This window comes from Adiantum capillus-veneris, chromosome 8 (assembly GCF_014529385.1).
Source record: "Adiantum capillus-veneris isolate H3 chromosome 8, ASM1452938v2, whole genome shotgun sequence".
NCBI lineage: Eukaryota > Viridiplantae > Streptophyta > Polypodiopsida > Polypodiales > Pteridaceae > Adiantum > Adiantum capillus-veneris.
The window spans coordinates 25,592,694-25,664,782 of record NC_140938.1 but is presented as its reverse complement, the minus strand read 5'-3'; the positions used below and the strand labels follow the sequence as shown (position 1 = coordinate 25,664,782).

Here is a 72,089-nt window from a genome sequence, read left to right as displayed (position 1 = left end):
GTAATGTGTTAAGTAAATCTCCCCCCAAACATCCACCATTTGTGTTGTGAAACTATTGATTACAAACTTTAAGGTGAATATGCTTTGCCTTTTCAAGCAAATGAAAAATATCATCTATAGATTGCCATACAGAGCACACTTCACAATAGTCTCAAAGCAAATATCTAGCTTTACTACCATCCATACATATTTTATAAGGATGATCTTGTGTACTTCCAGATGCCTTCTTGTCCTTTGATAGCTCAACTGCACCCCCATGTAGACCAACACTTGATAGATTAGATTCAAGTTCTCTTATTTAATCTTCTCTTCTTTGAGAGATACCCCTCCCCAAGGGTCTATGCACAAAATATAAAATTTACACCTTTATACAATTTTTAATATACATCAGAGTTGCACAAGCATTTGTATAGGGGAGGAATTCTCAGCTCCCAACTAAGCATGGAGTTTAGGCCATGAGCCGGACTGCATCCAGAGGTACTTAGGGACTAGTGCTACCTCTGAATGGGTGTTATGAATGAATACATGTGTACACCGCATTGCGAGAGAGAGAGAGAGAGAGAGAGAGAGAGAGAGAGAGAGAGAGAGAGAGAGAGAGAATATAGTGGAGGGTGAAATAGAGTGCACAGAGACATGAGAAAATGAAAACACTTAATCTTTAAATACCCATCTAAATGGAACAAGCAACCATGTACTAATGCAATGAAAAATTTTGGGTAGACCATAACTAGCAAAGGACCAAGCCCTGTGTAGGGATCGACCGGTCCACCCATCCACTTCCGCTCTACTACGGACAAAGAGAATTTCACTTCGTTGGGAGCAAGCCAGAACACCTCCAGCCTACCTAAGCCATACATATGCTAAGGCCGCTTCGCCTCCCTCCATGAACCCGAGCTCTGAAAGGATCCCAAGTATCAGTAGGTGATAGGGTATCACACCAACCATACCAGTTTAGGCGCCACGCCTCTTCGATGATCAACATCGGGTGTTTAGGCAAAGCCAAGAAAAAATCCCCAACGCGTTAGCCGTGTAGGTCATTCAACCCCAATGCACTAACCGTGTAGATGAGCCTAACAAAAAAGAAGAAGACCTAAGCAACACCCCCGAACCAGCAAAGCCCCAGGTCAACGACCCTTTAGTCTAAGGCTAAGCGATGTAGGTGATCCTAGTCTTGTAGTGACACTACCATGAGAAACACATGAGTCCAATCACAATAGAACTTTCTACATGCACAGACAATCTTTCCCAAACAATTAGACTGTACAGGGCCTCTACACTTACACGTCTGTCATAAACCATCCAAATCACTTCATCATCCAATTCCAAAACCATAAACCATAATCCAATCACATCACACGGGCAAGCACTCCACCCAACTTGGGTGAGGCACGACTAATCCTGCATAACCACTTTAGAACATAACATGGCTGCAAAAAATTCAACAGCATAACCAAATCCAAAAAAAAAAACCATAAGCCACACCGGCTTCCACCATAAAGTTCCAACCATAATCCATAAGGGAATCTCAACCCTTAATCATAAATCGTAATCACACTGAACCAACTTCCACGCTTGGAGTTTGACACATCCTCTGCAATCAATCGGAGTCCACACACATGTGACTCTTAAGATGTGATTCTTTCATGCATAAAAAGAGTCCTACCCCCTCTATGACATGAAACAAAAAGCACGTACGTGATCATAAACACATCATGTGCATAAATATATGTGTTTAACATGATGAGATAATCATGGGGCAACTTTGTATGTACTCGATTAAACCATACATGCACTTGTATGCGAAAAAACAATCACCGAGAGGGTGAGTACCTAGAAAAATGGCATAGAGAGAGAGAGATGATGGCTATGAAGTTTAGAGCTTCTCGCCGTGCTTTAGAATCGATTAGGGGTTGTTGAAAGGCTTCTTGCTTTGCCGTAAGAGAGTGGTGATGAGAGAGAGCTATGTAGAGGTATCCACCACGAGAGCTTCTGAAGAGCGCATACACCGTGAAACGAGAGAGAAGATAATAAGCAAGTAGAGAGAGAGTATCCTTCTTCTTCTTCTTCCCAAGAGAGAAGAGCTTATGGAGATGGTGATGAAGAGCTTGCACCACTCCGTATAATAGACATGTACACTCTTGCGGTAGTAGATGCAACAGATGGCACTAAAAACTGAGCTTGTGGAGATGGTGATGAAGAGCTTGCACCACTCCGTACAATAGACACATATAGTCTTGCGGTAGTAGATGCAACAGACAGCACTGACAACTGAGCACAAACCGGCAAGTCATAGGCAAGTGTAACAGGCTGGAGTGTGCCCCAAGCTGAGAGATGGTGCTACCTTCTTGCGTAGAATAGCCCCTAGCTTTTGGGAAAAAGCTCCACTCTTTCCTAAAAACCAGCCTTTGCTTTTGGTGGTCAGCTCTCCCACTTACCATTCAATTTTTACAGCAAAATTGATCATCCGAATAGTTTTGGCCAACTAATGGAAATCGTAGCTAGATTATGCCGCACCGTAATATCCCGATATAATTATGACTTTCTCGTACTACCCCGGCGTATTTACGGGTATCTCTTTTTATAAAAATATATCTTGTAAAAATCCCGTCTGGTCTCGTTTTTGCTATGGGTGATCATTTTTTAATCCAACGAACACTAAAATTAATATTTTTACATTTAGTTCATCATAAAAAGCACATTGCTTTTCAAGAACGCTGAAAAGCACGAAAAGCTAAGAATAGTGTAAAAAGCAATAAAAAAGCAAAATTTTCTAAAATTAAACCACGGGTTCCCTCGTCCACTGGAATAAGAAAGCGGACTCGCTTTTCACTAAAAAGCGCTAAAAATCACGAAACCCTATAAATAGTATGAAAAGTACTCAAAAAGCTTATTTTGACAAAATTGAACCATAGCTTCTTCGGAATATGTAGATTAAGGATTGGACCTTTCTTTTTGCAAAAAATCACCTAAAAGCATAAAAAGTATGAAAAAACTAAAAAATAGCGGATTTTTCCAAAATTGAACCAAACGTTTGTCTAACCTACAGTTGGAACATGGAAACAACCTTACTTTTTTACTTTAGAACCTTCCAATACTGTCAATCAAGCATCTTAAGTCAAAATTTGGCAAAATAATATTGAAAGCTATTTTCCTTATTGTTAGTAGAGACCCAAAAATTGGGGATATTTTTTTTAATTTTTATTTCAAGAAAAAGATCCTTCTATTAGTTACTGAAATTGCCCATAGGGCTACAACCACCTCTTCAAGAGAGGGCTACAACAACCATGATGGGAGACTCTCCCAATGAAAAAACCAGCATATGTACAATGGGGCTAAATCAAGAAATGGGGGGAGGGAAAAGCCACACAGGGGGTCAGTAATGCCATCGGAGTACTCCCTAGACCATGGTGTAAAAAGGCCTAGGATGCCAGAGTCGAAGGAAAGCCTCTCTACGCTCTTGCATGCAGTCGGAGCTGCCATGTAGTCCCTCAAGCTGTCCTCTCAGAGTGTGGATCAGCTCTATCCAAAAATCGCGAACAGTCTCTGCTGGTGGCATAGAGCTTCAAAGATGCGGAAGCAACGAGCCCGCCAGATGAACCAGAGTGTCAGGCCACTCATGAGCTCCCAACACTCCTCTTTCTCACTGCACCACTCCTATAGAGTAAGCTCTGTAGTAGCAGGCTGGAGTGTAGGTCGGTCCTCCTGCATCACTATCATCCTGCAGTGCCGAGCCCGTGAGGGTGGACCAAACCACTGCTCCCCAAGTGTACTATCGAGCCGTGGAGAGAGCAGGCATCAGCTGAAGAACTCATAGCCACACTTGCTAGGCCGAGGAACAATCCCAAAGACAGTGACACTGACTCTCCACAAGATGGTCACAAGTTGCACATGCGAGTGAGAGACCACTATGCACTAGCCAGCTCCCAACTGCTGTAGCTTTGTGTGCAACTAGCCACTGAAACAAGGTGGCTCACCTCGACTGTCCGGAGTCCCACAACCTCTCCCAGAAGGCTGCCAAGAACTCAGCTGTGAGACCCTCCTCCTACCAATGAGGTGCTGCAGGCGGGGCAGGCCTCTCTGTGTGTTGCTAGTATATGACGTCCCAGTCGAACAGTGTACTGAAATAAAGGGACTCTTGGTTGTCTACAGAAGAGAAGGGGTCCCTCCAGAGCCACTCACCAAGATTCCACTGTACTCGTGCCAGTGGAAAACACTCCCAAGCCCACAACCTCGAGTGTCCAATCTCAAGAGCTACTGGGTCAGGATCTATGACACAAGTCCTCCCACAGATGCCCACTACTCGGATCCTCTGAAAACAGCACTCTGCCACCTGCGGGGCCTCTACTGCAACTTGCTGTAGGTGTCCCCCACACTGAAGCTCTAAGAAAAGGGATGGAACAGTCTCTGAGCAAGCCCTGACGGAGATGAGAACCTCCAGTCGTGTGAAGGCTCCCATCCACCTGGGTGCTAATGGTTCGAGAGACGTGAGACACTCAGCTGGAACTGCCTCTGAGATTTCCTGGCACATGCTCTGCACCCCTCTCATGCCCTATAGGCTAGAAACCCTGCACCTCCTCTGAGAAGCTTGTGAACTCTAACCAGTCACCTAAAGAGCGCGCCAGACCTGCTGCCATGGGACCCTAGGAAACATGAGGCCGACTACCAACAAAGTGGCCTCTTTGAGTGCTAACCATGGGGTTCTAGACAAGGGGTTGCCGTAGGCGCTCCTCCGTGCAAGTAGGCTATCTTTGCTCCAGGCCTCACCGCAAGAGCTCCCAAGATTGAAGCAGACTCACAGGGAAACAGTCCTCTAGTCTCCTGCTCAAACCCACTCTGTGCATCTTTGTGAAGATCCATCTGGTCAAAGGTTGCCAAGGGCCTCCTGCCTGAGGCACCCTAGCACGAAGCCGTTGTAGCAAGAACTCTTTCTAGGGTCCTCACCTGGAAGAAGTCCTCTGATGATGAACTTCCCAAGAAGGTCTCTGCTCTACTGTGCTGGGTCAATGATCCCAAGCCCTCTATGTGAACAAGGAAGAGTGATGACCTGCCAAGTCACTTTGGCTCGGGCTATCTGAGTGTCACGTCTCTGACCAAAGGAAGTTCCTGATCAGCCTCTCTACCTGGCTGATACAAGAACTCGAGAAGATCCAGCAAGAAGTGATGTGCCACATAGTCGCCAACAACACCTGGTTGGCCACTACTACTCTGCCAACCAAAGAAAGTCGTGCTGAGCTCCAATGTAACAACTTTCTCCTGATAGACAGGAGAAGGGGAGCAATCTGCTTCTCGAGAGACAAGTTCAAATCAACCTGACAGCCCAAGTATTGAACTGCAGTCCGTGGGGGAATCCACCTAAAACCCTCTCCTGCATCCAATCGGGTATAGGAGCACTACCAACAGAGAAATTCACTGTCTTTCTCCAGTTGATTAGTGCACTCGATGCACAATAGAAAGTCTCTAGAGCCTACTCATACTTGTGAAGGTTGGCCTCCTGGACATCTAAGTACAAGGCTGAGTCGTCGGCAAACTCAGCGTCCAGAAGCTCATCTCCCCGAATAGGGAGTGCTTAAGCCCCGTAGACCAACCTGCTGCTGCGACACAAAAACCTGCTCATCGCCTCCGCATAGAACAGAAAGAGGAAGGGGGCAAGAGGACAGCCCTGTCTAACCGAACGTGTGAGCATGAAGTGATTACCTCAACCTCTCGCCAAAAGTACCTGCTGACTGTGAGTCTGTCTGTACAAAGCTGACACCCCTCTTATCCAAGTATCTGAGAAGCCTATCTTGCGTAGAGTGCCCTCTAGAAAATCCTAGTCAACTCTATTCTATGCCTTGTCAAAATCAAGAAGAATAATCACTAGGTCCTCACCACGGAACCGTGCCAGGGCAGAAGCCTCCCAAAAAGTAAAGATGTTGTCAAGGATACTGCATTCCTTGACAAAACCTATCTGAGTCCCATGTATAAGGCTCTCTAGAAGTGGCTAAATCCTCCAACATGTTGAAGTCCCCTCCTATGCACCAGTGTTTTGCTTGGGCAAAGATTCCACTATTTGTGACCAAAACTCTGCTCGAGCACTCGCCACATTGGATCCGTCAGGCCTCCTCAACTGACTGACCTTGGCATGCGAATGCCGAGGTCCCACTGTCTCAAAGAAAGCACTCGTCACTCTGTTGCCCACCCTAGGTCCACTGAGCAGCTTCCTGTCGGTGGAAAGCAAACGCATGTCGCCTCTCCTCTGTGCTAACAAGCTCCTGACGAGCCTGCTGTAGCTGCTCCTCCAACCAAGGACTATCTAGATGCTATTCCTGCATCCTCTATAGCGAAGCAATTCCCTGTCTAAGACGCTGGTCCTCCTCTCTTGTTGCAGCCCGACAAGCCAGAGACTCCTGGAGAAAAAAACGGCTAATCTGAGCTAGGCCTGAGGCCACTCTGTCATAGCAGGAGAATCCCGCCTGTCCAAGCTCTCTGTCTAGAGAGCCTCTACCCGCTCTCTGAGTGCTCAGTCCAACAAGACCCTCTCTGGGATGCAAAGCATCGTGCTCCCACTCCTCTGCCTGTCTACCAGTGTGAGGATCACTGGTGCATGGTCCGAGAAGGAAGTCCCTGTCAGAATGCTCACTATCCCTCCCAAGTCACTGAAATGGTCACTAGTGTAGAAGCGATCTATCCGCGATAGATTCACTCCTCCCACTCTGCGATCCGAACAAGAAAAGGCAAGGCTGTCTGGGGGCCTCACAAAACCAGAGTGCTGCCAAACATCCGAGACCCTCAGAGTCATACAAAACCTCTCCTAAGCTGCCAGCTCAACTCCATGCACAGTAGCGTGTCTACCACCAATCCTGTCAGAAGGGTCCTCCAACATGTTGAAGTCCCCTCCTATGCACCAGTGTTCTGCCTGCAGCACAGACTCCACTATCCATGACCAAAACTGTACTCGAGCACTCGCCACAGACTATGTGACCATTGGCCAAGTTTGCGGTGACACCTCCAGATTCAGCAGGATGTAGACACATTGTGGTTTACTTCTTTGCTGATACACAGTGCTTTCCATGCTATGTATACATTCATGAGGACTCCTGGACAGAGAAGGTTGCTTTACGTACGGTTCGCTCTGCTTGGGCTTGGGCTAGGCACTTGTTGCAGTCATGCCTATCTAGAGGACATTCGGATGCAGATTACTCCCCATCCAAGCCAGCCTTGAAGATAGCCCGTCTAGCTGTTGTGGCAGCATCTGTTCTCTCTCGCTCCCCATGAGGATCGTCTCATGGAACGAGCAGGGACTAGGTGGGCCCCAGTTTCAGCGTCAGCGGGGCCGACTGCGTCAAGAGCTTCACCGCTGCCTTGTGGGAGGAGAGATTGATCTCCTTATGCTTCAGGATCACCATCTGTGTGAGAGCCACATTAGACGTTGTGGTCAGCTTCTTTTGGACCTGGAGGCATTCAGGGTGGGGTATGTATGACTATTGCAGACTCTTTGCAGCAGGCCATTGTGGGCAGAGGGATTATTGTGCCAGGCAGGGCTCAGTGGATTACTATGCAGGTTCAGGGTTGCCTAGTGGGCTTCTAACTCCTAGTTCTTCCATGTGGTGAGAGAACTCTAGGACCTATGTGTGCAACCATCCCAACAATGAGTCGAGAGTCCACTCTGTGTGGTCCCTGCCACAAAGGAAAAAGGAGAAGCCAAATGCTGATTCCAAGGCCTCTGTCCCCTAGCTGCAAGGAACAGAACATGGACCTTGAAACAGGCTGCCTCATGGTCTACTGAGGGTTTGCCTAGAAAACGAGTGAAGTCGTAGTCGAAGAAATCTCATCGACGTCGGATGTCAATGCTCGTCATACCGCAAGGGATATCTGCAAGGGGGGACGTATGTACCTATAGAGGGGGCCGCAAGAAAGGCTGTCCCTCTCTCGCCAAGCGACTCGTGGCAAAGGCGCTACCAAGAGATCTCCTAGCAGCCGGAAAAGGCCCTGCCCCCTAGGACGACTGTGGAATTGAAGCGAGAGGGGGGGGGGGGGGAGAAGAGCAGGGGGGAGCGGTGGAGAAGAGGGGAGGGGGGGAGTGGTAGAGGTAGAGGGGCGGGAGGAAGAGGCGGTGGGAGCAAGAGGCGGGGGGGAGGATGAGGAAGAGGGCGGGAACTCTGGAGGGTGAGGGGCTGTCGAGGGTGAAGCTGGGGTGGGGGCTGGAGCAGGGACCTTATCCTGTTCAAGAGAACCAAACGGTTCCCCGTGGGAACCCACTACTATTGAGTAGGCGCTTGAGGACCACTCTGACTGCCAGGCTGTTGCTGTGGCCCCTGTCATCTTCGACCACGGACCTGTTACCATCCCTCCTCCGCTGGAGCCCCAGGCTCAGAGGGTGGCTCTGCATGTGTGCGTTGTGTCTCTCTCTGTGTCTGATGGCCAACCCTTGTAGGCTAGGGCTGAGGCTGTGGTGTAGGTCGAGGCCTCCTCCGTGGACAGGCCTTAGCTAGATGGCCCGTCTATCGATAATTGAAGCACTAGTTTGGGAGGCCCGAATACTCCAGACTCTGTCTAAACCAACCCCCACTCACCCGAGGCAGAAGAATAACCTTCGAGAGCATGTGAGTGTCTCGGACCAAAACGCGAACTGAGGGAATTCCAGCCGCCTTGGCAGCTACTGAGGTTGCCGTGCGAGGTGTCTCTAGGACAGTCCCAATGGCTGAGCCGATCCTAGACAAAAGTGGTAAGTACTCCCTCCGCAAACCTGGAAAGCAGATGGAGATGGGGATGTCTGCCTCCTCTACTAGAACATCCAAAGCAGGGTCGAAACCATGTCTCCACTGCGAAAGTGGGCTCGTGTTGCTTGGATGGTCAATGGACTCATGGCGATGACCTTGGACTCCATCTTGAAGGTCTCAAACTCGATCTGATAGTGACATCTTCCAAGTATCTGTACGGCCAAGATCTTGCCCACCTTTGCGAGAAGGCGGGCCTGGAGAAGGTCACGCAGCTCTCCTTTGCTAGATCGAGTGCCGAGAATCTTGCAAATGATAGAAGTCGCTTGCAAGGGCTCTACCTCTGCAGCTAGGCTCGCTTGCTCTGTCGGGAAAGCAAGTTGAATGGTGGGCTCAGCGGGGTCAGGCGAGGGGGCTTCGGATGAGTCCCTCTGTGGTGGAGCTGGAGCCTCCATCTATGTCTATTGTTGTGTCAAAGAAGCGGGCGGTGAAGCGACTCTGCAGTCGAGCACACCGAGCACTGTCCAATCCAAATAAACAGTGCTACCATAGCCAAGTGCAGGAGGCTTCAAGGAGAAGAAGCCGGGGGGGGGAATCGGATAAGGCGGGTAGAGTGCGAGACCTCAAAAGGCGGCTAGCGGGCGGGCGGGCGGGGTGGGGGGGGGGGGGGGGGGGGGGGGGGGGGGGGGGACGTATCCTCCTATACTTGAAAAACTTGAGGTGTACTCACCTCGATGTGAAGTCTAGATAATTTAGTCTCATTACATCATCACATTCCTAAGTGGCATCTTTATGAGGATACGTTGACCATTTAACAAGGTGTCCCATAATGATCAGATTACGTAGAGGCTTGCTTCTGCTATAAAGTATTGCTTTGGGATATACTTCAAAAGTTTCGTCAGTAGATGTAGATAATTGAGAATCATCAAGAATATGTTGTGGATCAGGTACATACTTCTTGAGTAAGCTAATGTGAAAAACATCATGTACCTTTATGTGTGGTGGTACTAAGCTTGATCATTACTACGCTCTGTGATTACAAAAGGTCCACAATAATTGGCACTTGGCTTCTTACACTTATCCATTGATAAAGAACTACATTTGGGTTTCACCCTCAAAAATACCATATCGCCCTCTTGAAAAAGTCTAGTGGATCGTTTTGGATCAACATAACTTTTTTGTCTATCTTGAGCAGTCTTAATATCCTGCCGTATAATTCGGCTTGTATTTGCATTTCATTCAACATTTCTTTGGATGCTTGAACTCGTATGAGAGGGTATGTCCATTTGAGTGGAGTAAGACACTCTTGTCTATACGATGCTTGAGAAGGAGACATTTCAATTGAGTGTTGGAATGATCAATTATATGCAAATTCAACCAAATACAAATATCTAATCTATTTACTCTGCTCATGCATACAATAAGCTCTTAACATGTCTTCAATGATTTGTTATTACTGTTTGTCCATCAGTTTGAGGGTGATAAGCAGTACTAAAGACTAACTGGGTTCCTGTAGCTGAGAATAAGGCTCTTCAAAAATTTGACGTGAACTTCACATCATGATCACAAATTATTCATCGAGGTAAACCATGATACGTGAAAATACCTTTCATGAACACTTGAGCTATATCTTTAGCCGTAAATATTGTCTTTACTAGAAATAAATGGGTCATTTTTGTAAGCATATCAACAACCACAAAAATAGAGTCATATCCCAGAGATGTAGGAAATCCTGTAATGAAATCCATGAATATGCATTCACATTTCATTTGTGCAGCATCAATAGGTTGAAGCTTATCGGGTATCAAATTCGTTCAACTTTAATCCTTGACATGTTAAAAATCTTGTAATATAGTTCAATGCATCACGCTTTAGTCCTAGCCAAAAGAAACTCTTTCTTACAGTAGAGTATGTCTTAATGTATCTTGGATCCCTTGCTATAGGTATATCATGAGCTTCTTATAATATTTGAAGTTTGATTCTACCTTGATTTGGAATACAAAGACGATTACCAAAGTAAAGGTCATCACCTTCAACATGAAAGCCTTTGATTTGTCTTTCTTGCATCTATGTGTGATTATTTAAGTTCATCAAGTGTTGGATTTTTATATAATACGAGTTCTGTGACATTCCTTCTTGAATAAGGTCAATCAAGGAAGTAGTAGAGGTTGTGATAGCCGCTACAATACTCTTTCTGCTCAAGGCATTGGCCACAAGATTTTTCTTTCCAAGTTTATATTTAATCCTAAAATCATATTCGCATAACAACTCTATCCATCTTCGTTGCCGCATATTAAGGTCAAGTTGGGTATAGATCCACTTTAGGCTTTTATGGTCGGTATGTAGTTCAAATCTTCTTCCAAGAAGATAATGTCGCCATACTTTGAGAGCATGCACAACGGTCAATAATTCCAAGTCATGTGTAGGATAATTTAACTCGTGTATACGTAACTTAAGAGATTGATAAGCTACTGGTTTTCCTTCTTGAGATAAAATGTCACCAATTGCTTATCCACTTGCATCAATGAGCACAATGAATGTCTTTGAGAAGTTTGGAAATTGTAATATTGGAGCATTCACCAAAGCTTCTTTGAGTTTCTCAAAACTAGCTTGAGCACGTTCATTCCAAGTAAATAGTTTAGCCTTCTTAAACGTATTAGTCAATGGAGATGCAATCTTAGCATAACCTTCAATAAATGTACGATACCATCATGTTAAACCAAGAAAGCCACGTACTTCTCATATTGATTTCGGTGTAGGCCAAGATATAACAGCTTCGATCTTACTTGGATCAGTAGAAACACCATCTTTGAATACAATAAATTCCAAATACTCCACCTTGTCAGTGAAGAAGGTGCATTTGCTACGTTTGGCATAAAGTTGATTTTGACGAAAGTTCAAGTACTTGCCGCACATGTTGTTCATGTTCTTCTCTGTTTCTTGAGTAAACCAGGATATCATCAAAGAAGATAAGAACATAATCATCAAGATGCTCTCAAAATACATCGGTCATAAGATGATTAAAAGTTGCAGGAGCATTAGTAAGTCCAAAAGGCATAACTGTAAATTCATAATGTCCAAAAACAGTATTAAATCCTATCTTTGGTATGTCCTCCTCCTTGATTTGGATTTGTTAATACCCTGACTTAAGTTCAATTTTTGTGAAGATAGAAGATCCATGTAATCGGTCAAGCAGTTCATCAATCCTTGGTATTGCATACTTATTCTTGACTGTTACCTAGTTCAATCCACGATAATCAATGCAAAGACGTAAAGTGCCATCCTTCTTTCAATTAAAGAGAACAGGAGTACTCCATGGAGAAATGATGGGTTGAATGAAGCCTTGTTCAAGAAGTTGAGTTAATTGCTCCTTGAGTTCCGCAGATTTAGGTACTGACATTTTGTAAGGTCTACAAGCAACTGGTTAAGCTCCTGGAGTAAGCTCTATTGCATGATCAACATCACACTTGGGTGATAACTTTGAAAGTTACTCAAGAAATACATCATCAAATGTTGTTATCCATGCGGGTTCAGGTGAATCTATCTTCTTCTCTTTAGGGTTAAACTTTATTGCGTAAATTCTTCCATTTTTCCTATGAGTCTTCATAAGTTTGGTAAATTTCACTAGTTTGAGCTTAAGCTTTTCCCGTTTCCTAGTAACTGTAACTCTAGAGTTTTGATCATTTTTTGAAAAGTCAATGAAGCGTCTTTACAATGTATGTGAGCATCATTGGCTTTAAGCCAATACATTCCTAGAATTCCATCGTGAATTCCTATGGGTAAAACTCTGAAGTTTGCATAAGTATTATGACCATCCAAAACAAAATTCAAGTTACCCACTGAAGTAGAAGATCTAACCTTCCTACCCGTAGCTATTTCTATTATAAGGTCTATATCATAGTGTTCAAGCAAAATGAGGTTTTTGATGCACTTAGGAGATATGAAAGAATGTGTACTCCTTTGAATCAATCAATAAAGTAAAATGGTTATCTTAATACTCTGCTGGGATTTCAATTACTAAAAATTCTTCATTCACTCCTTGATGTTCAATTGCAACATGAACATACATGTTTGCTTGATTTCCTCTAGCCCCTTGACTTATGTTAGCTTGAGGTCTTCCTCGAGGTCTTTTATTACCTCCTCCTCCTGGATGAAGTTGACGGTTAACATTTCCATTGTTGTTATTGTTGGCAGGCAGTTTATTTCAAACAAAAGGTGGATTTCCGGTCTAAAACTTCCTTGGTTTTGAGGTTGTCTTAGGTTTTGATTAAAGTTTTGCTGGGGAAGTTCCTCTAAACTGCCGATGGTCTGGGTATAAAGTTTTCAAAATTCCAATTTGGATTGAAGTTTCTCTATTCATAATTGTCCACCAATCCTATGAAGCTTGAAGTGTTAAAGGGACAATCCCTGGATTGATGACCAGGAGCAAGACAAGTGTAGCATAAATGATCATGTCTAGCCTTCATACGTAATAAGTTCTCTCTTCTTTGTTGTGGATTCCAGATCTTTGTTCCTCCTTGGAACAAGGTCTTTTGATTTCATGAACAGGGACAGGTTTTAGTTTCCTCATTTCAGTAGTAGATAATTCTATTTCAATGGGTTTTCCTGTATCAAGGACATCTACAAAATTGATAAGACAAAAACTCTGGACTCTAGTCTTAGTAGGGTTATGTAGCCCTGACACGAATTGAGCTATCTTGACCTCTAGAGTCATCCCTACTGGAGATACTTGACAAGGGTTGAGAATGATAAGTATGATTCCAGATCTCTGGATGGTCTGAATGATAAGATATTTTTTTTTAGTTCTTCTTAAGCTGGGTCTTAAGATAATCCCAATTTACAGCATTAGGATCAACATTGTTTTTTGTGCAATGGTCTCTCCACCAATGCTTGGCTGTTTTCTCTAGTTTGAACTTAGCGATGATAACTTTGTTTACCGCTGATGAATGAGCCAAAAGTAGTCATACATGCGCTCAATCCAATCTTCAAGAACTTTGCCTACATCTTTGCCTTCCCCGCTAAAATTTCCACGTTGAGACTTGCAAAGCATAGCATCGATGTCTCTATCAATGATGGTGTGTTGAGGAACAATAGGTGCATTTGTGTTGGCAGCAGCCGCATTCCCTCTAGGAGGCATGATAACTTACTACACCATATCAACCAAGGTCACACTTAGTAAAATATTCTATTTCGCTTGAAGTCCTTAAATTAAATAGAATAGATATTTAAAGATAAGATGAGAAGAAATAGGAAAAAGAATAGTGAATAAATTAACCCAATTTCTATATCGTAAAAATTTGAGTTTTCAAAAGTCTACAAGGTGTCTCGGAAGTTTCTAATAAATCCTAGTGGCTCTAACATAATGCACTTGGTAATATCCATTGTAACATCCTTCCACCAATGGAGTATAGTTATCCCATTCCTTGAGGATGTCTAATGGTTGACCCAATAATCCTTATGATCTTTGGCTGGGAGATTTCTTTGTTGGTGTGTGAGTCATACCATTCTTGAGTAAGAGATTTGTTGGTTTACAGGTACTCCCATTTTGGTATGGATAATCGCCTTCCAGTACTCGAAGTAGTCATCAAAGAAAGCAGATTCTTTTGGAAACACATCCGATGTGTCCCATCACACTGAGCTGTGTATGTTTGCACAATCTGCAAGGCATTGAGGTCTGTTGTATGCATTGTATAAAATTTTTACATTGCGAGGATTGTAGATTAGTGGCTTCCCAAATAAGTCAAAGAATAACTTCCAAGGTACTAAGCTAAAAAAATGTCGGTCGTTGTTTTTGTACTGCCGGTCTCGTACATTAAACATAACAATGTCAAAGCATCCCGTAGCCATTACTAAAGGAAGTATATTTTTGGCCATCCACGTTTTCTTTGTCGATCTTGGGGTAAGTTCATAAGCATTTATGTACAAAATTTGATTAGTGAGTACAATCTCTGTTCCCAACTTAGATTGTATCCACTCGATACTCCCAACATGCAAGAGTTTGTGCTGAGGTGATCTAACCTCAAGGTTTCCTGCAGCATAATGATACCAAGCTCGAAAGGTATTTGGTACAACGAAATCTGTAGACATCAACCTTTTTTTCTCTTCCTTGTTATGTGTGGTAGTGACAAGTCTTTGTACTTCCACTCTAGTTTGAAAATGCTCCACCATAAAATGAGAGAGTATATCCATCCACATCCCTCAAGGTACACGGTCAGTCATCTACACACACACACCCCATCACTCAAGTTAGTTAAAATAATGAAAACAAGATTCAAACTCAATATTATATCTTCAAGATAATATGTGCTATATCAAAATCATTTTTTTATAACCAGAGAAGACCAAAAAAAGTACATAGTATTTTAGGGAGATACACAAATACGAAAGGGTCCTATGAACCAATTCTTGGTTCCTATAGTTGTGGTTCTATCTTTATACTTGTTCACATCTCGGGTGTCAAAGTTTAACACTTCAACTTGTGCACTAAAAAGTCACGTCTTTCTTTTCGTACCATTCTTTCCCCCGTGATACATCCTTGGGTGATAATCTAGTAAAGCAGTTTACATGAGAATGTCGTTCATTTACATAATTTCTGTAGAAATATCTACTCGAGTTCACTTCTATTGATTGTGCTCGAGCAAAGTCACCAATGCACCTTGGTTTCTCGTAGTTATCAAAGTTAATGGTAACATTGTGGGGGTTGTATTTGAGAATAGGTCCATAGACTTTATTAAACAATCCTGAATATATAATAGAATTGGTTTCCACCATTTGACTTCTTTCACATTCTGATTATGACCTTCTCACAACAACCATATCTCTAGTTTAACATAAGGGCCTTCGTATACTAAGTATGAGTTCGTGACTCATTAGATCCAAAAGAGAGCATAAGTTAAGGTAAAGAACATATCCTTGCACTTTAACATTGCCTTCTTGGATCTTTTCCTTCACCCAAAGTTGCGGGTTGGTCATGAATCTATCAGGCACTTGTGTTCGATGTTTAGGCTGAGCTTCAACATATAACTCCCATGCTACATAAGTGTTGGGTACAAGGTAATCTCCCAACAAGGTAATCTCTAGTTCCCTTTGAAACTTGAGCCCTTCAGTTCCCCAATGGAAACTAAATCCAACTGCATAATTGAAAAAGATTCTTTGTGCAAAATCACTCGAGAGTTCATCAGGACAATTAAGAAGATCCATCTAAAACAAGACAATGAGAGAGAAAACTTAGTACACATGTGAATTAAAACTAAGTCTACGCTTCTTTTATTCATCAAAATTTGATCTTTATGATTTCATTATAATATTGTGGGTGTGTTGGAGCTAGTTCTCTAAATATTTTTTGAACTCTCATAACAGGGTATTCTCTCAGACCTCCCACATGATAACGTGGTCTGTAGTTATCCTCCAACTTTTCTTTTCCTATGATAACTGCAAGAGATTCAAACTTCTTGGCAACTTTGGAAATTCTTAACATTCGGGAACGCATCTCCAAGTAGTAGAACATGTCTTCTAGGCCTAACCATATTCTGATCTGAAGTAGTCTGAGGTTGGCAAACCAATCTCTTAGACTGTCATCAATATAGATGAAGAATTGATGGAAGGGTTCTTGATGACGGGTAAGGTAACTACGATCAACACTCTTCCAACAAGTTGTGCTTCCTGGTATGCCAAAGGTTTTGGTCCTGATTTGTAAGTAAAAGAGTCCCCGTTTATCTCTGGACAATCGTGTTGCCATATTGTTGAACACTATGGCCAAAACCTCATTCCCTTGGCTAAAGGATTCAAACGTCACTCTGAGAACCATTTGTTACTGCAAAAACAAGCATTCAAAGATATTACAACGCTGTTGTTTGAACACTTCAACCATAACTCAAACCTAACACTCCCACTCAAGAAGACAAGTCAAACAAGTACCACCGACGAATGTCACTTACAGATGCATCATGAATACAATATCTTTTGTCAAACAGTATGCATGAATGCGTGCACGATATATAACTAACCTAACTAGTATTAGGCTTTAGGCTATTCCCATAACCTTAAGCATTGGCTCTGATACCAGGTAAGAGATACCCCTCCCCGAGGGTCTATGCACAAAACATACAGTTTACACCTTTATACAATTTTCAATATACATCAGAGTTGCAGAAGCATTTGCATAGGGGAGGAGTTCTCAGCACCCAACCAAGAATGGAGTTTAGGCCATGAGCCAGTCTGCATCTAGAGGTACCTAGCAATTAGTGCTACCTCTAAATGTGTGTTATGAATGAAAGCGTACTCAAGAAAAATATAACATTGTGGACTTCATCTCTCTAGCACATAGAGCTAGTTTTGACCTAGAAAGGTTGAAAGCAATCACAACCATGCATATGAGGCATCCACATCAATCCATGAGTCCCCATATATCATATATAACATTCCAACACCATAAACATGATGCAAAACAGCTCCGACCTTTAGGTCAACCATAAACCATAACTTCACACATATGCAAAAAATAAATTTTTGGTATTTTTGCGCGTATGCCAAACATGCAATTGAAAGTATTTGGCTTCAAACCAATGCATCAATTTCAACTCCATAATATAGACTATCACTCTATCATATCAATTTACCCATATGGTACTCACACAACAAACAGTAACCCCCAAAATAAAGCCACTTTATTCATATCTACCTATGTTGTTCGGGATGTTTAACCATATACTTCTACATATGTTTATGGCCATCTAATAATTAAAATAAACTTACCAAAACAAACAATAAAACATATAAAAACAGCTCGCTCAGCTCACGACGTCATATGGTACCCCCCCCCCCCCTTGGTAGCACCCCTATACGTGTAGGTAAAACTGGTTAGAGTGATTAATAACTTGCATTCCCCAAGTGATAATGGAGATTTAAATTCATTCATCATCAAGTTTCATCAAGATTTTCAATTGGTTAAGTGGGTTTGCCCATCCGGTGAATCTATATAGTGGTTCTCCAAGGAGCCTAGAGTCAAAAAATTTGGTTGTGCAGTGGACAGCAAAATGTTTTTTGACCATATCTCTTAGCTCGTGCGTGTTTTTCACATGACATTGAAGATAGAAAATGTTCTAAATGATGTGTTTTATCACTAGCATAAAGGGTTTAAGCTGATTCATAACGGTTTGTGATTTATGACCAAAACATTTTTACTACCCTATCTATGACATGAAACAAAAAGACTTTTTATGCACGTACGTGACCATAAAACGTATCATGTGCATAAATCAGTGTGTTAAACATGATGAAATAATCATCGTGCAACTTTGTATGTACTCGGTTAATCCATACATGCACTCATATGCGAAAAACAATCACCGAGAGGGTGACTACTCAAAAAAACGACATAGAGAGAGAGAGAGAGAGAGAGAGAGAGAGAGAGATGATGGCTATGGAGTTTAGAGCTTCTCACCGTGCTTTAGAATCGATTAGAGATTGTCAAAAGGGTTATTGCTTTGTCGCAAAAGAGTTGTGTTGAGAGCTACGTAGAGGTATCCACCATGAGAGCTTCCGAAAACGAGAGAGAAGATAATATGCAAGTGGAGAGAGAGTATCCTTCTTCTTCCCAAGAGAGAAGAGCTTATGGAGATGGTGATGAAGAGTTTGCACCACTTCGTATAATAGATACGTATAGTCTTGTGGTAGTAGATACAACAGACGGCACTGAAAATTGAGCACTAACCGGCAAGTCCAGCAGGTTGGAGTGTGTCCCAAGCTGAGAGATAGTACTACCTTCTTGCCTTGAATAGACCCTAGCTTTTGGGAAAAGCTCCTGTCTTTCTAAAAACAAGCCTTTGCTTTTGGTGGTCAACTCTCCCACTTACCATTCAATTTTTACAGCAAAATTGACCATCCAAGTAGTATGACCAACTAATGGAAATCGTAGCTAAACTATGCCGCAATGTAATATCCCGACATAATTATGACTTTTTTGTACTTCCTCGGTGTATTTACGTACCGCTTTTTATAAAAATATTTCTCGTAAAAATCTCGTATGGTCCCTTTTTGCTCCAAGTGATCATTTTTAAAATCGACGGAGGCTAAAATTAATATTTTTACATTTAGGTCATCATAAAAAGCACGAAAAGCTAAGAAAATCGTAAAAAACAAAATTTTCTAAAATTGAACCACGGGTTCCCCTCGTCCATTGGAATAAGAAAGCAGACTCGTTTTTCACTAAAAAACACTAAATATCACCAAAAGCTATAACTAGCATGAAAAGCATTCAAAAAGTAGATTTTTTAAAAATTGGACCATAGCTTTCCTCGAACATGTAGATTAAGGATCCGATCTTACGTTTTGCAAAAAAGCACCTGAAAACATGAAAAAGCTAAAAATAGTGGGTTTAAACAATTGAACCAAATGTCCATATAACCTACTGGAACATAGAAACGACCTAGCTTTTTTATTCTAGAACCTTCTGATACAGTCAATCAAGCATCTTAAGTCAAAATTTGGCAAAATAAATATTGCAAGCTATTTTTCTTATTTTTAAAAGAGACTTAAAAATTGAGAATCTTACATTCTTTTTGCAGGCTCCATATTGCAAGCACAATTAATATGGAGCATAAGCAACTTATCAAGAATTTATAGATGGATATGAAGCACATGTACATTTATTAGTGGAATCGATAGAATAGGATCCCAATTTGGATCGTCCATGTCTCGAATAGGGGGTACACTTTGGTTACTACTGAGGGTACCTTGAAACCATTGTTGTAGTGCTTTATCCACTGTTTGTGTAGTGGACACACTTCATAAAGTTGACTCGAACTTTGTTGTCCTTAACCTTACTGCCCTTTGACTTGCTAGCTTGTGCACCCTTACCCTCAGTTCGAAAGACTGCAACAATGTAAAATGTTTGGCGATGAAACGAATCCTTATTGAGCATATACTTCTTAGTATCCTTTGTTACATTTGTGTAAATGAAACCGTATTATTCTTATTTACTTTCACTTGCACACTTTAGCTTTATGAGTCCTATAAGGCCTCTTAACTTTAACCTTTTCACTAAAGATATGGAATACTTATGTTGACTCAGGATGGTTCTGACTTGGTACTTGTGGCCCTAGGCTATGCAAGGACACTTGTAGCAAGGGTTTCATTTTTGCATCAAGGAACCCACTTTTCACAACACTCTCATATGCTTGGACAAAAAGGCAATAGGTAAGGATGAGAATTCCTTTCCTCTTATTGTGTCACCTACAATTGCCATGTTGTTCTCAACCACAACAAAAGAACATTTAAGAGGATATAGTCGACAACACTCATAGCAGATAGAACACTCTCACAAATGATGAAGAAGTGGTTGTAGGCTAAAAAATGACATTTAATAGGCAAAGAAAGAGGATGACTATTCAAGCATCTCCTATCTACCCACTCTCACCCCCTACCACTAGTAGGAGCTTCCTCATACCTGAGAAACTCGATGGAGAATAGTTACAAGTGGCTCAATAAACCTTGTCAAGTGCCAATCTCAAATTCAACATGGCAAAGAAACTTATGGAGAAATTCACAAAACCTTGCATGCATCGCACCCTATTGGATATCATTCTTACTAGGGTCAACAATATATCTTTGACCCTATGGGATTTTCCTTGATGGTTCTTCTTACAAAAAGTATTTTTCATACATTGAACTCCATGAATAATGCTCAGAAGACTGATTTAATGCAAGTTCTAAATGTTGACAACTCTATTATTGAGGAATAATATGTGATGCCTTGCCTTTTTAGAATGAATTGCTTCCACACTCAAAGATGCAATGTTATGGTAATCTCTATGAAAGCTATGACTATACTACCCAACGATTGAATATCCACAGGCCTTTCAAAAATGTGCATGTGAATCCATTGGATAAGGGGAATTTGGTACACATAGGAACATACTATGGTTTGACCATACATTACTATGGATTATTAGGCATAATCTAGGAATTCTTTCCTCTTAAGAAATTCACCCTTTTTTTCATGATGTTGCTAGATACAAAAACTCAAGAAGCAATCAAAGTTCTACTAGTACATCTGTTCTACAAGAAGAAACTATAAGAAGCCATTAAAAACTTCTCCCTCTTTGGACCCTTGTCTAGCAAAATTATAGTGGTCGATGTCTTCATAAAAAATGCTATGCTATATATTAAGGAAAATTTCTTGAAAGGGATATTCAAAAGGGAGAGATTGATGATACTAATAAAAATCATAGGGGAAGAGAGTGTGCCAGTCCCAAATTCAACATGGCAAAGAAACTTATGGAGCAATTCACAAAACCCTACATGCATCGCACCCTCCTGGATATCATTCTTACTAGGGCCAACAATAAATCTTTGACCCTATGGGATTTTTTCATTGATGATTCTTCTTATAGAAGGTATTTTTCTTACATTGAACTCCATGAATGATGCTCAAAAGACTGATTTTATGCAAGTTCTAAATGTCGACAACTCTGTTGTTGAGGAACCATATGTGATGGTTGCCTTTTTTTGCTTGATGTTCAAACAATTGCGGTAGCTTCAACTATAATTTCTCAAAAAAAAAAAAAAACATCTTCATAGTTTTTTCTTTGTTTGGTTTTTGTGTATGAAAGTAGGCTAATTATGCGGGGGTCTATTTTGTCTTTTTTTTTTTTTATATGACAGTAGGATAATTGGCAAAAAATTCTGCATATAAGAATAGGGTGGTTTACTAAAAAACTTAGCTTCACAAAATGTCAAAATAAGCTAATGGTTATGAATAATAAAATAGTGCTTTGGTTATGATCATCTAGTACTTTGCCAAAGAAGCAATGATAGGTGACACTCTTTGGCTTTGTTGTGCTTCCTTATACTTGCTTGAATCTTTAAAACTAGAAAAATTAGTTTACTATGGAAGAGAGGTGTCAAAAAGACTTTCCTAGTTGTCATCCATGTCCACATTTAAAACCTTAGGGAAGCATGAGAGACTATACAATTTGTTTGTTAAGCTTCATTGAAGGGTAAAGGCCTTTGTGGTTTATGTATGGGTGAACAATTTCGTCTATCACTCTTTTCTATAGCATAGTATTCGGACACAACCTTTAAATAGTATTGCTCATATTGGAGGAGGTCTCTAAGGGAGTATGTTTTTTGACTCATGTTCTTCTTGAGGCCACAGGGTGCTAAATACCAAAAAGCCTCCAGGGTATGATGGCAGCTGTGTGACGCCTCATCATTGGTTGGAGACTCCCTCTTGTAGGATCTTGTACATAGTCCTTCTTGGTAATATTATCTAATAGGCTCATCTTAGCCAATGAGTACATGCAACGCTTTCTAATAATTGGGTGATTATGTAGCTACCCTTGCTAATGTTATATTATGGAGGTCCCCTTTTTAAGGAGTCATTCCCTTGGTGTATTGTATGGAGTTCAAAGTTATCCTCCAAATTTTTATAAGGGATTGTTTTCCCATGGTATACAATTTACATTTATAAGGCTTAAAGTGATTTCCAAAGTAGATCTAGGTGCTCCTAGAGAGAGAGAGAGAGAGAGAGAGAGAGAGAGAGAGAGAGAGAGAGACAACAGACTCTAGAAAAATTGAAAAGTATTTGCACAAAAACTCTTCTATATATAAATCATGTGTTTACGGTATAGTTAGAATAAAGATTCATGCCAATGATCCTACACATTGAACTAGGATTGAAATAGGTCTTCAGCCCAGTTAAATATTCTCAAGCAAAGACAAAATAAACAAGATCAGATTTGATTAGGGTATACGTATTACAGGTTTCAAAGAGCAAAGAAAGGGTCAATGAGGGAAAGCCCAATATTTTATTCTCGAGAGATTGGGGGATATTTTCAAGGGCACAAAAGGAAAACCAAACTATATACAGAGGGGTGGAGTTTTTAGAACAAATGAATCCCATGTAAGGAGAAAGCTCTAACTTAGCTCCTCATCCATTGGAGGTATTCTAAGTGGAAGGGTTTGGTAGATAACTTAGGCTTAAAGACCAAAAGGGTGGTTTTACATTTGAGGATAGTGTTAGCTCTAGTGGTGGTAGGTAGGAGATAGGGGTTGTATTAGCTAGCTTTTTGGAAAATTACAAACATTTTGGAGGACGAGAGAGAAAGAGGAGTAGGTTGATTTGGAGCGGTTGTTTGGGGCTCTTTGCGTGTGGAAGAAGGGGAGCGATCTTAGATTTCTTGTGTGAATAAGAAGTATTCTGTGTAGAAGCAAGGGTTGGGGCTTATTTTAGGTGTGGGACCCAAGTGGTGTGATGCAAGGTGCTTGGAGACTCCATGATAGACAATCTTTTGAGAAGGTCTTCTATTATTTTAATGAGACCAACTTGAGTTGTTTTCCTTGCATAATATGGTGTACTTCTTGCATGATTGCATATAAAAGGTATATTTGATTGGAGATTTAAAGTTGGCAAAGACATACTCTTTTAAAGAATCTAAGTTAGATTTCCAAGTAGAGGGTGGGATTCTAGGAAATGAGATGGGTAAGAGTTTATAATGGATTCCATGATTCATTCTTCTACCAAGGCACAATAATTATTTGTTCTTCATGTTCATGGATGATTTGGGAAATGCTTATATTATAGTGTAAATGTCCATCCAATATCGTAAATTCTTAAGTGCTGTTAAATAAGGGTTCTATATATTCTTTGGAGGGATACCTCAGCTACAACAAAACCAAGAGCCTTAACTTCTAGGAGAATTGCATTACTAAAAATTTGTATCCAAGTGGAATACCCACTCTATCAACTTGTGGAAAACGATGTCATATTTTTTGATACTTCATGGTTTACACCATTATTAATAGACTATATTTCTACTAGTTACTATATGGCCACTATCGTGGTTTAGATAAATTATTCCTATACTATAGATAGCTCATGTAGCCACATATAAATACATTGGCATACCATATCAATCATATGTAATCTTAGTTCTAACCCATGTGTGTTCACGTGGAGATATGTGAAGTTCAAAGAATGTCTTCACCTACATATATGATTTGATCTCGACGATGCAAGTTAAATATTTAAAAAAAAACGTTCTTTCCTAATTAATAGAAGCTAGATTTACTACATCACTAACATGCATGCTATCCAACAGTGCATTTGACCAACATTGTTTTGGGGTATCAAAACTTCGAGAGGAGTCAATAAGTGAGGACTCTTTCCATATTCTATGGGGAGGGGGAGCTGAACATGTGGTTCTTTGTGGTGTAGAAGCTCTCCCTCTCTTCCCCTATGATGTTTATTAGTATCATCAATCTCTCCCTTTTGAATATCCCTTTCATGAAATTTTCCTTGATATATAACATATTTTTTTTAATGAAGACATCCACCACTATCATTTTGCTAGACAAAGATGAAAATTGTCCAGAAAGGGAGAAGTTTATAGTGGCTTCATGTAGTTTCTTCTTGTAGAACAGATGCACCAGTAGGACTTTTGATTACTTCTTGAGTTTTTGTATCTATCCACGTCATGAAAAAAGGATGAATTTCTTAATGGATGTAGCAAGGAAAAAAATTCCTGGATTATGCCTATCAATCCATAGGAATTTATGGTCAAACAATAATATGTTCCTCTCTGTACCAAATTCCGCTTATCCAATGGATTCCAGCCACATTTGTCAAAAGGTCTATGGATATTCTATCATTGGGTAGTATAGTCATAACTTTCATAGAGATTGCCATAACATTGCATCTTTGAGTATGGAAGCAGCTCATTCTACTCGAATGTCCAAAAGAATCCCTAAAGAAATTTCCATCTCTCTAGCCGCTTTAAGAGTCTTGTATCTCTACTAGGTTGGCACCTAAGAGTAATCTGAATGTGCAGTACTCTAGACTTCTATACAGGACCAATAGCCTAGGATTGATTCCCAATAAAGGTGTACAAATGCTAGTGGGTTGCATGATAGATAATGTAGTTTGAAAGTCAACCAAGGACTAACATGCTCATGTGAATATGGGGGGAGTGCATCATTGATTGTGATAATGATAAGCAACCGTCACACACTGCATCTATTACAAACATCTTACCAAGCCAAGCCTACAAGCTGATAACGGTAGTACGGTTTCCATTCAATGGAAAAATATGAGCTCTAAATGACACCATGCTAATAGATTAATGTCCACAAGCTCCAAGCATGTGAGAATACACAGAAATCTCAATTTTCATGGGCTTTGACTCAAAAATCAAGGTTTTTGGGCTATAGGTGCTGAAAAAAGTAAAGTATAGATACCAAGTGCAAGAGCTTGATGAGGTTATCCTATGCTATCAATCTCACATGAAAATGAAAAATATTAGCACACCACAAATATATGCGCTAAGTGACTCTATTAAAGTCAATTGAAAATCAATCACATGTGGCATCATTCAGTAAAAGAACACAAAAAGACTACATTACCATCAGCAAAACCCATATTTTGATGCGGTAGAGTGGGCAAAATGGTGACGTGTGGAGTTGGGAGCACTCATATCTATAGCAGCACAATTGATTCTCCTTAAAGATCTATCAAAATGGTCATTACAGCATAAACAAAATCATTTTTTACACTTAGGTAGATACAATTCACATGTGGCTAGGACTCGTGTTTCATTATAATTTAGAGATTCATATACCCCAGCTAATCAATATAAAAATGATGTATCAATAGCATTAGAGGCCCATACTATCACAAAACAAATTGATTAGTGAATAAATACTATCACCAATAAAATCCGTCAGCTCATGTTTGCCACTGCTGTCTTTAAACCAACTAAAGTTGTTTAGATTATCTCACAAAACAAGTAATTTGAGTGATCAACTGCTAATGCTTACACTACTACTAGCTTGGGTTTTGATCATGGCTATTTTGTTAGTAAAGCGGCAACAAAAGCATACATATAAAAGCCACAAAAAATCTTACTTAAGTTTATGGATATGATTTTATCAAATATATTCAAATTATCAAATTTTAACCTAATCTTGCATATTGTTTTAAGAGGAGAGAGATAGAAATGATTTTGGCCACGATAATTTTGCATGCTCATGAGAGAATGATGCTACCCATTTTTGTGCAACTCACGAGCTACTACTTTCTATGTATAAATTTCAACTTCCATGTCACCAAAGGGAGCTAGATGCACATTTGTGACCTTGCAAGAAAGGAGACACACCAAAAAATGGTTGCCAAGAACAGATTTCCACTTTGGTGTTGTTTCAATGGACCTTTGTGATCCAAAGGTTGTTGAGGCAGGAGAGCTATGGTGAATGCAGTCTTTCATGCACCGATCAAGTAGGTACCCATAAAGCTTGGTTGCATCGAGCTTGACCCCAAAACTTTCACACATAATGTCAGCATCATCAACAGGATCCAAGCGTTGCATAAGTCCAAAATCAAATGTTTTCTTTTCTTGAAATAATTCAAACTTGGAATTTGTTTGAACATGATCCCCTTTAGCTCGGTGGCAGTATAGTATCACACAAAACACAGTAAGAATTCCAATGCAATTCAGTTCCTTCTTCTTCTTACTTTGGAGGAGCAATAATAAAAGGAGGCCATTTCTACACACATTTCATAGTGTGAAGTTGATGCAACAAGGTGAGTGTGAGGTGTTGAGAGTGAAGCAAGGCGGGAGCTCCATTAAGGGTATAATCCCTTTGTGAACTACTTCTTGTTTTGAAGTACTAAAGCCATTGAGTGGCTGCTTTCCCGTGGAAGTAGCCCACATTGGGTGAGCCACGTATATCGTGTGTACTCTCTCTCTCTCTCTCTCTCTCTCTCTCTCTCTCTCTCTCTCTCTCTCTCTCTCTCTCTCTCTCTCTCTCTCTCTACTCTATAATCTTGTGTATATAAATCTGTCTCTCTCCATTAAGTAATCTACTCAATTATCTATTTAGCTACGTCTTATTTCCTAACAACTGGTATCAGAGCAAGGTTTGCTCGTAGCTAAATTATCTCAAGGAAAGGATTCCTTGAATTGAAGATCCATTTGATGAATATGCACCTGGTATTCAAACTCAAAAAGAGGCTGAGTTGTTGGCCAAGATAAAAGGAGGTTATCCCAATCGGCTACTTCCAGATGATCAAGAGATTGAGCAATGAAATCTTGGCTCATAGGAAAAATCTTGAATGGTCAAGATCAACAAGCATCCGAAGCCAAAGATTAATGAGAAGGCAAAGGCATTGTTTCAAAAGTATAAAGACATATTTGCATGGAAACACATTGATGCAAAGGTATAGAATGAATCCTAATTATGCCAAGAAGGTAAAGGAGTAGATTGATAATCTTTTAAAACCTAGGTTCATAACTGAAGTGGCAAGGAGCGAATGGTTATTTTTTATTGTGGTACAAAAATCTCAATGCTCAAATAATAAATTCTAAAGATACATTCCCACTTCCATTCACAAATATGTTTCTAGATGAGATTGCTAGCCACGAAATGTATAGTTTCATGGATGGCTATAGTGGCTACAATCACTTGAAAATTGCACCTTGGGCAAGAACGACTTTTATCATTGAATGGGGAGCATTCATGTATTTGGTAATGTCATTTGGGTTATGTAATGCTCCATCTAACTTTTAGAGATGTATGATGGAGACCTTCAGTGAGTTCTTGCATAAGTTCCTAGCTATTTTTATGGATGATTTTACAATCGTCTCAAATAAAGAAATGCATCTGGTCTTTTTGGAAATGGTTCTTGAGAGATGCAAGGAGAAGAGAATTTGTATGAACCCATTTAAGTCAGTGTTTATGGTATGGAAAGGCCGACATCTAGGACAGGTCTCTAAAAATGGTATTGACATGGCTGATGATAAGATTAAGTGTGTTCAACAAGCTAGAGCACCAACAAATGGATAACATCCTCATGTTGGAGAGGAGAGATAAAAAAGTATTCTTTGTCGATGTAGCTTTGGACATGAAGCCTCAAATTCCCAATCAAGGGAGTAATGGAGGCTTGTTGTCCCTTGAAGGCTCCATCGGTAGTTACAGTATCTCCCATCTCAAAAGCTTGAGTGGCCAACTCCATGGATATGAAATTGTGAGTAGATCCATGGTCAAACAGAATGAAGGCATCATGCTCCCTTACCTTTCCCCAAGCATAGGAGAGAGGCGATCCTTTGCAATGAGCATCCTCTTTTGGAGCTTCGATCATGGAAGCTCTAGGAGTCTTATTACATCCATTTCTTTTGGGACAAGAACGGTGTCCATGTCCTTGCTCTCCACACTCAAAGCATTTGTGGTCCTTACAAAAAGCTTCTAGCTCTTCAGTAGAGAGTTTATTTTTACCTTTGTAAACTCCCTTCTCCTTGGACTGATTGTTGTTGTTGTTGTTGTTGGAATTTCCTTGGGAAGGATTTTGGGCATTGTTCTTCTCCTTTGCATCATTTTGATCTTTGTTTTCCATGGGCTTGGCATTCCTTTTAGCCCCTTGTTGGAAATTGATGTGCGAAGCAACCATAGTGTGGTAGATTACTTCGGTGATAGAACCAGGCCATTGAGAGTTGACATACTCGACCATTTCTTCAGGTAATCCGCACATAATTGTTTTTTTTGCTTGACAAAGTCTATCTTTTGAAAGACGGTAGCCTTAAGATGTAAATCCCAAAACTTGTCCACACATTTGTGGATAGACTCATTGGAGAGCAACTTCAAACTCCGCCATTCGTTAAGCACTTTGTCCTTTGCATCGCTTGCAAGGAATTGCTTCGTGATGGAAACTCTGAGAGTTTTCCATGTCTTTGGGGCTTCGCCGTTGCCACAAAGGCTAGCCCACCATTGACGAGTAGATTTTTGGAAGTGCATAGCTACATGACGTAGCTTGGAGGACTCTATGAAGCCCTCATCTCCAAAGGCCGCATCAAATTGCTGGATGAAGGCCAATACTTTGTTGGTAGCACCAAAGGTGCCATCATAGGTGATAAAAGAGATACTCTTTCCTCCCTCTTTGAATTTCTTGAGCTTTTGAGACCTTTGCCATGCAGGGTAAGATTTGGGATGTCATCTCCTCTTGTATTCTCTAGGAGAATAGCTATTGCTTTCGTCAAAAGAGGAGGAAGGTGAAGAAGAAAGAGAAGAGGGTGACATCTTTTTTTCTTTTTTCTTCCTTGTTTCCTCTCTTCCCTTTCAGAGTGACGAGGAGGACTATGGGTTGACCGTTTCCTCTTGGGAGGAGTTGGCAATCGTCTAGCCCGCTGTCTTCGTGGAGCCACATCTTTAGAGGATCTTAGTGATTCACTTCTTTCTCGTTCTTTGGATTATGGGAGAGAGTCTTCTTCTTGCAGTCTAATCAAGAGGCCTCCTAAGCTCTCTCTCCTCTTGAAGAGGAAGGGAAATCCCATAAGCACGAAGTTGTTGAGTAACTTTAGCTTGCAAAGTAGGGTTGCCCATAGCTTGTTGCAACCTAGTAACAACATAATTGAAAAACATGGGGGCATCATCATTAGCACCCTTCACGTGCAAAATCAAAGTTGTCAATATTCATTCTACTCTGTTGGTTATTGTCATCCATGCTACTAAAACTTAGGTATAAATTACTTTGTGCTTTGGTACCCTCAAAAACCTTAGTCGCTACTTTTCTTTATCTTTGAAAATTAGTTCTCAAGCATCCACACCCGTGGTTTAGACAATGTTGATTTTAAAGACTAGTGGAGAGGGTCTAACATTGCTCGGTTGATTATGGTTCCTGTTGAGCTTGCTAGTAGCTCAATAATCCAAAGGCAATTCCCGAGAGACTCCATTATTAAGACTATAGTTCTCAACGGTGTACCTCGAACTAAGTCCTTTTCAACCAAGATAATAGATCCCTATCCCACTTACCCTATTGCAATGAACAGGTCATGAACAACTCAAGGACTGCTCTTCTTAAGGAAGAAAAGAGAAACCAATAGCTCTGATACCAAAGTAATGGAATTGGCCTATGAACTTTGAGAATAGCAAAATTAAGAGAATTAGAGTGAACGTTTTTATGAGACTCTTTTGAGAACATAGAGGGTGAACTTAATTAGCGGTAGCAACATAACCAATATACTTAATTAACTTGGCATGAACAATAATTTTGCAAGAGAGAGAGTTAGAGAACTTGACAACAATTGAGGACCGAATTTATGTGGAGTCGGTTTTCCCTCCAATAGGCCTTTGTATTATAGATTCTCCAATCCTAGATGATGCAATGAAGATGAAAAGCTTCATGCATCACGAGCATACATAAACTTGTAAAAGCATTAACCATCCCCAGCCTCAATCCCAAGGCCTCAAACACCTTTGAAGGTGGAAAGTGCTAGCAGGGAATGAGGGTAGGGAAGAGGAAGAAGACATAACATACGAGAAAGAGACAGTTCCTCACTTATCATCACTCTTCTTGCATAGCATAGCATAATAACATAATAATGATGACGAAGAAGATGACAAGCTTAAGCATTGGAACATGGATTTTGGTTGGATTTGCATTCCATAGCCAAGAGTGTTGGTGTAGGCTCTCAACTTATCAACAAGCTTGGAGAAGGAGATGGAGCTCTTGCACTTTGCACTTCACACAATGAGAGAGAGTGTGTGTGTGAGTGAGTGGGTGGGGGGGGGGGGGGGGGGGGCAGGGGGGCGAGGGAGAGTATACCTTGCAAGCAAGACCCTAGCTTCCTTGGTTGACCCCTCATTGTAGCTCAAGCTTCAAATTGATTGGACCCCTACAAGATTAGCCAATCACATGTAGAGTGCATATCAAGCAACCATGCTAGCCTTGGGACAAGCGTCCCCCTTTCCCTTTGGGAAAGAGGACTTGATAAATACATAAAGAATTACTTAAATTAGCTAAATTATCATTGTACCCCTTGAGAGGCCAACCAATAGGCTTTAGGCACACCATGAGAGAAACATGGAGAGGAACTTGACACGTGTCCTTGTTGCTTCTTTAGACCAGGCTTGCCTTGTGTGAGGGTGTGTATTCTCTCTCATGACCCTACAATGAGGGCTCGCCCCCCCATGAGTAGGGATACTTGTTAAATTTTGGAATACCTTAAGCCCCTCAAGCACCTTAGTCATGGAGCACCTTAGCACCTTAGTGATTAAGCACCTCAAGCACCTTAGTCAGCAAGCACGACAAGCACCTCAAGCTTGGGTTGGGTTCCCACCTCGAGCACAACGTTAGCTTGCATAAGGTCAAAGGACTTTTAACACTAACCTTTGGGGTCTTTAATGAAGCTAACCCTAATGTCTTTAAGCTCCATCAGCTAGCCTTGCTCTTTGACAAACCATCTCTCATTTGGACCCGTTGAACCTTGGCCATGTGTTGAGATAGATCCATAAGTACATGTCTATATTCTAACCCTTGTTCGCGTTTATTCTCCCACATTAAATGATTAGTTTAATATGAGAAAATCATTTGGGTTGGTTAGATAATGGATTTTATGACACAAGCTTGCACTAGTTTAGTAGGGAATGATTACTAGCACTAAGGTATAAGCTCTTGGGGGGGTCACTATGTATAAATTGTGTATATCGCAAGGACTATTCAAAAAACTCCTTATCTATAATTTTTTGATAAATATAATACAACCTTTTCCTATTGAATCTGTAAATTTTTTTTCCAAACTTACTTTTATTGTACCCTTTTGTATGTGAAACTGTGAGAATAAAAGAAATTTAATAACCCCTTCACACTCACGTGATACTTGCATAATTATTAAGTGACTCCCCTGAGTATAAGCTGCAATGGTTGGTTACATATGACGAAGGCAATGGAGTTGTAAGGTGAAGGTCTACACGAAAATTATACGCAAAGTGTAGAACTTCTTCTGTAGATCTTTTCATTCAGAAGAAGACATTAATTAAAGAAATCCATCCTTATGTCCATAAGGTTGGAGATGAAGCCAACACAGCCATGCAACCTAGTATGAGCCACCAAATTATACAAGAATAAAGCACCTGAATGCGAGCACAACTTGAGGGAGAAATTATGATAGCCAACCATAGGTAGTACAACATGTAGACTTTGAAATTAAAAGATTACAACTACTTCCGCTTGAACAAATTTTACAAAAGACATTCATGGCAATTGCTTTATTGAGAGAGTTCTCTTGCAATATGTGATATGTTTGTTGTTCCCATTAGATAAATGGAAAGAACGGATTATTTTCCTACATATATAGTTTTCCAAATTATGCACAAAAATTACTCTGAATTAATAATCAAGAGAGTCCATGAACACACTCCTAATTCATGTACACTTGTAAGAAATTAGGGCAATTTAGGATATGAAGACAAAGCGAGCCTCGTTTTTGTTGGGCTTGAAAAACATTAGCATACAAGGACATTGAGAACTTGGACTTGGTAATGTGACGATCCAAAGGGGACCATCAGACGAGAGGAGGCACATAATAAATGTTGCCTAGAAAATCATAGCAAATCTTCTTTGAAAAATTCTCTACTTTGGCTTGTTGCCAGCAAGATGAGGTAGCCAGTTATCCATAGAAGTTGTTGCATAAGGTGTTGGGTTATCGTGACCATAAAGGCCTCTTCCTCTAGAGGATCCAGGCAAGGGGGTTACTATTCTCTATAGAGGGAAGGCATGGCCAAAGGAGGAGCCCTTTTGTTTTCCTTTTCCTTTAGGATGTCCCCTAGCTACCCCTTATCGGTGGATTATGCTCTCACAATCCCTCTCTACAGAAAACTTAGGAATGCCTCCAAGACAAGAGAAAAAAAACTTGAAACTTTGAGAGTCACCTATATATTAAGTGGGACAATAAGACGAGTACTTAGCTGCATGCAAATAGAGCAGCACTTTGTGCTGCTGCCTTTGATGAGTTGGGTAAATGACGCACTGATCCATGAGCTCCATGATGATGGGAGTGGGTGTCTGTAATCCCACCTAGGTGCATCCCCCCACTATAATTTGTAGAACATGAAACGCCCTAGCATGAAACTATTTGAGAGATGTTGCACCTCAATCGGATATAATGGCTGCAATCAAATGGAATTTGCATGTTTGTTTTACTTGGGCACAACATGACTAGCAGAAGGCTCTTCATTAACCTAGTTTGAAGGAGTGGGGGTTGGTAGCTCACATGATGTCATAATAATCAATATCAAATTCTCCTAAATGATTTTCTCATATTACACTGATCATTTAATGTGGGAAAGTGTCAGGGGAGAAAAAGCTAGAATATCGGTTAAGCTAGCAGACCGGCCATAATAGGGATCCAAAGGGGGGGCCATCTGCAAAAGAGCCATGTGCAAAAATGGGCTAAAAAGACCCTAAGGTTCATGCCATTAAGACTTCCAAAATGCTAAGGTTCCAAAATTCAAAGGTTGTGTCCAAAGGTCAAACCTAGGGGAAATTGGATGCTTTGTGTGTGTAAAAAAAGTCTTTGCATATCCCTACATGGGAGGGGGCGAGCCCTGAAGGTAGGGGATGAGAGAGAAAGTCACACACACACACACACACACACACACACACACACACACACACACACAGGCTCCCTTTACACAAAGGGAATGAGGGACACATGTCAGCTCCCTAGGCCAGATGCCCACAAGGTGTGCCCAGTTTCTATTGGGTGACCCTTGAAGTGGACCAATGAGAATTAAGCTAGAGTAAATCTAGTTTAATTAATTAAAAAATATTTAATAAAAGAAACCAATGAGAATTAAGTCTCGTAGAAGACTATTGGGCAGTTTCCCAAGGGGTCTAATGAGCATTCAGGAGCGCAATGGCTTGCCTGATTCCTATTGGCCAGGAGGCAAAGGGGTCCAATGAGAGTTTAGTTTAATTATTTAATTACCTAAAGCTCTCACAAAAGGGGAAAGGGGGACACATGTCAGAAGGCTATCACTTATGCTACTTAATGGTCATTGGCTTGACTTGGGGAGAGCCAATGAGGGCTCAGCAAGAGCAAATAGCAAGAGGGCTCGCCCAAGAGAGAGGGGGGGCTGATTTTTGCAAGGCATAAATACACACACACTCACACAATCTCATGTGTGAAGCAAAGAAGACTATCTCTTCCCAAGCTTTAATGGAGAGCTCATCACCTACTCCAAGCTTATGAGATAGAAGCCTACATCAACACTCTCTTGGCATGTGGATGCAAATCCAACCAAGAGCCAAGCTTCATTGCATGCTCATCTCCTCTACCAAGATAATTACTAAGCTAAGCTATGCTAATATGAGTGATTATGTGAGGAGATGTACATCTTTCTCGTAAGATACTCCTTTTCCCTCTCAATCTACTCTCATACCCTGCTAGCTTTCACCATCTTCGAAGGTGTGTGAGATCTTGGGTCTGAGAACGGGGATAATTCAAGTTGTGTTTGCTAAGTGTTTTGCTTAGTGCATGAAGCTTTCATCTTCATTGCACTAGCTAGTCTTGAAAGAACACAAAGAATTGTATTGTACAATGTCTCTCTTGATGGGAGAAACCATAATACAAAGCCTTTTGGAGGGGGGACCGGCTCCATGCAAATCCGGTCCTCAACTGTTGTCATTAGCTTAATTTCTCTCTCTTTTGAAATTATTGTCGATGCTATCTAACTAGGTGTTATGCTTTTTGTTGCTCTCTCCACCCAAGAACTCTTGTAATTCTCATTAGGAATCTATTCTAATGAAATGCCCACTATGTTCATGCTCATTTCCGCTACACACAAGTTATTAGGCCATTAAATGTTACATTGGTATCAAAGCTCAAGGTTTCTCTTTTCTTGCTCAAGAAGGGAGGTCCTCAAGGTAGCTACAAATGGTTGGTATTATTAGTTGCCTGTGAGTAAGTAGAATAGGGATTTTTCAGCCTTGCAGTGCGCTTGCCTTTGTGCAGTTAACGAGGCATCACCATTAAGAGCTATGGTCTTAACAGTGGAGTCCTACGGGGCTTGCCTATGGCTTAACCACTATTGAGCTATTAGAAGCTTGATAGGAGCCGGTGCTGTTTTGGTGTCGAAAGACCCTCTCTTCTATTCCTTGCAATTAATGGTATTCGAGCCGTGGTACAGTAGCTTGAGTGCTTTTTCTAAAGGGGTAAAGAGGAGTAGCAACTAGGGCTTGAAGTGCCAAAGTACACCTAATAAGTTTACACCTAAAAGTTGTTAGAATGGCTGACAATAGTAAAGAGAGTGAAATTAATGTTGATAACTTTGATTTTGCTCATGATCAAGCTACTAATGATGCTTCAATGCTTGTTAACTATCTTGTTTCTAGGCTTCAACAAGCCATGGTCAATCCATCTCTCCAAAGTGAGGTGCAACGGCAGCTCCGTGCTCATGGGATTCTCCAAGCTCATCACCATGATGAGAGAACACCTAGGAAGCCTCCTTGTGAGACTACCAAAAGAGGTCTCTCTCCAATTCGGGAAGAAGAAGAGAATCCATACGAAGGGCTCAAGAATTTACTTCTTGACAATGTATCTCCTTCCCAAAGGAGAACTCAAGAGCCTCCACCGAAGGAACGAGAAAGAAGCGAGTCTCCCGCCACCTCGGCGGAGATGGCTCCACGAAGACGGCGGGCTAAACGCTTCATCACCACCAAAGCGGAGAAGACCATCATACTCTTCTCCACGCCATAATTCAAAGAGGGATGATAAAAAGCAAGAGAAGAAAAAGGTGAGAAAGAGGACACCCTCTTCTCCATCTTCTTCATCCTCTTCCTCTTATGAAAGCTATGGTGAAGACGACAAAGATCAAGACAAGAAAAAGGCGAGAAAGAGGTCACCCTCTTCTCCACCTTCTTCAAATTCTTCACCTTCTGAAGAGAGTGATGGTGCAACTTTTGAACCATCAAAAAGAAGAGGCCATAGGAAATCCTATGCCGCATGGAAGAGGTCGTCCAAGCTGAACAAATTCAAAGAGGGAGGGAAGAGCATCTCTTTCCTTACCTATGATGGCACCTTTGGTGCTACAGACAAAGTCTTGGCTTTTATCCAGCAATTCGATGCGGCGTTTGGAGATGAGGGCTTCCCGGAGTCCTCTAAGCTACGCCATGTAGCTATGCACTTTCAAAAGTCCACCAGACAATGGTGGTCTAGCCTACGAGCCAACAGTGAAGCTCCACGAACATGGAAAGCTTTAAGAGCTTCCATTATGAAGCAGTTTTTGGCCACCGATGCCAAAGACAAAGTACTCACCGAATGGCGAAGCTTAAAGCTCTCTCCCAATATTCCCATCCACAAATATGTAGACAAGTTTTGGGACCTACAACTCAAAGCCATTGTCTTCAAAAAGTTGGATTTTGGAGAGCAAAAGCAACAATTTTGTGCGGGCTTAACCGAAGAAATGGCGGAGTATGTCAACTCCCAAAGGCCACGTACCATATCGGCGGTAATACACCACACTATGGTGGCCTCTCGAATCAATTTCCAAACGGGGCTAAAAGAAATAATAAGCCCCCGAAAAACAAGGGTTCCAATGAGCCTAAGGGGAAGGACAATGTCCAAGATTCTCCTAAGGGCAACTCCAGCAAAGCTAAAGAGAAGGGAGTTTACAAAGGTAAGAATAAACTCTCTCCTGAAGAGCTTGAGCGTTATCGTAAGGATAACCGGTGTGCGACGAACAAGGGCATGCGTACCGCGCTTGTCCCCAAAAGAACAACCGCCAAGATCCTCTAGAGCTTCCTTGGTTGAAATCCAAGAGGAGGAGACTCACCAAACTCACCACAAAGGATCTCCTCTATGCCATGCTTGGGGAAAGGTAAGAGACCATGATGCTTTTATTCTCTTTGACCCTGATTCTACTCATTATGGAGTTAGCCACCAAGCTAGGCATACAATCGTACGAGATGGGAGATGTCCTACCCACAGATAGTGCCTTCAAGGGGCAAGAAGCTTCAGTCACTCCCTTAATTGGGAAATTGAGGCTTCATGTCCAAGGCTATGTGGACAAAGAGGACTTCTTTATCTCTCCTCTCAAGCATGAGGATGTAATCCTAGGGGCACCATGGTTTGATCGCTTGGCTTCCGATGTTAAATTTTTTGAAAGGAGAATCTCCTTTAAGTTCAGGGAAAAAGACATGTATATAGATGCTAAGGAAATGGGTAACACTATCCCCATTGTACATACACCAGCTTTCAACAAGTCAATAAAGAGCTCTATTTCCGTGTACATGATTTTTGTTAAAGACTCTCAAAATGAACCTAATGCTTTAGCAAAAGAAAATAAAAGCAACCAAAAAGAATTAGAGTTATCCAATTTTCTCAAGGGGTTTCAAGATGTTTTTACTGACGACATCCCTTGTGAGCTACCTCCTAAACGAGGTAATGATGACCATGCAATCGAACTTCTTCCAAGAAGTTCACCGCCTAATAAACCTCCTTATAGAGTTTTTCAAGCTCAACAAGAGGAGATTATGCGGCAAGTGCATGAGTTAGTTGAGAAGGGTATGGTTAGGCCAAGCTCATCTCCATTTTTCTCACCTGTGCTATTAGTGAAAAAGAAAGACGGCACATATCATATGTGTGTCGACTATAGAGCACTAAATAGGATCACTATCAAGAATAGATTTTCCGTTCCACGGGTAGAAGACCTATTTGATAAGCTACAAGGATCGACCTACTTCAGTAGGATTGACCTAAAAAGTGGCTATCATCAAATAAGGATAGTTGATCAAGACATTGTAAAGACCGCATTTTGTACCACATTTGGTCTTTACGAATACATTGTCATGCCTTTGGCTTGACCAATGCACCAGCCACATTCAACCGCTTGATGGAGAAGCTGTTCAAGCCTCATCGAACCTTCACTAGAGTGTTCTTTAATGGTATTATCATCTACTCTAATTCATTGGAGGAACACAAGCAACACCTCCAGGTAATATTTCAAGTTTTAAGAGAGAATAAACTTTATGTTAATCGAAAGAAAAATGAATTTTTCTTGCAAGAGATTCAGTATTTAGGTCATATTATCTCTCAAGATGGCATCGATATGGATCCATCTAAGTTAGAGGTAATAAAAAGATGGCCCATTAGGGCCAAAAATGACTCAAAAAGGGCTGTTTGTTAATCTAAGGATTAAGGAATAGTCCAATAGTTATTTGACACGTATACAAAAGTATGGCACTCTTGTCTCTTCTATTGTGGGTTTTGGTGGTCCTATTTTGACGGAGAACCGCTAAATGTCTTGATCACAAGGCTGAAACTGCTACATTTAGGTGCTTTCGACGAGAGAGCTCATTAAATTTGCGGCTCAAAGCAATGAAGTCTCGTCTTTTATTCTATTTTATATTTCACAAAAGCGTTGTCAAAAGATACGAAATCTATGTCAGAAGGCTCTCAAAATAAGAGCATTAATGATAAATCACCTACTTTTTTCAAACGTATACCTTTCTCGCTCTCTAGTTTGTGAGAGGTTTTAGTTTCTCTAGTTTCCGTCTATGCTTTCTTTCTTCTCTAATCTCTGAGTTTCCATGGCATCTTTTGCACGTCGCCCTTCACATAACATAACTTCTTGTGACTTTCATAACGTTAGAGAGGATGGTCTTTGGAAGTCCATATCTTTTCGTGTGAATGACTGGGTAACAACGCTTCCTTCATGCAAAGGTGTACACAGAGTGAAGAGAACTAAACGTGATAAAGTAAAAAACCATTGGAAAGGTCATGTTCTTGCTTTCAAAGTGACCGACAATGGTTGGCTAGCTAAGGTTCAACATGTGTACATGGCCAAGGATATGGTGTTAGACTGGGAAGAACATCCCACACTGCATTCTTACTGTAAGTACAAAAAAAAACTATTTGATACAGTGAATTTTTTTCATTATCCCATTGTTTTTCTCATTTTTTGATTCCATTCCAGATATATTTCCTTCAACAGCTGTGGAATGGCAGCCTGTGGAGAGTCTGAGTGGGACGTTCAAAGCAATGCATAAAGGGATTGCAGATGCTATGTATGCTGACAAGCCACCTTCCTTTTACAAAACAATGGATTTGTTTGTCTATTTTGCAGAATACAAAGTTCCATCACGAGAAGGTACATATGGAGAACTACATCAGTTACCCGTTCCCACCATAAGTTCACTTGATTGGGAAGCTCCTGATGCATGTACTATATCAAGCTTCAAATCCAAGATCAAAGAAGACATCCTTAAAGCTATGTCTCCGGGCAGGATATCAAGAAGGATTAAAGTTCAATGGTTCTTGCCTAAACATGTCTTTGTGGCATGTTTCAAAACAATGGATTTGCAGAGGACAAAGACGATGTGGCTTAATAGAAGACTTTCTATGACTGAACTTGATAATGTTCTTGGAGACGGATGGAGCACCAAAGAAACTTTCCATATTGGTGACAATATTAGTTGTAGAGTAAGCCCAAATTCTATGTCTATCTCACATCAACTATGTCGTCAATCATTAGTTCTGGGCTACGACTATAGGAGATGGAGAAGCAAATTAGGTAGCTGGGTTCCTCTCGACTCTGAGGAAAATTGTCCAGAGTTTGAACTAAAGGTCACAATACATCCACACACCGAGTATAGAAGCCTGATAGTAACAACAAATTGGAGACTAAATGATGTTAGAGAATCTCTTGAGTTTCTTGATGAAACATCTCCAGAGTATAGATTCAAAGTGGATGAAATTGTGGTGAGCACAAGGATGGAGAATTCAACCTCTTGCATCACATGCCTTCCCCCAAAAAGAGTTGTATTTGAGCCACTTGCAAGGACTTGAAAAAACAAGTTCAATATTGTAATCATTTTGCAAATATATTTATCTTTTCTCTACTTATGTTGTTTTAAACTTACATGACATCATGATACACATTTAAGAATTGACAGTTGGTATTAAGTATTTGAAGTACAAAATTATGAATCACCAAAGGGTATATATATATGTTCATATGGACAAAATGAACAAAAGTGTGCATAGCTTTTGTGGACTATTCAATCATGAAATTCCACTTTTCTTTTTGCCTGAGAGGATTCTGCATCCTCAGAGACCCTTTTTCTTTTGTGTTCAGAAGGGGGTGAAAGTTCAGGAGTGGGTGGTGGTGGTGACTTGGCAGGGGTTGGTGCTTTGGACCCCTTAGGGCTTGGCACGGGTGACTTGGCAGGCATTGGTGCTTTGGGCTCCTTAGGACTAGCTGTCTTGGGTGATTTGGCAGCTTTCTTTGACAACATAAATGGTAGCTTGAAAGGTGAGCTAGGTGCCTCCCCCTTATTGTTCTTAAGTGTACGACGCTTTTGAACCTTGAATTTCAATGGTGAGTGGAATGGATGGCCCTTTGTATCTGCTCTTTTTTTTGCAGGGCTCTCAGTGGGACTCTTCCCCTTGGCAGGGATCTTCTTTTTGGTAGGACTCTTTCCCTTGGCAGGGATCTTCTTCTTGGGACTCTTTCCCTTGACAGGACTCTTCACCTTGGTAGGACTCTTCTTGTGATCCTTTTTCTTTGTATGGATCTTTGCAGGACTTTTCTTCTTTTGATCCATTTTCTTTGCATCCAAACCTTTGGTGGCTCTACCTTTCTTTGGTGGCAAAGGAGAATCTGGATCATTTGGATTTATTGATCTTTCCAAAACCATAGAAACAGCCTTCTCTCTCACCCATATGACCCAAGACTCTGGATAGTCATGCAACTGAAAAAAATAGAAAAAGGAACTAAAGGACATGACATACATACATAAAACAGCAAAATAAATACATGAACCACACTTACAGTGAGTGTAGTCATCCGGTGCCTTGACTCAAGATATCTCCATGCATTTGCAAGCACCTTCCATCCACAAGATGTTGAGTCTGTTTGTAAAGGCACTTTTTGATTGTAGTACTTGAAAGCTTCTATATTGTAATCCTTGTTTGTGGTACTCAGGTGACCAACCATAAGTTTGGCAGCACTGCAAGAAGACATTGAATAAAAAAGCTACTAATAGAAAACAATGGGCCATCATCAAGCATAGATTATGCTTCATACTTACAGTTTACTTTTCCCATGGATACTTGACAATGAATTCATAAATATAATATCTTTCTCCAAAAGATTGAAGATAATAAGACTCCAATGTCCTCTACAAAATAAAAAAGAAATTAGCTAAGAATACCACAAAATGTTAAAAATAACATGTAAGGAGTTAAGAATTATCCTTCAACATAGGGGTATAATATGTAATTGCAGGTCAGCATGTTAAAATCATCAAAAAAAATTGAAAGGGTTCCTTGCTTGTTGAAAAGGCACTGTGTCACTAGAGGGTCAAGTATGGCAATTTGCATAGCTAGAGCCTCTGGAAGATCCCTCATAAGACACCTGGAAAAGGAAACACAAGCCACAATGAGCCCCTTGTGCCTGTCTGCCATGCACATGCACATTATAATAATTAGCAAAGCAACACACCTGAGAGAGATATAGAGCACAGTGTCACCAAGCTCAATGTTGGGATTTACAAGCATACTTGTGTCTTGAGGGAATATGTCCAAATATGCCTCAGTATCTCCAAACAAGGAAACATCCACCACCATTTGGCCTGTGAATTTTTCATAAAGAAGAGAGTTGGATGCTCTTAAAATTTCAGCTTGCTCTTTAAGGATAGCGTCCTCGGATATCATGTCTTGCTCCCTCTCAACTTCCTTAACTGCTTTAATATCCTGAGACTTTCTTGTCTCGTATTCATGTGTAACATCCTCAATGACAACCCCAGAATCTTTCTGCTGCCTGCAAGGAGGGATGTTTAAAATTTGGAAGGCTCTAAGATCCTCACTAGGAATGAGCTCAAGAGCCTTATCAAACTTGTACCTTAGCCTTGATACAAGCACAAAATCTTTGCTCATAAGTGTGACCCTGTGAGCAAATGCAGCTGCAATGTAGCTATCATTCATAAAGTCTATGAGAAAATCCTCAGTAGCTTCCTGAAGGCACATCACAGCTTGATACTGCCACCTCACCGAGACAAAAGTTTTGATATTCATCATGCTTACAAGTCTATCAGATATCTCTTTCACAACCCTCATGAAAGAGAGCTTTGGAATTAGTAGACAAGTAGACTTTTGTGCCTTCCTTATTTCTCTTAGGGACTTCACCTAATAATTCAATCTCTTTCTGGCATTGGCCCTCTGACGAGGTTGTGGAGGGGGTGCTTTCTCAGCATCACCTACTTTTGGATCGGTTGGGGCTTGGTAGACCTTCCTTGCAGTTTGCTTAGTCCTGGCCATTTGGGTACAAGAACACACCACGCGATAGAGGGGTAGGCCACAACCTTCAAGATGTTTCTATCCCGCCGTGTGTGATGAGAAGGATAACACGACGCGATAGAAGGCTGACAAAAGCTATGGAAAGCGTCGTATGTGACCACCGGAACGTGCGAAAAGAATATCACAGAACTTCCTGTACGACGCGATAGAGGGCGAACCACACACCCTAGAACATCGCCGTATCGCGCCGTATGCGAGGTGAAATCTTTAAGCCGAGAAGCCCCGCACGACGCGATGAGAGCCCCACCCAGAAGTTGCAACATACGCTTATCGCGTCGTATGGGAAGCCATGAATATTTGGAGGTAGAGACTACCACAATGCTGTAGAAGGCACACAAACACCGTTGGAAATGGTATAGAGCATCGTATGCGAGGTCAAATTTTTATGAAGTGTCGACCTCCTGCACGACGCGATGAGGGGTTCACCAAGACTCTGGGACTTGTGCCAATCGCGTCATAAGGGACGCTTAGGAAGCGATAGAAAGTAGAAAGTGCGTCCACATGCCCAATAGTTCCGGTCGCGTCGATGAGAGGAAACTTGGTTTGGCTTAGTGGACGGATGACAAGTGTACGGGTAGTTGAGGACGACACGACGCGAATGTCGACTATAGGAGAAAGCACAAAATGAGCACGTGACAAGTGTTTATATACATAAAACCGTCCATACGACGACCGTTGTACGCATGCCACGTGGCACGTGTGCATGGCTAACACATGTCACTAACGGTCATATATCGGATATATATATAGCTTGGTCTTGAATTTTAAAAATGTTCCACGTTCACTTGTCGCATCAACGCGAGATATTATCTATTTTTGTGTAGTCCTTTCGCGTCGCACAATCTTATCTTTGCAATTTGCACATTGGTGGACGCTATCGCTTTTTGTTTGCCTTGTCACGTACGACGCGCAGAGAAGAAGTTTCAAAGGTTGGGTCGAACGCCTATCGCGTCGTTTGGTGTTGTTTTACGGTTTTGGTTGGCTTTGTCCCGCACGACGCGCAGGGAATCAATTCCAAAGGCCAGGTCCAACGTCTATCGCGTCGTTTGGTACGTTTGGTGTTTGTGTGGTTTTGTCCCGCACGACGCACAGGGAGGCATTTCCGGAGCTTGGATCAAGCGCCTATCGTGTGGTCCGGTTTCGTTTTGGTGTGGTACATTGGCACTTGTACCTAGCTTCACCTGTCGACTTTTCCTCTACTATGATGGAAGGCCGGGAGGAGATTTTGGAGGAGAGTCCAAGTGAAAAACTATTGGTGGCTGTGATGGATGGTGGTGACATGGAGGTGTACACCAAAGCATATGAAATATTCAATCCTGTGTTTGATCTTGCAGCTTTGTTAGACCATTTGAAAGACTTCTTGGCAAAAGAATTCAAAGAGTTTGAAGAAGCAGTTGAAGGCAAGTGTTTGGTTTTAGATGGGAAGGCGTATTGTCATCTAACCGAATATACTACAAACTCAATTGAAAAGAGCAAAGTAACAAGGAGGTTTGGAAGATTTTCTAAGAAGACTTCCTTTGTTTGTCCACCTACCATTTCTTGTCAATTACATTTGAAACCTTGTAACCTTGTTCCAAAAGAAGTTGCTTTTCTTTTCTTTTTGTTCCTTAAAGTTGACATGCAAGGCAAAGCTGATGAAGTGAAAGATACAGATGAGGAAACAAATAAAAATGTTTCCACAGTTTTTCAGCTTGAGAAAAGTGAAATTCTAGAAAAACCTTCCCTCAAAGATAAGGATTTTGAGAAGAGGCTTGTTGAGCTTGGCATCCAATCTTTTGGCAGAGACTTTAAGCTGAAAAAAATTGGAAAGGAAGTTGACATAAGAGAGATGACCGGATCATGCAATCTCCTTCAAGAAAAAGTCATTGCCGAAGATGAATTGCAAAAGGTGAACTCCCTACTGAAATCTTTCTTTTTTTCCAAGTTAGTTTTAATTACTCATTGTCTTGTTTTGCAGATTGAACTCCTTGACAAAGACAATTTTCTTGGGAGAGCTAAAGGCTCTAGAGGGAAGGCAATAGAGGGCTCTTCAAGAAGGGATGCCTCCTCTCTCATGCACTACATGCCTACATTGGATAGTGCCACCTTCTGTGCTTTCCACATGCAGTATTCTGAAGATCCTGAGTTGTCAATGTTTGCACTGAAGATATTGTCACGGTTTTTAGGGTACACTCCCCTTCAAATCAATGCAAACAAGATTATGCTACTTGAGAGAGCAGCAGCACTTCGAATGTTTGGATATGCTGCAGGATTCAATGCCTCAAGAGCAGGATACTTTCTTTGCTACTCTAGCTATGCAGCAGCAGCTGAGGAGACATTTATGTCAACCTTCTTGGGGGCTATAAAAGAAGAAAGTTTTTGAGATATAGGGGTGACATGCCTGGAGATATAAAAAAAATCAAAAACTGATGTAAATTTGACAATTTTTTGCATCAAAATATCTTTTTTGAATTTGGATCTCTTTAGAAAGAAGTACAATGTTTCAAAGTGAAGCATTAATCTCAGATCTGTGGTTGAGCAGCATGGTTGTTTGATCTCATCCGTTGTAATTGCCTCCTATAGAACCAATTGAATAATTCCTTTAGTGCATTGCTCCTTGTTTGTCCACCTCCCTTTCTCGTACATTTGAAAAAAGAAGTCCTCGCTTGATAGTGAGATTTTTCCATTCCCTGAGTATTCCATGTTGCAAGGGGTCCTTGTTTTGCAAAATATGGTCCATGCAGGTACAGAATATGCTAAAAATAAAAAAAAAAGTTAGTTGAACTCAATAGGATGCAAAGTAAAATACTATCCAGACTTTAGAAAGTAATTGAATACTCACCAAGTAATATGTGATGTCTTTTGCTCCCCAAGCATCTGTAATAGCAGTTATTAAAAGCTTTATTGTCTTTTTAAAGTCATCTGCATAAGTAGCAGAGCTAACTTGTTGTCTCAAAACTTTCAAAAAACTGTCGAGCTTCTTCCACACTTCCATGCGTTTGTTGGCTACATCTGGTCTACTTTTGACATTGGTTGTTATAACACAAAGATCCTTCCAGCAGTTCCACATAGCATCAACTTGTTTGTTGTCATGGTTACTCAAAAATCTTCTGGCTTTTGCTCCACCCATTGAAACATCTTGCAAAACATCACCGGTTCCTTTTGAAAGAGTGGGATCTTTTTTTAGATGCACTTGACCACCATGAAAACCCATTTGAGAGAGAAAAGCCTCGCATTTTTCTATGCACTCGTCTGCAAGTTTAGTTGGCTTAATAGAATATGCATAGTCAAGATGGAGTCGAAGCAATTTGTCCAAGATTCTAATCTCTGCATGCATTGTGCATATATGTACATTTTTTAAATCTATTGTTAGAATTGGATCCCAAATCATAGAAGACGATGGGTAGTCGATGACGTTAACACTATTCCTCGATGGTGCTTTTCCAACCTCGTGTTCTGCAAGCCATCCTTTTGTTCCAGTGCTTGCCATGCAATATAGACATGGATACTTGGTATTGGCACCTCCACATACACCAAACATGCACTTTAATGCTTTTAGGTCGGCACTCAAGTGTCATTCTACAAAAAAGTCACCCATGCCATCTACACAGAGTTTTTCACCTGCATTTTGGTCCTGTATAATAGAAGGGTTATCGGTCTGCAAAAACAGCCATTTCAATGTATCGTGATTTTCTATTGGTATTTGAGCTGCTCCGATCCACCAAAGTTCCATTTCTGATTGAGTTTTGTGGTATGGGGAATCAAGCTTACCCTGGCTATAGTCCAATGCTCTATTCATAAGGGATATGGATACTCTTTCCATTTTTTGACATTTTTGAATTTGAGCTTCATCCAATTTCAGAACAAATATAAGTTTTCCTTCACAATCTACTTCTTGCATATTATAGTATCTCACCATAGCAGATTGAACATTTTTTATACTCATCCAAATGTTATTAAAAACATTATACTCAAAAGAAGATTTTTTTTTTCTGTTTTTCATATGGCATCGTTCCTTCTATATGATAGTACTCTCCAAAATGTTCGGGTATTTCTTCGTTTAATAGAGTCCTAACTTTCCCAACATTATGAGGCCTAGGCAACCCAAAAGCTTTAATCTTGTAATACTTTAAAACCTGAAACCAGGTTTTAGAGATGGCCCTGTAACCCCTTCTACTCACCCCCACTGTGTCACAAACTTCTTGCATTTGAGAAGGTTGGACCAGTAAACTCATATCTTTCAGTAAACTTTGAAATACCAATTTTTTTTAAGTTTGATTTTCAGGAAGTTTCAAAAGTTTAAGAATATCACTTTTGTTCATTACCTCATTCAAAAATCTCACCCTTTCTTGACCATTGGACATATCAAATCCTAAAAGACTAGTCACATGTTCTCTAGTAATCTTTAATCTTTTTTTTCTTTGTCCAGAACCTTCTGTTAATTTTACTACATCTCTCATTCGTTTTACTCGTGCTCTTAATCCTATTGGAGTTTCTTTTAAAGTCCGAAGTTGGTGATTTTCTTGTTTTAGAGATGCTATTTGGTTTTCAAGTTCTAAAATTCTTACTGCATTTGAAGACAAAACAGTTTTGAGATATTGAATGTAATGTGTATGATCAATGTGTAAATGAGATAACCTAGAACTATATCCTAGTAAGCCATCAACCCCATCACCAACAAATCTCATCAAATCATGAGGAGTGTTAAAAGATAGATACCTTCCAGTGCTAGGATCCGGTGGATACAAGCTCCCATCTGTCCATATATCAATGTGTTTCTTTCCCTCGTTGCGAAGTTGTTGTGGTTTATTTGCAGTTGTAACTGGTCTTTGATAGACACTCCGCGTAGTAGCATATTCGTGGCTTAGCTTAATGTTCAAGTGAAACTTGCGGTTATGACTAGTGGAAGATATATTAGTCATTGTAAGTAATGAAGGAGCATAAAGTATAATGAAAATAACGTAGCAGCAGAGAAGAAGGTGCATCAGAGAAGAAGAGAAAAAGCTCGCGAAAGGTGAGAGAAAAAAGAGAGATTCAAAAGTGGAAACAACTATTTGCCGCCAAGTGAAGTGATGAAAACAAATTTCGAGGTGAGCCACAAAGGAATGTGAAGAAAATGGTATCTTTTTGAATATTTAGAGATATGTACCTAGATACGCTTTAGATTGCGTAGGTATGCTATAAATGACCAAAACGGACAAATTTGGAGCCGTTTTGACCACAAACGGCTCTGCTAATTAGTAATTTAACCAATTCCTTACACAGCTCTTTTTGAGTCGTTTTTTGCCCTAATGCTAAACCAAGGAATCTTCATGAACTAAGAAGCTTTATAGGTATGTGTGCATACTATAGACGCTTCATAGAAAAGTTCTCACAAATTACGGGACCATTACATGACCTAACAAAGAAAAGCGTTAGGTATACATGGTCTGATAAGGAGAACAATGCTTTCGAAAAGCTTAAAGAAAAGCTTATCTCTCAACCTGTGCTTACACTACCGGATCTCTCAAAACCATTTGAGGTCCAATGTGATGCTTGTGGTGATTGCCTTGGAGCTGTTTTGCTCCAAGAAGGGCATGCCATAGGCTATGAGAGTCGAAGACTCGACCCTGTTGAGCAAGCTCTAGGCATATATGAAAAGGAACTCCTTGCAGTTCTACATGCCTTAGACTCATGGAAGCACTATTTATTGGGGACTCCTTTCATTTTGCGAACGGATCACCAAAGTCTTAAGTACTTCATGACGCAGACCAACCTCTCCGACAAACAAATGAGGTGGAAAAATTTCCTTTCGCAATTTCATTTTCATATTGCTCACATTGCTGGCAAGCATAATCAAGTAGCTAATGCACTCTCAAGACGGCCGAGAGTGAATGCGGTTTCCATAGCAACTCACAATGATCTATCTTCAATGATAGATGAGTATGCTATTGATCCCGATTTTAGAGATGTGATTTCAGCCCTTGCATTGGGGAAGAAACAAGAACCATTTACCTTACAAGATGGTTATCTTCTCTATGGCAATAGACTATGCGTTACTAACTCACTACGTGAGAAAGTAATGTATGAATCTCATGCTCCACCTTATGCGGGGCATAGAGGGATTCAGTCTACCTTAAAGGGAATTGAAACATATTTCTATTGGCCTACCATGAAAGTGAACATAGAAGAGTATGTTTCTAAATGTGTGGTATGCCAAAAGACAAAATTTGATAGAGGGAAGCAACTTGGATTGCTTCAACCCTTGCCAATCCCTAATTCACCATGGGAGAGCATATCCATGGATTTTATCTTTGGATTGCCTAAGTCTATCCATGGGAATACGGGAATATGGACGATAGTAGACAGGTTCAGTAAACAAGCTCATTTTATACCTGTCAAAAAGACTATCAAAGCCCATCAAATGGCAACCCTCTTCATTTCACAAATCTTCAAGTACCATGGGTTGCCAATGTCCATAGTGTCGGATAGAGATCCTACAATGACCAGTAATTTCTGGAAGGGTCTCTTTGAGAATTTAGGGACAAAGCTAAACTTCTCTTCGGCCTATCATCCACAAACGGATGGCCAAAGTGAAATAGCTAACCTAACCATTCTCGATCTACTAAAAGCCTATGTAACGGAAGTAGATCAAAGATCCCAATGGGAGAAGTACTTACCCTTAGTGGAGTATGCTTACAATAATACTGTACATACTTCCACGGGAAAAGCACCTTTCGAGGTAATTGAGGGAAGATCAAAAAGTCCCTTGCTACTTAAAATACATGGGAAGATCTTCGCTGCAGATGAGTATAGCCGAGACCTACAAGAATATTTCCAAAAGATTAAGGATGCTATCTCTATCTCACAGCAAAGGCAAAAGGCTGTTGCTGACAAGCACAGAAGAGCCCAAACCTTTAAAGAAAACGATTGGGTCTTGTTAAAGTTTCCCAAGGCTCGATTAAGGCACACGACGGGCAAGAATCCTACGGGCCACCAAAAGTACTATGCTAAACTAGTAAAAGGTATTATGGTCCCTTTCAGATTCTTAGGCCAATCAATGAGATGGCCTATCAACTCAAGTTGCCCAATCATTGGCTTATACATAATGCTTTCCATGTGAGCCTATTAAAGCCTTACAAAGGAGATCCACCTCAAGAACCAACTATTGAAGACCCACCGGAGATCGAGAACCAAGAGGAGGTGCTGCAACCCGAGTCCATTCTCCGACATGAAGACAAGGTACTAAGAGGCGGTAAGACTATCCGACGATATCTTATTAAGTTTAAGAATTATCCTTTTGAAGATGCTAGATGGATGCAAGGCATACAATTAAAGGATAACCTAAACCTTGTCAATGCTTACAATGCTTCCCAAGAGTAAGCAAATGTACAAAATGTTAAAAATGAACAAAGTTTTTGTCTTATAAGACTCTCTTTTTCTTTATTGTGCACAAAAATGAAGTAGTATGCATGCTTGGATCAAGTTTGCAGAGACGACGTCTCCCAAACACCAAGTAGAACTTGTCACTCTACTATGGAAGACTGATAGGACTAATGTGCAGACATGCTTGCGGCAGCCTCAGGCTCTCAAGCACCAAATGGACTAGTCATCCATTGTGGAATGATGTCGTAGGGTAACATAGGGATCCTCTACCCGCTAAGAAAAGGACTCATGAATATGCTTTATCTTCTCTACACCATAGTCGAGGACGACTATGATTTCAAGAGAGAGGTAATGTCATAATAATCAATATCTAATTCTCCTAAATGATTTTCTCATATTAAACTGATCATTTAATGTGGGGAAGTGCCAGGGGAGAAAAAACTAGAATATTGGTTAAGCTAGCAGACCGGCCACAGTAGGGATCCAAAGGAGGGAAAATAGGGATCCAAAGGGGGGGCCATCTGCAAAAGAGCCATGTGCAACAATGGGCTAAAAAGACCCTAAGGTTCAACCCATTAAGACTTCCAAAATGCTAAGGTTCCAAAATTCAAAGGTTGTGTCCAAAGGTCAAACCTAGGGGAAATTGGATGTTTTGTATGTGTAAAAAAAGTCTTTGCATATCCCTACATGGGAGGGGGCGAGCCCTGAAGGTAGGGGATGAGAGAGAAAGTCACACACACACACACACACACACACACACACACACACACACACACACAGACAGAGGCTCCCTTTACACAAAGGGAATGAGGGACACATGTCAGCTCCCTAGGCCAGATGCCCACAAGGTGTGCCCAGTTTCTATTGGATGACCTTTGAAGTGGACCAATGAGAATTAAGTTAGAGTAAATCTAGTTTAATTAATTAAAAAACATTTAATAAAAGAAACCAATGAGAATTAAGTCTCGTAGAAGAGTATTGGGCAGTCTCCCAAGGGGTCCAATGAGCATTCAGGAGCCCAATGGCTTGCCTGATTCCTATTGGCCAAGAGGCAAAGGGGTCCAATGAGAGTTTAGTTTAATTATTTAATTACCTAAAGCTCTCACAAAAGGGGAAAGGGGGACACATGTCAGAAGGCTATCACTTATGCTGTTTAATGGTCATTGGCTTGACTTGGGGAGAGCCAATGAGGGCTCAGCAAGAGCAAATAGCAAGAGGGCTCGCCCAAGAGAGAGAGGGGGCTGATTTTTGCAAGGCATAAACACACACACACTCACACAATCTCATGTGTGAAGCAAAGAAGACTATCTCTTCCCAAGCTTTAATGGAGAGCTCATCACCTACTCCAAGCTTGTGAGATAGAAGCCTACATCAACACTCTCTTGGCATGTGGATGCAAATCCAACAAAGAGCCAAGCTTCAGTGCATGCTCATCTCCTCTACCAAGATAATTACTAAGCTAAGCTATGCTGGTATGAGTGAATATGTGAGGAGATGTACATCTTTCTCGTAAGATACTCCTTCTCCCTCTCAATCTACTCTCATACCCTGCTAGCTCTCACCATCTTCGAAGGTGTGTGAGGTCTTGGGTCTGAGAACGGGGATAATTCAAGTTGTGTTTGCTAAGTGTTTTGCTTAGTGCATGAAGCTTTCATCTTCATTGCACTAGCTAGTCTTGAAGGAACACAAAGAATTGTATTGTACAATGTCTCTCTTGATGGGAGAAACCATAATACAAAGCCTTTTGGAGGGGGGACCGGCTCCATGCAAATCCGGTCCTCAATTGTTGTCATTAGCTTAATTTCCCTCTCTTTTGAAAGTATTGTCGATGCTATCTAACTAGGTGTTATGCTTTTTGTTGCTCTCTCCACCCAAGCACTCTTGTAATTCTCATTAGGAATCTATTCTAATGAAATGCCCACTATGTTCATGCTCATTTCCGCTACACACAAGTTATTAGGCCATTAAATGTTACACATGATTTAGAGAGTTCTCTCATCACTCACATTTGTGCACAGGAACTTTAAATTTCCAAAATTTTGCATTGCATATGACAAATTAATGAGTACAACATCCATCTCACTTAGGTACTTGAGCCCTGTGAAGTTTCTTGGGACAAAACTAGACAATGATTTCTGCTCAGCAGAAGCTTCATTAAATTATGAGATCAGATAAAGTATCTAGAATGCTTCCCGTCAAATTGTTGTTAGAAAAGACCAAGACTATGAATGAAGACGATTCTTCGTAACTCTTTGGAATCACCCTCGTCAGATTAATTTCAACCACTTTGTAATCTTGTAGATGTCGTAACTCCCAAACCTCATATGGTAGCTCATTGTTAAGATCATTTGAACTCAATCTATCTTGAGTGAAATATCCTCAATCATTATAGCTTGTGAGGCTCTTTTGAAATTGTTCTTATTCGTGTCATGAACGACGGATATGTTGTCCTATCTTGAAAACCAACTTGGTAGTCCACTTAAAATGATACACATCATAAGCTGGAAAAATAAAACAATACTCACACTATGGATGTCAATCTCTTGAGCATGGCCATTGACAAACTGAACCCACACAAGTAAATTGACGATGGATAGGTGCTTGATTGCGACATGGTGGAGATCATCCCGATCAGAGTTTCAGGTAATTGCTGGCGGCTTTGCACTACTATCAAGCAGAATATGATGGAGTAGCTAGTGCATGAGAAGTTGTGCTCGCTATGTGAATTAGGAAGAGAATGTGGTCCGGGAGGGCCTCTTTATTTGGCGGTTTAGGGAAGTCAAACCTTTGGTATTAAGAAAGCAATCAAGGGATAGCTTTTGAATTCAAATAAGAAAAACAGTTAGTTTATTTGAATTCAAGATTTTCTCCCAAAATTAAATTCAAAATCTCGAGAATAAAACCATATCATGTAGCATAACTAAGGAAAGAGCTTGACATTTAGATCACACATCTATAATCTCTACTCAAATCAAAGACCGTTTGTAGAAGTTATAAAAATCCGAAAATCATAAAATTGTCTACCTCCTTTTTGGGACAAGGGGGAAGTGTATCCTTTGACCACTCTTACACACCCATTATTCTTGCACACATGGTGTGCACCTGTTCGTCAAAATGTTAACCACCTCAATAAACGCATGGCAAATAAAGAGGCCCTCCTAGACCCATCCTCTTCTGGAGCTCACAAGCTGCACCAACTACATTCGAACAAGCTTTGTAGCACAAGATGGTTGGATGTTGTTGCACGATGCCCCTGAGGAAAGCCTAACAAATTTCTCACCTTCCTCGGGTAACAACAAATAGGCGCTATCAAAGACTAGCTCAGATGCAAGAGCTGCCCACAATAAGAGTTCATCGAAGCACGTCATAATATCCCCCTCTACAGCCTGTCGACACAAAGCATGAGTGATCGTCGATGGTGGCCCTAGAGCAATAAAAATCTTTGTAAGAACTCACTAATTTGGCATTTTGGATGGCTTTCAGTTGAAGCCCCCCCGCCCCCCCCGCCCTCCAAGATGGTCCTACTTTACTGCACCAGCCTTGATCAACCCATCATAGGCATTGGGAAGACATAGGCGAGAGAGGGATGCGAGCCATTGTGAAGCGCTATAGGGAATGAGAATCAGGTCTCCCAATTTCTCAAGTCCATGTTGGACATGCAGTCAAACCATCGCTCAACATGTAGTCATTAACATAAGAAGCGTGGTAAGTGTTTGTGGGTGTGTTGTTTCATGATTTCACATGCAGGCTGCAGGATTGTGTATGTTGATGTCCAAAACACTTCTTTTCTACCAATAGCAAATTAGGTTTTTTTACTCAAAGCCAAAAAAATAAAATCTCATTTTTAGCTGGTAAAAAAGAGAAGTCAGCTCTAAAGCCTTTGCCGTTTGGGCAGGCCAAAAAGGGTTCATTAGAGTAGCAATCAACCTATAGTGTTAATCAATTATGCATGGTTGACAGGGCAGGGCTTCTGCGCCTCCAAAGCAAGATAATAATGTACAAACGAATGGAGTACTTGTAAATGTAGGCTTCTATTGCAGGGAGTTTAACGACCTGCTCACTTGTATGATTTGATGCTAACATCCGTTTAAATAAAGAGTTGCTGCTGACTCGAGGTACCTGCTTCACGAATATGAGCACAGTAACTTGCCAATGCCAACATTAATACCCCCAGGATATTCAGTAGATGCTGTGTTCGGCTTCCCAGCTTCTTTACTACTAATTACATCGTCGCCATCAGCATCAGCAAGTGGGACACTGCATCCCGCGTCTGGTGTGATGCCTTTTTTGTCAATGTCATGCAGAGAGGGTGACAAGTACTCGGCAATCGTCACAAACAACCCCGAACCATCCTCCAGCACACTCACACTCTGTACAATCACAAGTGTAGGCAATATGCAGGAAATCATAAATTGAGTGAGGTATGAATAAGCAGATTGTAGATGCTCACTTGTATCTTGCCCTTGCCAAAACTCCGTTGTCCAAGGAGAAACGCCCGCCCATTGTCATGAAGAGCTCCAGCCACTATTTCACTGGCACTGGCACTGTTCCCATTCAGCTGTTAATTGAAAACTTGACTAGATCAGATACAAGACCAGTAGAGTCAGAATCAGTAAATTCAAGCGGAGGCTGATCAGAGCAGCAGTGAGCACCGATGACTCACAAGAACAATGAGTGGGTCATTGGTCAAGGGGTGACTGTCTGGTCCAAGCATTACGCTCTCCATGTTTCCATCGCGATCAATCGTGTTAACCACTGTTTCATTGCTGTCCAGCCACATCTCAGCTATCTCTAGACCAATCCTGACCAATCCTAACAAGTCCACCCTGTTTCATTTGATGCCAGAAGCAAACCAGTTGCTCCATTATGGATCAAAGCACAATGAATAATTGGGGCTGTCACTTACAGGATTGTCATGGAGATCCAAAATATACGAATTCACATCCTTCTGCTCCATGTCCCTGACAACCTTCTCCATGTCATGTGCCGCACTCTGTCCCGTGAAAGATGAGAGCCTATGTAACACAACTCTTTGAAAAATATGAGGCATGCCAGGAAGAGGTATATTCTTCCTACCTCAGAGAAGGTGGATATGCGAATGTAACCAATTCGAGAGGCGTGGCCATTGAGCATTGTGTCCGGAAGAATGGCCATGGAAACAGGAGAAAGCACTACTTTTTCCCGCAGTAGCTTGATCTGATTTAAATGGTGTCACCCCAACAACTCAAATACTCAAATCACAAGGAGTACATGTTTATCAAGAAAAGCGTGCATCTAGATTGAGAACATTTACGTGTTTCATGCCTTGATCTCAGAAGATGCTGAAAGAGGTACCCCTACTGCATCATTGATGCCCAGCTCCTGCAAGAATACTATCAGCCTCGGAGAGAAAACCAAAGAAACAGAACAGAAAGTTTTCCAGCATTACCTGCCTACAGAATCCTAATGTCACAGAAGTACCAACCCTGCCACGTAAGCGTGAAGCTGCTTCTTCACCATCCATGCCCTTGATGGGTTGTCCTATAGATTTGAAACAGCCCTATGAAGGGACTCACGACATACACTACAAAGCCATCATAAATGGAGTATGTGAATACCATCAATCTGCACAAGTTCATCCCCAGATAGAACTCCAGCCCTGTCTGCTGGGCCTCCCTTTATGGGTGAAAGAACCCACTGTGAAAATGGTCAGGCATAAAAGCTTGGTTACACGAGCTCTGGTGATGGAAAATGACCGCAAACAGGGTAATTGAGGTTACATAGAGAAGCATTACCAAACGACCGGATCTCTGGTCAGATCCAAGTAGGAGCCCCACACCTTCCACATAGCCATCTTTAGATATTTGAAAGCTTTCAAACTCCTAATCCAACATGGAAAAAAATTATAATACACATCATAACCTGGTAAACGATGGTAGTTGCGACTGGCTGAAAGACCTTTGGAGGCATGATGCGTGTGTATGGATCCTCCAGAGTGGCTAGCATAGCTTGCAGCTTGCCATATGCTTCGTCTCTGGAATTCACTGTAGATATCTTGTCCAGAGCCTTTTGCAGTGTCGAGTCCCAATCTGAAAAGCACCAAATTCTATATTAGGTAAGGAATAGATATATAATTATGAACTAGGACATGGGCCTCATCGTATACATTCGTACTCTGATGGTTGAATGTATCATCGACATAAGTATCTCTCACAGCTGTCCAGGCTCTGATCGCAACACCTTTCATGGCTTCAACCTGAAGCATATAACTAATCGAGCAACAAACATTGTATATAATTGATGTCACAACGAATGCCATGAATCAGATGATACCTCTGCAGTACTATATGCTGATGTGGCAGGGCTGGAGGCCAGGGCACATGAGCTAGTAGACAATGCCAATGACACTGTGGCAAATGCAGCAAGTAGAAAGCTGGAAGCGACGCTTGCACACCCCTCCAGCTTCTCTTGAAAGCACAGAGCCGAAAGCCACCTGTCCGTCAGATAATGAGAGAGATGAATATGTGATTCTATTCCTTGTTGCAGGAATTGGGTGTTCGCACTAAGTGCGAATGGTGTGTGAGCTGAAGATAATCTGTAATTCATGAGCAGCTTGGGATGCTGGAGCATTGAAGATTGCCCTGTACACACGATGGAGTAATGCTCGCACAGAAACCGACCTCTATGATTGCGTAGTGATTGTCGCTGGAGGGGCTGGCAATTTTGAAGAGACGAGCTTGCCATAACAGAATTCCACCTGTTTAGGGCGCAACGCATGCGCACTATTGTGAAAGCAACGAGTATTAGTGTGTTTGACCCAGATGACCACTCATCACCACGCACTTAATCATCAGCACTGTTGTTTATAACCTTGATAGACATATAGACAGTGTCTTGTGTGAAGAATTATACAGAATGCAGAATGAACTATGGAGGGGACATTAGCAAGCACTGCGTAAAGATGCCACATTATTGCGCTGCTGCGGAGATCAAGAATCTGTCCGTGGACTCTTTAATTGGCGCTCATTGGCCACCACTGTAAGCAACTTGGAACCTTTTTTGACTTGCAACTTGCAAGTTGGCCCCCGCTGGCCGCATGCTACACGCAGGGTTTAAGGTGGGGCCCAATATAGTTGTGGCAAGGGCCTTAGGTGCAGTTTAGATAAGGGCTAATAATATGACACCTCCACCTAATGGCACGCTCGTAACATAACAGCTGTTGTTATCTTGCCAAGTAACTCTTTTTCGACACCTTTTCACTCGTGCCAGCTCTGCGTACGCTCGAATGTGGCAAGTTTTTCTATCCAATATTTTAGAGGGTGCGAGCATGGTAGTGCACAGGGTTTGTCGAAATGGGCTCACCATAGAAAAAGCGTAGCTGTCTGGTTTTAATGCCATAACACTAGCCCCTCCACGCCGTATATCGTCAGCAAACGCTACCCTCCCTTCTCAGCTCCACCGAAATTAGCAAGAGTTGGGAAACCCCTTGTTCTACCCCTACCCTCTGCAAGTCAAACTACAGAACATAAGTTAATTACAGGTCAAATATGCTAATGCACGACAAAGGTAGAACCCTTGCTTGTGCAAATCCACCCTAATTGACATGGGTAGATCGAGGGATCAACAACTCTCCATCGATCCACATGGCACCCTGTATCTACGAGCAAAAAGTCTTGTCTCCCCTTGATGCTACGTTTCGACATTCCAATCCTCCCTGTCCTTCACAGGCGCCCCTAACCATCGATCCCCTCACTTACCACCCATGTCACTTATAGAGGAGGGGATTCACGGATAATAGGAACGAGCAGTGACGTGGCTCAATCATGGCATTTGCTGATTTGCTAGAAAGAAGTAGTCTGCTTTATTGAGCCCACCAAACGATTGACCTCAACAGCCCTGGACAAATGTTTTTCGCACAATTTTGCAACGGGAAAGCGGTACGTGTTGATCGTGTTTGAACAATTCATGCTGCCATGGCTGATTTGCTACTCACACTTTGACAGCATTAATATTGCACACACAACGTATGAACCGCTCTGCTCCTAAACAGGTTTGGCTACGGTGGATGCTTCCACACAGTCTGAACGAAGCCTAAAATTGGGTGCATGTACAAGTTGTGACTTGGCCCCTCAAGGACTAAATTCCATGGGACATTAATTGAAGTGGGATAGTTGAGATCTAGTAATCTTTTGTTTGCTCATATTAGCAATGTACACGCATAGCCTAGTGGTAGAATGTGGCCTCGCAAATAGGGGTTTTGGGTTTTAGTACATTCTCTTGCCCAAATTTTTCGAATGTTCAATATTCCATGTCGAAAACTCTCAACCATTGATTCCATCGCCCATGGGCATTTATGATCCAATGGGCCTTATTGTTGTGCTCAACCCTCCTATGGATTCTGGACTATGGAGAGTAGTAATTGAACAAGAAACTTTCTTGGCCTGCTAAAAAGAAAGGGCTTTTCAACATGCCTATTAAGGGCGCAAATGGAGACCCCTAGTGAATCCCATAGGCTTTTTGTATTTTAGAGGTGCCATTTTTATGGTTTTATACTGGCTCATCCTTGGTTTTATTTGTGGAATCTTCGCAGATTATTATTGCTCCAAGAGGAGCTCTAAAACCCAAGAAGCACACCAAAACCCAGTTCTAGTGCTTGGACGTGGGAAGATGAGTTGAGTGCCTTAATTGTAGCTTGTGTAGCCACTAGGCTCGCCTCAAACGCTCCTCACAAAACCATTGTTTATGAAGAAAAAAAGAAGCACTCTAGCCCGTGCTGCTCCTGCTGCCCCATCATTGTTTCCTGCTCCATCTCATGTTGCACCGCCATCTCCTACCCCGCCTAGCTTCGTTCTCCAGCACTATTGCTCCTGCTACTGTCGCACGCCACGTAAGCTCACCTTTCTCAAGGGGATCTTGCAAGATTCTTATTGTAATGGAATTGGCCTATTAACTTTGAGAGTAGCGGAAATTAGAGAAGTACTTTTATGAAATTACTTTGTGAGCATAGCGGGTGAACTTAATTGATGGTAGCAACATAAACACAACATTTAGTTAACTTGGCATGAACAATACTTTTACAAGAGAGAGAGTTTAGAGAACATGACAACAGTTGAGGACCGGATTTATGTGGAGCCGGTCTCCCCTCCAATAGGCATTTGTATTATAGTTTCTCCCATGAAGAGAGACTTGTTACGATATAATCTTTGTGTTCCTTGTGACCTAGGTGATGCAATGAAGATGGAAAACTTCATGCATCACGAGCATAACATAAACTTTGAGGAAAGCATTAACTATCCCAAGCCTCAGTCCCAAGACCTCAAACACCTTCGAAGGTGGAGAGAGCTAGCAGGGAATGAGGGTAGGGAAGAGGAAGAAGAAACATTTCATAGGAGAAAGAATTAGTTCCTCACTTATCATCACTCTTCTTGATAGCATATATAATAGCATAGTAATGAAGATGGAGAAGATGGCAAGCTTAAGCATTGAAGCATGGCTCTTGGTTGGATTTGCATTCCATAGCCAAGAGTGTTGGTATAGGCTCTCAACCTCTCTACTTGCTTGGAGAAGGAGAGGGAGCTCTTGCACTTTGCATACTACACAATGAGTGTGTGTGTGTGTGTGTGTGTGTGTGTGTGTGTGTGTGAGAGAGAGAGAGAGAGAGAGAGAGTATACCCCTCAAGTAGGCCCCCTACTTGCTTTGGTCGACCCCCCCTTGTAGCTCATGCTTGAAGCTCATTGGACCCCTCAAGGCCTAGCCAATCACAAGCAAGATTCATACCAAGCAGCAAGGGTAGCCTTGGGACAAGTGTCCCCCTTCCCCGTTTGAGAGAGAGGGTTTGATAAATGCTAAAACAATTAATTAAATTAAATAATTTATCATTGGACCCCTTGGGTGGCCAACCAATAGGCACACCATGAGGGTAACCTAGCTAGGGGCTTGACATGTGTCCTACTTGCCTCTTGGGCAAGGGGTGCCCTTTGGGAGAGAGCCCTAGCATGACAAGCACCTCAAGCATCTCAATCCTCAAGCACTTCAAGCATCTCAAGCATCTTACTCATCAGGCATGACAAGCACCTCAAGCTTGGGTCGGGTTCCCATCTCAAGCACAACCTATCTTACCTAAGGTCAAAGGACATTTAACACTAACTATTGGAGGTCTTCAATGAAGCTAACCCTAAGGTCTCTATGCTCCATTGGTTAGCCTTTCTCTTTGACAGACCATCTCTCATTTGGCCCCCTTTACCATTGGCCCTGTGTGAGATAGATCTATAAGCACATGTCTATATCCTAACCCTTGTTCCCGTTTATTCTCCCACATTAAATGATCAGTTTAATATGAGAAAATCATTTGGGTTGGTTAGATATTAGATTTTATGACACATTATCATGAATTTTTAACAATCGTGGCTACATACTCCAGAAGGTTGTCCTTCTTTCTTGATAGGTTCTTGAAGCACCCTCTACATCATAGAATCACCTTTATACAGGCCACATCGTTGGTTTTCCATTATCTTTTCCTTGAAAAGGCTAGTTAATAGGCAGACGCACGACCATTTTCTTGCTTCGTGTGTGTGGAGATGTGCTTCGAAGCTTGAGAGTCCCCCCACCCACAAGGGACCCCCCAATCTCGAGAAGCCATGGGGTGCCCTCTCAAAGGAGGAGATACAAACATAGGACTCATATTGCCTGAGGCGAAGGCCGCGAACTACCTACATTGCTTCCATTCATTTGCTACAACACAGAGGGTTCCTTTTTAGGACCCACCACATAGTTAGGCCGAGGATACGTCCTATGTAGGATGGGAGCTCTAGGATTTTTTTAGCAGATTTTTTAGCAAGCACAACTTGTGCAATGTGAATGGGAAACTATTATGTTATCTATAGGGAACAGGACCATGGAGCACAAATGGTAGGCATGGATAAGGTGCATAGAGCACATTGTGCATGCCATGGTTTAGAGATGGAGTCCACACAGATGTGAGGACATCTAGATGGGTACATGGGTGTGTAGCCCCTCACATTATTGACTTGGGCATGCTTGTGACCATTGTCTAGTCAAGCGAGGATGGCTAGCTCTTTCTATATAAAGGGGACTCTTGAGGTTGGGTGGACACAGCTTATGTCAGTACTCTTATGTGAGAGAGCTCTCAGGAGAGATCTTTGAGGTGGTTTAAGCCATAAGCATATGTCTCCTACGGTTCAATAATATCATAGCAAGTAGTATTCTCACTTGAGAGTGGGAATCCTCAAGAATATATGCACACATGTAGGTATCATCTCTTCTTTGTCTTTCTATGTAATCGCAAAAAAAGGAAAACATAGTCAAAGATATTTTCCTACCTTATGGTTTTCTCTCCTATGGGTCCCATGATGTTTACAAGAACGAAACCTTTCTTTAGAGAGGGGCAATTTTACGTAATTTTTAGAAGCAAGACGATGCAGCATAGATTGCAAGCAAGAATAGGGTACAAAGAGCACACTACGAGTGCCATGGTTTAGGGGTGGAGTCCACATGGGATCTGAGGAGGCTTAGACTACCATAAGGCTATGTAGCTCGATACACCCTAGACTTGGGCACGCTCGTTGGCTAAGTGTGGATGGCTATGTCTATATAAATGGGACTCCTATAGTTGGATGAATAGAGCTTATGTCAGTCTTGTTATGTCAGAGAGTTCTAAGGAGAGCTCTTTGATGTGGTTAAAGGCAGAGGCATACGACACCTATGTTGCAGCAACAAAGGAGAAGCTTTGGGGTGTGTGTTGAAGGGAGCTTAAATAAACAAAGCCAAAGCCATAAAGATTTTGGGTTGTTTGGCTAGCTAAATGAGAGAGATCTATTGTGGCTACTATTGCTTTATGGATGATATGGAAGACCAAATGCATGCATGTTCTCAATAAGGATGTTTTTGGGTTTTGAAAATTGTCCAATCTATTTTGGCAAGGGAGGTCCCTTAGCTCAATGCAAAGCAAGCCAATGCGAGCTTGTAAGCCACATTCAAAGGAGCATTTTCAATCTTCAATTTCTGTATCTTCAACTCACCCGCTTTATTGTTGACATAAGTGTAATTGGTGCATTTATGTCAACCCACCCACTTTATTGTTGACATAATTGCAACTGGTGCATCCCTTGTAATTCATTGTTCTCCTGGAGACCTCTCTCTCTCTCTCTCTCTCTCTCTCTCTCTCATTAGTGTACTTCTTTAGGTCTATTCACTTCTAGGTTGGTGCACAACAAGTTCCAAGTAGCAATAGATTGTCTTGCTACAAGCTGATAAAGACCAATCATCAATCACTGTGCTAAGTTTGAAACATCACTTAGTTTTTGATTTGCTACCCTTGGTGCAATTCTTATACAACCAGTTAGCAGATTGTTTGGTGGGTCAATCCACATGAATGAAAAAACTACTAGGTGAACATACCCTTTGCACTACTGTAATCTTTTATAAATTGTTGGGGGTAAAAGACAAGAAACTTTTTAAGCATTTGAATGCAAAGCCCTCAAAGTCATTGTTTAATAATGGCATTCCTATTAGTCAGCCGTTAGGGAGAAATTGGGATACGTTTTCCCAATGCTATGCAATTGTAGAATCTTAGGAGTCTATGGAAAGCTCATGTATCCACACATGGTATCACTTGTAGTTCTAATCTTCTACGTTCCTAGGCATGTGATGAATACAATGCTTTATGTTTTCATTGAAAATAATCAAGAGCTTTTGCACTAGGACAATATCATGCCTAACATGAAGATGGTGCTAGGCCTTTCTTGAATTGAAACCCTAACACCGGCATCATATTTCAAGAATGAAAACCATTGCCAAATACAAACACCTCATTTTCAATGAGCATGGACAACTATGGTGAAAGAAAACATAGATCGCTTCACATTTTTCCTATATTACAGAACATCGTGAGCAATTTACCTTGTGCTAAACACTTAGAAACCTACATATGGAACAATTGACTATATTTGAAGCTTTTTGCACTAAAATTCTTCAAAGTTGTAGGTCTTTTTACCTTCTAATTTCAAAGCTAGAGGCAGATATGAAAATTTATAGATGGGACTTTTGGAGAATTGTTTAGGTTGGGCTTTTGTGCCATTGCTTACAAAAACCGACCTTAGAGTACGTCTAAAACCTAGCCTAGGGGAAAGGAGTCAATTTAGAAACAAAAAATTTTTGATCCCCAAGTTAGAGACAAATCTATCTCCAATTTAGAGACCAAAATTTTTGGAATATTCTTAGAATCTTGCTTATGTGTTATGTTGTGATTTGCTAAAAAGTGTACCATTACCGGGCCTTGAGTGTCAAAAGTGAATTTTTCCAAATGGAGCATTGAAAAAATTTATTAAAAATATCCATCTTGGTATCATATGATTTGCCTTTTCGTGAGGATAATGTTGAAATGTCTAAATATTCAAAATGATTAGATTTGGAAACTCCTCCTCAAAAATATAAAAAATGATTAGCTTTATACAAAATGTCTCTAAACTAGCTCCTTTACCCTAGGTGTTTTTGTTTGTTTATAACTAGCTTCACTAGATTAACCCCCCCTATATCCTATAACTTATAAGGAGGAAAATATTAAAAAAGCATAGAGCAATCATTAAGTATCCAGCTAGGTCTCTAAAATGTAGGATAAATCTCTCTCTCTCTCTCTCTCTCTCTCTCTCTCTCTCTCTCTCTCTCACTCACACACACACACACACACACACACACACACACACACACACACACACACACAAAACCAAAAGGTTATGCTACAAACACCTTGATTAAGCATGCTCTCTTTTGTTGGCTACATTGAAACTAATCCAAATCCAAAATTAGGAAGCCCATGCATTATGAAGTCTAAGTCTTTAAGAAAAAAATATGCAAAGCTTTTACAACAATCAAAATACAAAAATGATGAAAGAACTTTGATAAATTGTGATTAGAGATAAAAATGATTTTGGCCATGACAATTTTGCCTATGCTCATGAGAGAATGATGCTACCCATTGTTGTGTGACTCACAAACTACTCCTTTCTATGTATAAATTTCAACTTCCATGCCACCAAAGGGGGCTAGATGCACATTTGTGACCTCACATGAAATGAGATGCACCCAAAAAATGGCTTCCAAGAACAAATTTCCACTTTAGTGTTGTTTCAATGGACCTTTGTAATCCAAATATTTTATAAACATAGGAAATTTTGTCGAGATACCTCATACAATGATGGGAGGTGGAAAGAGACTTCACTATGAAGAGCTCCAAAATTGTGTCTTTTGTGCTCTTTTATAAGGTTATTTATAGATTTTCAAACTTTCATGGTTTCAAAGGTTCAAGCAAGTATAAGGAAGCACAAAAGAGCCAAATAGTGTCACCTATCCTTGCTCCTTTGGCCAAGTACTAGAGATCACACTTGAAGCACTATTTGACTATATATAACCATCATCTTATTTTGACATTTTGTCGAGCAATGATTTGTACTAAAATCCCTACTCTTATATGCAAAATTTTGTGCGCAATTATCCTACTATCATATGAAAAAATCAAACAAAAAAAAACTTTGGATAATTACCCTACTCTTATACACAAAAATCAAACAAAGAAAAACTATCAATGATAGTCAGATGATTCAAACATCTCACCAAGACAAATCTTAGTAATGGTAGTGAAGTTTCCATTCAATGACAAAATATGAGCTCTAAATGACACCATACTAATAGATTAAGCTCTCACAAGCTCCAAGCACTTGTGAGAATACACACAAATCCCAATTTTCCTCGGCTTTGACTCAAAAATCATGGTTTTTGGGCTATAGGTACTGAAAAAAGTAAAGTACAAATATCAAATACAAGATCTTGATGAGGTTATCCTATGCTATCAAGCTCACATGAAAATGCACAAGGTTAACACACCACAAATATATGCGCTAAGTGACTCTATTGTAGTCAATTCGAAATCAATCACATGTGGCATCATTCAGTAAAAGAAGACAAGAAGATTACATTACCATGAACAAAACCCAAATTTTGATGCAGTAAAGTGAGAAAAATGGTGACACATGGATAGTTGGGAGCTTTTATATATATAGCAGGACTCTTAGTTCTCCTTAAAGATCGATCAAATTGGTCATTACAACATAAACAAAATCATTTTTTACACTTAGGTCAATCCAATTCACCTGTGGCTAGGACTTGTGTTTCCTTATAAGTTAGAGATTCATATACCCAGCTAATCAATATAAATTGATGTATTGATAGCATAGAGGCTCATACTATCACCAAACAAATCCATAAGCAAATAAATACTATCACCAATCAAATCTACCAGCACATGTTTGCCACTACTGTCTTCAAACCAACTAAAATTGTTAAGATTATCTCACAAAACAAATAATTTGAGTGAACATCTTGCTAATGCTTATGCTACTAACATGGGATATGATCATGACTATTTCGTTAGCGAAGTTGAAGCAAAAGCATACATATGAAATCCAAAAAAAAAATACTACATATGTGTTTATGGATGGGATTTGGTTTAGTTTAATCAAACATTATACGAACTATAATCAAATTTTAATCTAATCTATCATATTGTAAGAAAATATTCCATGAGGGTTTGGCATGTGCTTTGAATCAATGACATGGGATATTCACATACATCAAGAGTGGTAGAAATGTGTTAAGAGGAGAGAGATAGAACGATTTGGACATGAAAATTTTGCCTATGCACGTGAGAGAATGATGCTACCCATTGTTGTGCGACTCACAAGCTACTCCTTTCTATGTATAAATTTCAACTTCCATGTCACCGAAGGGGGCTAGATACACATTTGTGACCTCACAAGAAAGGAGATGCACCCAAAAAATGGTTGCCAAGAGCAAATTTCAACTTTGGTGTTGTTTCAATGGACCTTTGTGATACCTCATACAATTATGGGAGGTAGAAAGAGATACCTCAATATGAAGAGCTCCAAAAATTGTGTTTTTTTGGCTCTATTATAAGGTTCTTTTGGGATTTTTAAACTTTCATAGTTTCAAAGGTTCAAGAAAGTATAAGGAAGCACAAAAAATCCAAATAGTATCACCTATCCTTGCTCCTCTAGCCAAATATTGGATAATCACACTTAAAGTACTATTTGACTATTTATAACCATCAGCTTATTTTGACACTTTTTTGAGCAATTTTTTGTACTAAACTACCCTCCTCTTACATGCAAAGATTTGTGCCAATTATCCTACCATCATATGAAAAAATCAAACAAAAAAAACCCAGATAATTACCCTACTCTTATACACAAAAATCAAACAAAGAAAAACCTATCAAATGATAGTCAGATGAAGTTTCATTCAATGACAAATATGAGCTCTAAATGACACCATACTAATAGATTAATCTCCCACAAGCACCAAGTATGTGAGAATAGACACAAGTCCAAATTTTCATGGGCTTTGACTCAAAAATCATGGTTTTTGGGCTATATGTATTGAAAAAAGTAAAGTACAGATACCAAATGCAAGAGCTTGATGAAGTTATCCTATGCTATCAAGCTCACATGAAAATACACAAGGTTAACACACCACAAAATTATATGCACTAAACTCAAAACTAAAGACCAAAAAGGGACAGTAGTTGAGGCACCATTAGATATGAGGGAAGTAGCCAATACCACAGATGGGTTGAGCTCTCAAGTAGTTATGCCAATATCGAAAGTAGAGGAACCATGGCCATAGGATCTGTGGGAGGATATTAGAAACAAAAAAGATAGAAGTGAGACCCTTACAAGCAACAAGGGTAGTCTTGGGACAAGTGTCCCCCTTTCCCCTTTGAGAGAGAGGACTTGATAAATGCAAATATTAAATCCACTTAATTATCATTGGACCCCTTGGGAGGCCAACCAATAGGCTTTGTACACTCCTTGAGGGTAACCTAGCTAGGGGCTTAACATGTGTCCTACTTGCCTCTTGAGCAAGGGGTGCCCTTTGGGAGAGAGAGTGTACAAGCAACCACCCCCCCTACTTGCATGGCTCGCCCCCTCCTTGTAGGGATATGTTTCGACTTTTATGACACCTCAAGCCCCTCAACCTTGGGCCCAGTTTTCTCACCACAAGCTCGACCCTTAAGCCCCTCAAGCTTGGGCTGGGTTCCCACCTCAAGTACAACCCTAGCATCTCAAGCATGACAAGCACCTCAAGAATCTTGATCATCAAGCATCTGAAGCATCTCGAGCATCTCAGTCATCAGGCACGACAAGCACCTCAAGCTCGGGTTGGGTTCCCACCTCAAGCACAACCCTAGATTACCTAAGGTCAAACGACTTTTAACACTAACATTTGGCCAGTCTTGCAGGGGTCTAATGAGCTTCAAGCTTGAGTTACAAAGGGAGGGTTGACCAAAGCAAGAAGGGGGCTATCTTGGAGGATATACTCTCGAGACCACACACACTCTCATTGTGTGAAATGCAAAGTGCAAGAGCTCCATCTCCTTGTCCAAGCTAGTAGAGAAGTTGAGAGCCTACACCAACACTCTTGGCTATAAAATGCAAATCAAACCAAGAGCCATGCTTCAATGCTTAAGCTTGCCATCTTCATTACTATGCTACTATGTATGCTAGCAAGAAGAGTGATGATAAGTGAGGAACTAATTCTTTCTCCTATGAAATGTTTCTTCTTCCTCTTCCCTACTCTCATTGCCTGCTAGCTCTCTCCACCTTCGAAGGTGTTTGAGGCCTTGGGACTGAGGCTTGGGATAGTTAATGCTTTCCACAAAGTTTATGTTATGCTCGTGATGCATGAAGCTTTTCATCTTCATTGCATCACCTAGGTCACAAGGAACACAAAGATTGTATTGTACCAAGTCTCTCTTAATGGGAGAAACTATAATACAAATGCCTGTTGGAGGGCGGACCGGCTCCACCTAAATCTGGTCCTCAATTGTTGTTATGTTCTCTAAACTCTCTTTTTTGCAAAAGTATTTTGTTCATGCCAAGTTAACTAAATACTATGTTTAAGTTGCTACCATCAATAAGTTCACCCTCTATGCTCACAAAGTAATTCCACAAAAGTGCTTTTTCTAATTCCCGCTACTCTCAAAGTTCATAGGCCATTTCCATTACATTGGTATTAAAGCACTTGGTTTCTCTTTTCTTGCTTAAGAAGAGAGGTCCTTAAGTAGTCTATAAATGGTTGATTTTGGTAATTGTATTAGGGTAAGTGGGTGGGACTAGGATCTATTATCGATTTTGTTGGCCCCACTATGTGGGATATGGTGTACACCTCGGGATATTTGGACTTAATAATGGGGCTTTTTAGACTTGCCTACGGCTTTACCATTATTGAGCCATAAGAAGTCCAAAAGGAGCTAGACCTCAGCAATTCTACAATATTAGACCCACTCCACTACTCTCTATAATTAACCACTTCGAGCCATAGGTGTAGGTATATACTTAAGTGCCAATTTTCAAAGGCTAAGAGGCTGCCACTAAAGGTTTTGAATTTCTAAGTAAGTACATGATTTTGGTTAACATGGCTGACAATAATTAAGAGAGTAGAATGAACATTGATAGCTTTGATTTTGCACACTAAGGTGCTAATGATGATGCCCCCATGTTTGTCAATTATCTTGTTACTAGGTTGCAACAAGCTATAGGCAACCCCTGCTTTGCAAGCCAAAGTTACTCAACAACTTTGCCCTTATGGCATTTCCCTTCCTCTCCAAGAGGAGAGAGAGCTTAGGAGGCCTCTTGAAGAGACCCCCAAAACAAGACTCTTCCCCATAGGAGAGGTGGAATCCAAAGAGCATGAAAGTAATAAAACTTTAAGTTCTCCTAAAGAAGTGGCTCCACGAAGACGGCGGTCTAGACGATGGCCAACTCCTCCCAAGAGGAAACAATCAATACACAATCCTTCTCCTCGTCACTCCAAAAGGGAAGAGAGGAAACAAAGGGCAAGAAAGAGGTTACCCTCTTCTCCTTCTTCTTCACCTTCCTCCTCTTCCAACAAAAGCTATGGCTATTCTCCTAGAGAATACAAGAGGTGAGTACATCGCAAATGATACCATGCATGGCAAAGGTCACAAAAGCTCAAGAAGTTCAAAGAGGGAGGAAAGAGTATCTCTTTTCCCACCTGTGATGGCACCTTTGGTGCCACCGACAAAGTATTGTCCTTCATCCAGCAATTTGATGCAGCCTTTGGAGACGAGGGCTTCACGGAGTCCTCCAAGCTACACCATGTATCTATGCACTTCCAAAAATTATCTCGTCAATGGTGAGATAGCCTTCGTAGCAACGGCAAAGCCCCAAAGACATCAAAAACTCTACAAGTTTCCATCATGAAGCAATTCCTTGCAAGCGATGCAAAGGACAAAGTGCTCACCGAATGGCACAGTTTGAAGCTTCTCTCCCATGAGTCTATTCAAAAATATGTGGAAAAGTTTTGGGACTTGCATCTCAAGGCTATTGTCTTATAAAAGATACACTTTGCCGAGAAAAAGTAACAGTTTTGTGCGGGATTACGTGAAGAGATGGCCGAGTATGTCAACTCCCGACGGCCTGGTTCTATCACCGATGTAATCCACCACACCATGGTTGCTTCACACATCAATTTCCAACAAGGGGCTAGAAGGAATGTCAAGCCCATGGAAAACAAGGAGAAAAATGAAGGGAAAAACCAATTACCAAGGCAATTCTAACAATAACAACAACAATCGGTCCAAGGAGAAGGGAGTTTACAAAGGTAAAAACAAACTCTCTCCTGAAGAGTTTGAAGCTTTTTGCAAGGACCATAAATGTTTTAAGTGTGGGAAGAAAGGACATGGCTATTGTTCTTGTCCCAAGAAAAATGCTTGCAATGAGACTCTAGAGCTTCCACCATCGAAGCTCCAAAAGAGGATACTCATTGCAAAGGTGCACCTCTCTCCTATGCTTGGGGAAAGTTAAGGGAGCATGATGCCTTCATCTTGTTTGATCCTGGCTCTAGTTGGTGGGCATTCAAGCTTTTGAGATGGGAGATGTTGTAATGGCCGACACTTCTTTGAGGCTTCATGTCCCAAATCTATGTCGACAAAGACAAATTTTTAATCTCTCCTCTTTAACATGAGGATGCTATCCTAGGGGCACCATGGTTCAACCGCATGGGCTGCCAATATGAAGTTCCCTGAAAGGAGAATCTACTTCACCTCCATGGGAAAGAACATGTATATAGATGCTAGTGAGTTTGGTTGTACTATACCACTTGTAAATCCTCTTGCTTTTGATAAATCAATGAAGAGCTCAAATTTTGTGTACATGATTTTTGTCAAAGAGTACCTAAAAGATCCCAATGTTTCATCAAATGTAAATGGTAGGAATCAAGAAGAGTTAGAATTGTCTAATTTTCTAAAATGATTCCAGATGTGTTCATCGATGATATCCCTATGAACTTACCTCCAAAACGAGGGGATGATGACCATCGAATTAAGCTCCTACCAGGAAGCTCACCGCCTAACAAGCCTCCTTATCGAGTTTTTCAAGCTCAACAAGAGGAGATCATGAGGCAAGTACAAGAATTGATAATCAAAGGGATGGTGAGGCCTAGCTCCTCCTTTTGTTCTCCAGTCCTTTTAGTGCAAAACAAAGATGGTACATACCCTATGTGTGTGGACTATCAAGCACTAAACCATATCACTATAAAAAAGAGTTCTTCGTGTCGCGGGTAGAAGATCTATTTGATAAGCTACAAGGCTCTACCTACTTCAGTAGGATTGACTTTAAAAGTGGCTATCATCAGATAAGGATAGTGGATGAAGATATTCTAAAGACCACGTTTTGTACAACGTTTGGCCTTTATGAATACCTAGTCATGCCTTTTGGCTTGACTAATGCACCAGCCACATTCAATCTATTCATGGACAGAATCTTTAGACCCTGCTGCAAATTCACTGGAGTGTTCATTGATGATATCATCATCTACTCCAAGTCCTTGGAGGAACACAAGCAACATCTCCACGTGATTTTTCAAGCATTAAGGGAGAACAAACTTTTTCTCAACCAAAAGAAAAGCGAATTTTCCTCAAGAGATTCAATACTTAGGTCATTATCTCTCAAGATGGTATCCGTATGGATCCATCAAAGCTAGAGGTAATAAAAGCATGGCCTAATCTAAGGAATCTACATGAGCTAAGAAGCTTTATTGGTATTTGTCCATACTATAGACGCTTCATAGCTAAATTTTCTCAGATAGCAGGACCATTACATGACTTAACAAAGAAGAACGTTAAGTATTCATGGACTGCTAAGGAGCAAAATGCTTTTGACAAGCTCAAAGAGAAGCTTACCTCCCAACAAGTCCTCATGCTTTTGGATCTCTCAAAGCCATTTGAGGTCCAATGTGATGCTTGTGGTGATTGCCTTGGAGTGGTCTTGCTTCAAGAAGGGCATGCCATAGCATATGAGAGCCAAAGGCTCAACACAGATGAACACGTCTTAGGCATTTATGAGAAAGAGCTTTTAGCTGTTCTACATATGCCCTAGACACATGGAAGCACTATTTATTGGGCACTCCACTTATTCTACGAATGGACCACCAAAGTCTCAAGTACTTCATGATGCAAACCAAGATTTTCGACAAATAATTGAGGTGGGCAAATTTTCTTTTGCAATTTAATTTTCATATTGCTCACATTGCGGGTAAGCATAATCAAGTGACCGATGCATTTTCATGACGACCAAAAGTTAATATGGTGTCTATAGCTACTCACAATGATCTATCTTCTATGGTAGATGAGTATGCTATTGAGCCTGGCTATAGAGACATAATGTCAGTCCTTGCTTTGGGGAAGAAAGAGGAACCATTCACCTTGTAGGATGGTTATCTTCTCCATGGAAATAGGCTATGTGTTACCCACTCCTTTCGTGTGAGAAAGTCATGTATGAATCCCATGCTCCTCCCTATGCGGGGCATAGAGGCATTCAGCTTACTCTCTGAGAAGTAGAAATGTACTTCTATTGGTCTACTATGAAAGTGGACATACAAGAGTATGTTTCAAAATGTGTAGTATGCCAAAAGACCAAGTATGATAGAGGGGAGCAACCTGGATTACTCCAACCATTGCCTATCCCAAATTCACCATGGGAGAGTATATCCATGGATTTTATCTTTGGATTACCCAAGTCTATCCATGGGAATCCATACGGGAATATGGACAATAGTCGACAGGTTTAGCAAGCAAGCACACTTTATTCCAGCCAAAAATACTATTAAATCACAAATGGCAAATCTCTTCATATCACAGATTTTCAAACACCATGGATTGCCAACATCCATCGTGTCAGATAGAGATCCTAGAATGACCTATAATTTTTAGAAAGGTCTCTTTGAAAATCTAGGAACAAGATTGAATTTCCCTTTGGCCTATTACCCACAAATGGATGGCCAAAGTGAGATAGCCAATCTTACGATACTTGATCTTCTAAAGACTTATGTTACCGCAGTAGATCAACACTCACAATGGGAAAAGTACTTACCTCTTGTATAGTATGCGTACAATAATATTGTACATACTTCTATGGGAAAAGCATCTTTTGAAATAATTGAGGGAAGACCTAAAAGTCCCTTGCTACTTAAAGTACATGGGAAGATCTTCGTTGTCGATGAGTATAGCCGTGACCTACAAGAATCTTTTCAAAAGATTAAGGAGGCTATATCCATCTCTCAACAAAGATAGAAAGCTACTGCTGGCAAGCACAGGAGGGCCTTAGAGTTCAAAAAAAATGATTGGGTCTTACTTAAGTTTCCTAAGGCTTGATTGAGACAAACGAAGGGCAAAAATCTTACAGGCCATCAAAAGTATTATGCTAAGCTAGCAAAAAGATACTATGGTCCTTTCCAAATCTTGAAGCCCATCAATGAGATGGCTTATCAACTCAAGTTGCCCAACCATTGGCTCATACACAATGCTTTTCATGTGAGCCTAATTAAGCCCTA

At 40.9% G+C, this 72,089-nt stretch overlaps 2 protein-coding genes across 4 annotated transcripts; both read right to left on the bottom strand.

Annotated features, from left to right (window-relative positions):
- Positions 1 to 52,362: 52,362 nt before the first annotated feature.
- LOC147451824 (carboxyl-terminal-processing peptidase 3, chloroplastic-like) lies at positions 52,363 to 53,961 on the bottom strand. Its single transcript, XM_086517689.1, has 4 exons — positions 53,829 to 53,961; positions 53,616 to 53,723; positions 53,334 to 53,535; positions 52,363 to 52,589 (listed from the first exon to the last, which is right to left on the bottom strand). Exons 1-4 carry the CDS (start codon positions 53,943 to 53,945, stop codon positions 52,363 to 52,365), a joined length of 654 nt encoding a protein of 217 aa, XP_086373815.1. The 5' UTR covers positions 53,946 to 53,961.
- Positions 53,837 to 56,175, bottom strand: LOC147451823 (carboxyl-terminal-processing peptidase 3, chloroplastic-like). Of its 3 annotated transcripts, XM_086517687.1 has the most exons (10): positions 55,478 to 56,168; positions 55,319 to 55,400; positions 55,103 to 55,233; positions 54,940 to 55,026; positions 54,763 to 54,841; positions 54,594 to 54,685; positions 54,470 to 54,526; positions 54,242 to 54,361; positions 54,072 to 54,158; positions 53,837 to 53,977 (listed from the first exon to the last, which is right to left on the bottom strand). In XM_086517687.1, the coding sequence occupies exons 1-10, from the start codon at positions 55,919 to 55,921 to the stop codon at positions 53,957 to 53,959; spliced, it is 1,200 nt and encodes a 399-aa protein (XP_086373813.1). In that variant the 5' UTR covers positions 55,922 to 56,168; the 3' UTR covers positions 53,837 to 53,956. The 3 variants fall into 3 exon arrangements, 2 of the variants coding, with proteins under 2 accessions (XP_086373813.1, XP_086373812.1); XM_086517686.1 differs by lacking the exon at positions 53,837 to 53,977 and having other exon boundaries at positions 54,024 to 54,158; positions 55,478 to 56,172; XR_015188837.1 differs by lacking the exon at positions 53,837 to 53,977 and having other exon boundaries at positions 54,140 to 54,158; positions 54,459 to 54,526; positions 55,478 to 56,175.
- Positions 56,176 to 72,089: the final 15,914 nt, after the last annotated feature.

Bases quoted from the DNA above. Each gene is read 5' to 3' on its own strand.
- LOC147451824 (XM_086517689.1), bottom strand. From the start codon at position 53,945: ATGTGGCTGGACAGCAATGAAACAGTGGTTAACACGATTGATCGCGAT. The intron at 53,724-53,828 runs GTGAGTCATCGG...TTCAATTAACAG, and splicing joins ATGACCCACTCATTGTTCTT to CTGAATGGGAACAGTGCCAG. The intron at 52,590-53,333 runs GTATTAATGTTG...TTATTGCTCTAG, and splicing joins ATCTACTGAATATCCTGGGG to GGCCACCATCGACGATCACT.
- LOC147451823 (XM_086517686.1), bottom strand. From the start codon at position 55,921: ATGCGTTGCGCCCTAAACAGGTGGAATTCTGTTATGGCAAGCTCGTCT. The intron at 54,527-54,593 runs GTAATGCTGGAA...GTATTCTTGCAG, and splicing joins CATTAGGATTCTGTAGGCAG to GAGCTGGGCATCAATGATGC. The intron at 54,159-54,241 runs GTAGGAAGAATA...TTCACGGGACAG, and splicing joins GCATATCCACCTTCTCTGAG to AGTGCGGCACATGACATGGA.